Below are 72,089 nucleotides of genomic sequence, written 5' to 3' on the forward strand. Positions count from 1 at the left end.
AATGGCTAAGGATCGTAGTACATATGAACTCGACCCGGATTCCATCCATAACATGATTAGTAGATAAAAAAAATAGAAACAAAATAAAGTAATTATTTTCCAGCATGAACCAATATATCTTCCAGTTTTTTTTATGTAACATACAATACCATAATATATATATATATATATATATATATATATATATATATATATATATATATATTGCAGACTAATTCAAAATTGAAAGAAACTTTACATATGAAAAGAGGTAAATAAAACATACTAAAGATTATATATTAATATGAACTTTAATGTGATTTTCTACAATTATGATACGTTGAGAAAAATTGTTCAACGATATTTGTGGGGGTTATTATTCTTTTAAGAAAAACACTTATTGAGACTTGAGAGGCCAAATAAAAAGCCATTCTTTGACCAAACAATATTTGGATTTGGCCCAAGTAAAGTTTTTTCACCTCGACGAGCTCTTTCCTAAATTCTAACCAACTGCGGACAAAGTCGCAGTCAACACACCAATCTCGATGACAATACTGGATCGAAGACGACTTCAACCAGTATTCATTCATATAACCAGACGACGTGTCAGTCAGGGAGCGAAGTCGTCAAATACGTGTCTCCGACGATTCCGCAGCTCGACGCATTATAAATTCCCTTCTTACAAGAGAATTGGGACGTTACTTTTTCAGGCATTCAGATTATTAATTCTCATTTTCCTGTTGATAATCTTTGTGACCTCGAATTCGTCGACCTCGTTCTGTAACCGAAGATTCGAAGTCAAATAAAGCATTTCATTCCTGTTTATATTTACGTTCATTTTTTACGTTTCATAATCCGTTCCTATTACGAAGTCTTTTAAGATCCATTTAATAAAATACAAATCAAATAAATATTTTTTTATCGTAATTTTCTTTGTGATTGTTGAGAGCTCGGATTCCGACATTAACAATATTCAACATCGTCAAAGAGAAATTTGTGTGAGTGAATTGAAAGCCCTCCCAGAAACAAATGCGTCATATTCATTCCTTGCCTTTCAAACATATCAAAGGGCACCGTTTTTTTGCCTTTTATTTCGTTTGATTATAACTTCTTATTTTCCAAGGGACAAAGAGATTGGGTATCGTTGCTTTTGATAATGACAAAAAAAGAGTTCTGATATCTCACTTAAATCTCCTACACGAGATCAAAACAGAAGGATAAGTTTTGGCCCTTGTGCTTTGGCAGTTCTTTTCTTATAAATCTTGTATTAATCTTTCCTTTTCTCTCTCTTTCTAATCCTAATATATACAAGATAATTGCGGCATAGTTACTTAGTATATTCAAATTTTTATACTTATATACTCATTCTTATTTTTTTAAATATAAATATATAATATTATTTTGGAATATACCAAAATCATGACTATTTATAAACTTTTTTTTAACCAAAATTCATTGACTGCTCTTTATTCCAAGAAGGTATAATCATGGGGATAGAAATTTTCATTTACCAAAATACTACTTATCATTAATCTTATGATACCTATTTCCCCTCACCTATTCATATATGCATCTCTCTCTCTCTCTCTCTCTCTCTCTCTCTCTCTCTCTCTCTCTCTCTCTCTCTCTCTCTCTCTCTCTCTCACACTCACCTATATACTTTGTTCTTCATGTTTATTTCGTCTTCCCTATTTTTTAATTTAGGATTTAGAACTTTCCATTAAATATATGTTTGATGCAAAATCAAGCTGTACATTTGAGGTGTTTTTCTTATGGTTGTTTCAAATCTGGAAAATATATATATATATATATATATATATTTTTTTTTTTTAATATTGATTGATATATTTATCAATAAATTTTTAGATGTCAATAAATCTTTAAAATTATGGGAATTTAGCTGAAGATTTATTGACATGTTTGTCGATACATTCTAAGATATCAATAAATAAAAAATTCTGTAAATTTCTTTGAAGCTTTCTTGGCATGTTTGTCAATAAGTTTTTGGATATCAATAACTTTTCAAAGAATTGGGATTTTCTTGACACGTTTGACATATTTGTTAATAAGAAGCTCATCAGCCCACAATAGATTAAATTAGTTAATTTAATTTACTGCGGGCTAGTGAGTTATTTTTTAAATAAAATAAAATTTTGACTACTTTCTAAAATGAGGATTGAGTTATTAGGCTACTTGTTATAGTATTAGAATAAAGAGCTATTATTGAATTTTGGTAAATAGTTTTGAAGTGATCATAGTTTTGATATTATTCATGTTATATTTTTTTTATTATTATTTAGAAAATGCATTGAGCTTCCATTAGAAATAGAGTAAAACACCCTTGTATACAGGAGAACAGCATCTTACAAGGCACATTAAAGGCTTAAGTTGTAGAGAATATACAACTAAGTAGAAATAATCACCCATCTTGTGCATGCTTCCGACAACGGAAGACCAAAAAACACATTAAAAATCAAGCACGCATAAAACTCTTTCAAAATCCCGAAAATGGTCGGTGGATATGTCCAATCAACCAAGGTCAGATGAAGCTGGAGAATATTATTCTTCAGCGTGTATAGACACAAATCTAATAGAAAGCCCAAATCGGGACGGAGGATGATGACTAATTCATCTCCCATCAAAATCAAGCCAAGCAAAATCCAACATAGTAAAGAGTTCAACAACACAAAAAGGGATAGAGATACAAACCCACAAATAATAATCAAAATAACCACAAGAAAATCCAACAGAAAATTAAATGCATATCATAACAAACACGGGCCTTCAAAATCCAAAACCCACCTAAAATCGATTGCCGCCCAGCATACGGTCTCCAACACTCCTCGCCGAGGTTAAAAACTCCATCCAACCAAAATTCCCCCTTACGGATGCTCGAGTCATTGGACCACCACCATTGGGACCTCGGCCGGCGGCCTATGCTATATCCGACGAGGTCATACGCCACTGCGAGGAAATGGAGACCAAAAAAGAAAGGGTTATATAGGTATATAGCCACAAGGCTATAGAGATTTTGAATTTAGCCAACATTATGTTAATTTCCTGTTAATAGCCACATCAATCTATTTACGGATTGTTAAAATACTAAAATGTCCCCAAATAATTTCCGCCCCTTTACACACCAAATATTAAAAAATTTAAAAACAAATATACGGTCAATAACTACTCGCGGTATTCGAGGAACATCATTAATGTCATTAATTAAAACCACTGATACACGCAAGCCCAACTATTCACACAAACAAAAATTTCGAACCCAAAAGCCCGAAAAATTTGAAACCCAAAAAAAAAATCTCGGACTCTGGTGATCGAAGTTTCTGGGGTTATTTCGGCGACTGAAGATTTTTTGGATGCTTTTAGAAGATAGAAGATTATAACACTCAAACCCGACGCCGAAGAAAGGTAATATCCAGAGGGTTTTCATTTTTTTTTTTCAAAAATGGTTGTTCTAAACTTTTTTGACGATTTTATTATTGTATTAACAAAAATATGGTTTCGAAACATAAATCATCTTTCTCCTTACTGTGATAATTTCGGGTTGGATGTTAATTAATCTTAGATGATTAGAGTGTTAATTAGGGTTTGCATGTTATTTTTTGTGCCTACTTTACCGAAAAATAAAGTTTGGGTGCTAATGTTTTTTTTTTTGTCAAAACTGTTAATTAAGGGTTTGTAATATGAAAATATTGTTTGAACGAATGACCAAGATTTAAGGCCGATAGTTAAATCTTTCTCCTTACTGTGATGTATATTTGATGTTATGATGTTTAAAAATTTGTTATTAACAGATATAATTACAATGGCGAAGAAATTTCCATCAAAGAAAAAGGTAAACACCGAGCACAGACAAGAAAAAGAGATCAAGTCGTCTCGTCGGAAAATAAAAGAACCAAAGGTATGTTTTAAATGTGGTCATGTTTAAATATGTTAGATGTTTTATTACTACTGGTTTAATACTGTAAATGTATTATAATTCAATTATATGAACTCATACAATCCAGTTTTACATGGTTTGATGTAGTGAATTGAGTTTATGTAAATTAGCTGTAAATAAGTGGAGATAAGTATATATGTAAATAGCTTGTTTATAAGTTAATATAAACATTCTGATAATTGTGTCAATAAGTCACAAATAAATTTGAATATCTGCTGTTAATATGCGACTATAGGTTGTTTATTCTAACAATAATACATTTGCTTTGTAGATTGGTGAACTGATTGTGAAATGAGAAAATTGGGACTTGAAACAATGAATAATAGTACATTCGTCATTCAATGTCATTAACAACCTGATGTCACTCCTCAATACTCAACAACAAATGGAGTTATTCAATCAGGGGCCATTCGCTCATCTGCAACATCCTAAGGGAGAAGTGTACCCAAAGACTAGCACATTTACTTGTCCTTAGTCAAGTGGAGTCGGGGAACAAAGAAGAGCTCCATTTTAACATCGGGGGAAACATATTGGTATTCAATATCTACGACTTTGAAATAAATTCAGGTTCGTTTCAATTCATTTTATAAGTTTGTTTATCAAATTAAAGTTGATATTAATATTCAGTTTATTTACATTTTAAATGTAATTGTATTTACAGGGTTAAACTGTGATAGTGTACCGCGTTTACAAGATCAGCTTCGTTCGGACAATCACTTGAATGATGAATACTTCAAAGTGGCCGGAACTCAGCGAGCGCCATACTTGCTCGGGATTCTGAACAGTAAATTTGGTGGGAACGACAAAGAAAAAGTAGCACTCATCAACTTGGCCATTTTGGAGACCATGATTCTCCCTCGTGAGCGCCAAGAAAAAATTCCCGATGACCATTTAAAAATGGCCATCGACACAGACTTGTTCAAAATTTATCTGTGGGGACAGTTAGCTACAAGCCTTATTCAAATCCTTAAAAATAATCAAAGAACTACGCTGCTGAAAGAACAGGATTCAACATTGATGGGTTCCTACATCCATTGATTGCGTGAGTGTATGAAGTCATCCCAGATTTAGAGTATCACGAATACACATCCCAAACCACCGGATTAAGCATAACCCGACTAATGAAATGAAATTTCAACTTCAGCCCAGAATACGACGAACTCCAACATCATATATTCGATAATGATACGGTAAATAATTGTCCACACTCATCATTGTAAATATGTAAATAAATTGTTGTAAATGATTTTTTTTTTTTTGTATTAGGTTCGTATTCGTCCACTGAACGCTACGGAGGAGGAAATAGCAGAAGGATACATTGAGCTCGTAGACCCTGCCAGTAGGAATGGCAGTGGGTACGGGTTTTAGCGGGTACACCATTACCATACCCATACCCGCCAAAAAAATACCCGTTAGCCCATACCCGTTAACCCGTTTATTTAAACGGGGCGGGTAACGGGTATACCCACCGGGTGACGGGTGCCAAAAATATGCACCCGTTAACCCGCTTTTTTTAATATAAAAAATTCGACTCATATTATAAGAAAAAATTGTCACTACTACATAGGTTATATAGTAGTATAAAAACTGAAATTATATGTGTGAGAGTACGTATAAGTTATATCGAAATTCTATGATTTTTTTTAATGTTTACGGGTCGGGTTAACGGGTTAACGGGTCGGGTATGTTATTTCCGCCACCCGACCCGTACCTGCTAAATATGATAACGAGTATTACCCGTTAACCCGTTAACCCATTCGAGCGGGTATCACCCGGCCCGTTTAGTTCGGATACCCGACGGGCTAACGGGTTTCGGATTAAATGGCTATTCCTACCTGCCAGTCCAGAGCCTATCCTCAATGCGGTTGACAAGGGCAAAGGCGTTGCTAGTAGTTCAAGAGGCTCGGACACTGAAATGCCTAGCCATTCAACCGAGGACATGCACATGAAATTGGATCACGCTCTCCAAACAGTAGAAGTCCTCAAGCAACGTGTGGATGAATCTCATGATAAGTACGACGCGTTAATGGAATTATTTCAAGCATACATCCGTAAGGATTATGACGAAGCAACACCGAGGCAGCAAAGAAGAAACATGGTAAGGGTTGTTTATTGTATTAAAATAGTTATACATCTAACAATCAATTTACAGGAATCAAGAAGATCATCACCAACTGACAAAGGCGAAGAACCGCGTCACTCAAATGAAACCATTCCTATAAGAATTATATTCTTGTAACTACGGCTAACCATCTGTAAATTGGATTATTTAACTCATCACACATGAAATTAGCAGGAAAGAACCCCAATTCAGGAGACAACACCAATTCAGGAGACATGGGTGAGACAACCCATGTTCAAGAGACGACCCCAGTCCAACTCCAAAAAAAAAAAAGAGGTATTCAAATATGACTGAATCTAATAATTGAATTACAACGTCGTTATATCGATATCCATTTACAGATTCAAGGGGAGAAAAAAATAACAAGACAACAGCCCACCAAATGACATTAACAAACATGGTATGATCTTATTATAAGCATATTTAACTGATAAACCGTCACTACGAATATTGTAGTCTTAATTACAGATGCTTAGGAAAAGGACAATGAATGTGGACACAACAGCCTCAGAGTCTATTTCCATGGTACAATACAAAAATTATACAAACAATAGTACTAGTTGACACAATATTCACATAACTTCATCTCAGGATATCTCACCACTGCTAGGGGAAAAGGCTACTCATTATAGTCCAGTAACTAAATGTAGTTAGAAACCTAAACAGTGTTAGTCTTGTAAACTAACCGTAACTTGTCACAGGACGACATGCAGAAGCTACAAGATGATTGAGTTTTTACTGTAAATGATGTGTTGAATAGCTTACTTAACAACTACGAATTTGAACAACGTCCACAGGTTGTTCAAGAGGAGGTGGCCGAGCCTAAAGTTGTACCTGGTCGCGTATATAAACGCTTGAGGAATAACGGCAAACCAGTGTCCAAGCCGACAATGAAGACTGAACTCCCAGCCAAACACTTCCCAGGCAGCTAACTAACTTGTCAGACATTCCCCAAGCCAGTGATGTAGGGTAGGCAACCCCCATGTATTAATATAAACAGTTAAATGTTGATTGGTCATGATGAGATGATTAATATGTCAATTTGTGAATTGAATATCTATATCATTGTTAATAGCAGTACATTGCACACGTGGAAATTGCTCAACCACAACCAAAAAAGGCATCGCCAAAGATCCTAATACCACAACCCGTACATCCAAGAACGAAACGTACATGTAGGAAGTCCGTCTTTACAACATCTCCGTACGTCATTGAAACCAAAAACAGAAGGAACGACAACGAGAATCCTCTTAAAGACAATGAAGGCCACAGTGCAGATAACGTCGGTGACGAACCAATAAGTCAACCATCTTTTGACTTAGGAATTTAGCTTATTTACTGTTTTAATGTCTTAAACTCTAGTATTTACGGCTTTTTGGAAATGTATTTTGGGTCCCTTAGCACTTTTTGGAAGACTTGATGATAAATGCTAGTGGTTAATGGAAAATGACTCTGTTTATTGGTGATGCCATGTTACTATAATGCTCACGTCGATATGTATTTAAGTTTTTGAAGTGTGAGTTTCTTCTCAATACAGTTAGAATGTTATATCTACAACTTATAACTTTTTTTTTGTCTATTTACAAGCATATACATTAATTGACAACCAATTTACATCAGTATGATTGTAATTGTTGACAATTAACATGTAATCAGAAACTTAATAAAACAGTAAATTGGTTGTTAATTAACAATGTTTCCAAATCTAAAAACATTCACTATCACTGAATTGAATATGCATAGAGTTAAATTCAGCCATTAATAAACATAATAATTAGACATGTCTTGAAAACTTAAAACTATAGTCACATAGGAACATAAGCCCAAAAAACAATAAAAGAAAACAAAATCCAACTAAATTTGGCAACCTCTTTTGTTATGACCAATCTGACCACATTTGCCACAGCGATGATTATACGGGTGAAATCTTTCATGCTTCGATCGATACCTCTCTTCTCTTTCGGTCGTCCAGCTTGACGTTTATGAATAGGAGTCTTAATAACTTGAGCATCAACAGGGAGCTCCCAGTCACCTTCATGAGAAATTGGGAACACATATTTCTCGTATGTGGCTGAAAAGTATTCTTGGGTATAATAAGATGGGACGAAATCAATACGCATGAGAGCATGGAAAATCTTCAAGTTGCCAATAACAGCATGTGCAAGTCCTAAGATAAAAATTAACTACTCGGCGAATTGCACCATCAACAACTTCAAACTCATTTTCATTAATTGCATTAACCTGACAACATTTGATGTAAATTGGTAGTTAATAAACCTTTTATTAACAGAGCACATAAATATGATAGAACTTACATGAATAGATCTTGCAGCTTCATGCGATTCAAAAAACATCTTAAAACCAGTTCCAGTCAGACCTGATTGCATCTTTGGAATTAACTCCCTCTTCTTGTTGATTAAATTTTGAATTAGACTTCTATAACTCAAAACAAGACATGCTACCGGCCAACCTCTAACATATCGTAAAACAGCATTCAAACACTAAAATATGTTTGTGGTCATGACATTAAACCTCTTTCCAGGGAATTTACTCCGAGCCCACAGCTCTGGATTAGCTTTGAGAAGATACTTTTCTATTTTTATTTTGTTGTTGGAGAGTATATTGAGCCAATATTCAAACTCTCTTACAGAATAAGCTTTAGCACATCTATAAAAAAGAGGCTGGATATAGGTTTTACCAAAATTTGCCTTCACATTACCCCAAAGATGTTGCATGCATATAGCAAATTTGGCTTCCGGATACACAGTATTGACCGTCTTCTGAATTGACTTGTGCCTATCCGAAACAAACACCAACTCTTTTCTAACACCATACACAACTCGAATATGATTAAAAAACCAAGACCAAGATTTGTCATTTTCAGAATCCACAATACTAAAAGCTAACGAAAACAAATGATTGTCACCATCTTGAGCCGTAGCTAGAAGTAAGGTACCATGAGATTTTCCTTTCAAGAAAGTGCCATCCACGGATATTACAGGACGACAATATTGAAACCCATGAACCGAAGCACCAAATGCAAGGAAGAAAGACCTAAAAATACCATCCGATTCAGTCTCGGTCACCGTATATGAACCTGAAATACCAATTTCAAGCAGTTTAGAAAATACGCATTTAATTAACTGGGTAACAAGATATCACAACTGACACAATTGTTAATGTAATGTAAATTAATAACACATTTACAATTTTATGAACCATGTAAATAAGCAGAGAAATTAATTAACAACAGCTAAAAAAGTAGAAAACCTGGGTTTTTCTCTCTGATCATTTCACCAACTACTGGTAAATGACTGTATGACTCTTCAAACTCACCGCGAAGATCCCTCAAGGACTCTTTACGTCCCTTCCATGCTCTATAATATGTTACCTCCACATTAAATCGTGTCCTCATTATTTCAGCAACACCGGATGGGGTAATTTGATTTTCCAATGAACATAGCCAAGATGCTTACGTGGCATCACATTAATTGAATTTTTTTTTACACATTTGCCCTTATTAATTCGGCCTCTAATTATAAATTAGGCAGTTATGTTTTTAAATTTTGAATCAAACCGATTAGGAAAGGAGATAACGTGTTTTTTTGAATTTTTGGACGTGTGGTTTTGGAAGATTTAGCGGTTGACTTTAGACAATCAGTTTCTATTTTTGTGGCAAAATATAATATACAATCTGTAAATATATTCTTCATTTATTGACTTTATTTTGTTTTCATATTGGCGATATTTCTGATCTCAGTTAGCCGCCAATTCTAATTCAAATTTTACAATACTCTGATGTTTCATAAAACTGATTATTGAACATCCATTTTCACTTTTTCATAACCCAACATTACACCATGGATGATTGTTCTTCATTTTCACTCATAGAGTCTGGTAAGTTTTTTTGTTTTTCAATGAAGGAGTCTTTTTATTTTGCTTATACAATCTTTTATTTTGCTGGATAAATTTATCTGATTTACAGTGAAATTATTTGAGCAACAATGCCATATATCAACGATAGAATTGGTGGCTAATTGTAGTGAAGAACCTACGACCCTAGAAATTGTTTTGTACGATGAACCCGATTTGAGGAATTTTCCTATGAATTTTGAAATTAATGTTAATAATGTATTTAGACGCAAAGTGTTCTTCAAACGGCTATTGGAATGACTGTTGTTCGCAATAATTTTAAATTCAAGGTGTTTAGATCAAGTAAAACTCGTTATTGCATTGGTTGTTCGAATGTTCAGTATTCGTGGAAGATGAATGCGTCAGTTTGCAAGAAATCTGGATTGTGGGTCATAAGGTCATATGTTAAAGATCATACGTGCTATGGACAATCAATTGTACACAAGAATAAACATGCTTCGTCTGTTCTTATTAGCAAATATGTCAAAGATGATTTCAGGATTAACGAAAGGTTGGCTAAAACACAATTGTTAGCACTTCTGTGGCTTACGAGCCAATTTTTTTTTTAAAGAAAAGCGTCGCCCCCCAGATTGGAGGCACACCGTGCATCCGGAGCCATGGGGAGAAGAAAGCAGAGCTCTTAAAAGAAACACCGTGCTCAGAGAGAGCGGCGCTCTCTAGTTAAAAAAAAAAACCTAATTCTTTATTCATGTTATCTTTTAGTTGCACTTTAACTAAAATTCTCTATAAATTTTAGAATGCAGAACTCAGACTTAACAAACTTATTAAAAAATCATTGTTATTCCAAAAATAAAAATATATTAATTATTTTTCCATCTCTCTTGCGTACAAAATTGAACGTTGGGAGTCTGGTTGAACATAATTGAATCCAGTGGGCGCTTTTAGTATATCTCCTGGTATGGGAAGCCTGACTCCCGAAAGTCTGAGCCGAAGTTGATGTAGCTGCGCGAGAGAATGTCAACCTAGAAAACGAATGCCTAGCGGGGGTATCCGGCCTAGCTGCTACCGACCATGAGAGCCGTGAAGGTTACCAAATTGGGCATGGACGATCCCATATTACAGTCTCATGGACTCTCACGGCTCACAAATCTGAAAAAGAAACCCACAATGATCGAGCTACGCACAAATTTCCACAATATCATGTCGCTATTATACAATGAAGTAATGGTTTTTTTTTCTCACGGGTAAAACTAAGGATATAATATATATTTTTAGGGTGCTCTAGCAATGAAGACAAATTGAAACGTTGAAATTTTATTTTGGCCAACGTTTTAGAAACTTTGGTTAATTAGCCGGCACTTATTATTAACTTCTAGCCATCAATAAATTTCACTATAAAATAATCACCATTGCCATTTCCTCTATCCGCTCTGACAAAAACCCAAAGAAAAAAAATCGGGAAAAAACTCACGAAAAAAAATTCTTAACGATTATTAGCTGCACAGTTTTAAACTATGAAACCTTAAACCTAAAAACATATTAGCAATTATTACTGATTATTAAATGTGACATAGTCAACGTTGTTAAAAACCCAACCATGAAAATCCAACCTATTAACAATTGATCTTTTGTCCTATTTGTTAAAAAAATTCAAATGTTGACTATTTTGAAATCTCAAAGGCTTAGTTCATATATATATATATATATATATATATATATATATATATATATATATATATATATGTTTATGAGAGCATCAATGGCATGGTATACATTTACCGCTAATAATTATTTAAAAATAATAACACATCATAATACTCGTAATTTATATATCTCAAGAACTTTAATATTCATGTGATATATAAATTAAAGAACTTTATTTTCAAAGAAGTTTTGGACAAGTTCAAAAGAAGAATATTTTTTTTTTTTTACAGCATTAGTCTCTACAGTAAATTACATAGATTAAAGAAAATTTACGATATTCGTATTTAATGTGGTTAAAACTCAAAACTAATTCAGTGACCACTGATCACATATTACGAAGAACAAATCTATACGTAAATGAACAACAGACAAAAATATTAATATTAATTAATACCACCCCATAGATTCTTACCCTTTGAAAGGTCAAGGAACGACACATAAATCAATAATTGAATCTATCGTTACAAGTTATATAGTACGGAAGGTAGTATGTGGGTATGAGTCATGACCAATTTACATATAAGTGGCCGGTGACGAGAATGCTGATTAAAATAGCATTCCATGCCTTAAATAAATAAAAGGAACTTCTAGATATTCCAAACAAACAAAAAAGTAGTCAAATTCGCGATGATATAAAGCTACTGGTCCTATACTTTAGAATGCCACATATTTCTCCTTTATTGGATTGCTTTATTGCCGTACATCCATAGAATGAAAAGTGAATGGCCAGTCTCAGTGCAGGTAGAGTTTGGATTCATTGACAGGAAAATATTTATAATTATGATTTTTCCTTTCGGGTTAGTGTTGAATAGTAAAACGTCGTGTCGTTTTTTTTCTCTTTTTTTTATTTGTCTGTCGTTTTACCTTAGCTAATATGCACTGTCGTTTATTACTTTGGAATATTTAAACTCTGTACTCACTCTAATATCAATTGTATCAAAAAAATCTTCGTCTTCTCGCTTTATCCCAATCTATCTCTACCTTACCATGGTATCAGAGCTTCTTTCTTTTGACGCCTGATCGGATTTTTTTCATTTTCTCCGATCGCCATCCTATTGAACCTATCATCCTCTCAGTTTCATTATGGATCCGAATGCTACTCAGTCGTTTGTTACCTTTGCTCATCCAATAGCATCAAAACGCGACGGAAACAACTACATTGTTTGGTGCCAGCAAGTGTTAGTCACTCTGCGAGGTCACAATCTGCAGAAATTCCTTCTGTCCGAAGTCATTCCTCCACCAAATTTCACTTCCGAGCGTAATCTGGAGAACAAAATAGTCAATCCAGCCTTTGAAGGTTTCATCATGAGCATAGAAACAAGAGTTGAGCCTTTCACGGTTGTCGACGTCGAGTCTCGTCTACATACTCAAGATAGCAGAATCAAAAGAAAATCTCAAACTCTAAACCAGATCGATACTCCTACAACGAATTTGGCTCAATACAACCTAAATACCAACTGGAATCGAGGTCGTGGTTCGAATTTTAGTCGTGGTTTGAACTATGGTCGATCTCAGAAAGACGACTTCTACTCTCAAAGAGGCGGCCAAAATTTCCACCACGCCGGCTATGGTGCTCAGGCCATGTTCAACTCCGGACGAGGAACTCAGTTCTCAGCTCCAAATTCAAATCAAGGTCGCGGCGGTTCATTTGGTCGAGGACGACTTCAGTGCCAACTCTGCGGCAAGAACGGTCTTCTGGTCACATCTATCTTCTACAGGTTTGATCAAAACTTCTCAGGGCATGGACAACTGCAAGATATTCATGACGCTCAAGGTCATCTGGCTCAGATGGGCGATGAAGTTGTTGGCGATTTTCAATACAACCTTGGTTCAAATGATTTCTATGAGTTTCCACTGAATGACTTCACGCCTTCAGCAATGCTTGCTACTCCATCTTTGGTTCAAGACTTCAGCTGGTATCCCGACTCTGGTGCCACACACTACATAACTTCCGTTGAAGACAATCTGATGATTAAACAAGAGTTCACATGATCGGAGAAAGTTTTTCTTAATAATGGTACGAGCCTCCAAATCTATCACATAGGTCAAACTAAATTCAAAACTATACTAGTCACAACAGAAACCTCTTCTCTTAGATTAACTCTTATATGTTCCAAATATTACCAAAAATCTTCTTAGTGAGTCTAGGTTTGCAACTGATAACAATGTCTTCTTTGAGTTTCACTTCACCTTTTATCTTGTGAAGGATCAGGTCTCTAAGCAAGTACTTGTGCGTGGTCATCTACACAATGGTCTCTATGTGCTCGATAAAAGTCAGCTCTCGCTCAAGTTCTAGTCCAGCTCTCAGTCAGTGTCTCCAAAATCAAGTTCAAGTCTGCTCAACTCAAGTCTAGAGAATTATGTCAATGCTTTTGTATCTAGTTCAACGCCTACCTGTAACAATGCTTTTGATGTATGACATAAGAGACTAGCTCATGCATCTAAGAAAGTTGTAAAATCTGTTCTCCAAAAGTGTAACATTCCTTATATCAATACAAATTCTTTTTCAGTGTGCACAACTTGTTGCTTAGGTAAAATTCACAAAAGTCCATTACTAAATTATGATACTAAGTTTACCAAACCTGTTCAACTTGTTCACACAGATTTATGGGGCCCATCATCGTTTCCCTCTGCAAGGGGATACTCATATTATATCCACTTCATTGACACGTTCTCTCGATACGCCTAGATATATCTGATGCAACAGAAATCAGAAGCGCTTAACACGTTTAAGCGTTTTCAGAAACATGTTGAGCTACAACTTGGGCAAAGGATTATGGTTGTTCAATCAGATTGGGGAGGAGGGTATAGGGCCTTCACTGCATTTATTAATTCCGAAGGAATTACCGATCGAAATCATATCCACATATACACCAATAATATGGTGTAGCCGAACGCAAGCATCATAAAATTGTGGAAACATGGCTCACCTTACTAGCTCAAGCATCGATGCCTGTAAAATTTTTGGATAAGGCTTTCCGAACTTCTGTTTATATCCTACACCGACTTTTACCATGGAAACTCCCCTTAAGACTCTATTTAAGGTAAAAACCCTCATACTCTCAACTCAAAATATTGGTTGTGAATGTTTTCCCATCCTACGTCCACACAATAACCACAAACTAGATTTTTGGTCCAAGCCTTATATATTTCTAGGGTATAGCCTAAATCATAAGGGGTATAGGTGCTTGGATTCTTTAGGTAGAATTTTTATCTCTAGGGATGTCGTATTCAATGAAGCCTGTTTCCTTTACACAACCATATTTCCTTCATCTCTACCATAGCCTCAATTTCAAACCACTTCATCTCCTCCTTTACAACTCGTTCACACTCCTCTTCCAACTCTCACCTTTTCTTCGTCTGCCTCACCATCTCAATCAGATACTTCCACTTCCATTTCACCCTCCCTCGATCCTGTAATATCACATGAAGAACCACTCTCTCCATCCCTTTCTTCCTCCTCCAACACACAAAACATTTCACCAAACCCTGCCCCGTTCTACTCTATGGTTATTCACAGCAAAAATGGAATCTTCAGGCCTCGAGTCCTCTATGCTACGAAGGAGCCTGAATCTGTCTCTGAAGCCCTATCCTCGGAAGCTTGGAAACAAGCTATGAGGGATGAATTTCTTGCCTTATTGCAGAACAAAACGTGGAATTTGGTCCTTCTTCCACCGGATAGGTAAGCCATTGGTAGCAAGTGGGTATTTAAGCTAAAGCAAAACTCAGATGGCACACTAAGCAAGCATAAAGCCAGGTTTGTTGCTAAGGGTTTTAAGCAAGTTGCGGGATTTGATTTTCATGAGACTTTCAGCCATATAGTTAAACAAACCACCATTCTGTTGTTCTTACATTTGCACTTGAAAAGACTTGGTCCATTCGCCAACTGCACGTAAATAATGCATTTCTCAACGGAAACTTGCACGAATAGGTATATTTACAACAACTTGAGGGTTTCACATATTCTTCTTCACCAAATCTTGTGTGTAGGCAGGCTCCCCGGGCCTGGTTTGACAAGCTATGAGATGTCCTTCTCCGAGTAGGGTTTCTTCCGGCTAAAACAAACCAATCTCTGTTTATTAAAACTTCTCCACAACTCACTCAATATGTATTAGTCTACGTCGATGATATTCTTCTTGTCACCAGCTTCCATTCTCATATCTTGAGAGCCTGGTTTGTCATCTCAATATTGGTCAGTTTGCTCTGAAAGATTTGGGGTCCTTGGACTACTTTCTTGGCATTCAAGTTCATTACATGGAGTCTGGTCTGTTGCTTTCACAAAAGAAATATGCCACTAATCTTCTGTGACGACCCGACTTTGCGGACCGTCTTTGTGAGGGCGGTGAGTGGAGCAGCTAAAGTAGAAAATCATTCAACAAATCTTCTATAGTAGCCAGCTAAACCGAGAAAACTCCTGATTTCTGTCACACTTCGAGGCGGTTTCCAATCATTCACAGATTCTATCTTGGAAGGATCAACATAGATCTCATCCTTAGAAACCACATGACCAAGAAAATGCACCTTATCTAGCCAAAATTCACACTTTGAGAACTTGGCATATAGCTGATGTTGCCTCAACGTCTGTAGTGCAACTCGCAGGTGCTCTTCGTGATCTTCGACACTCTTAGAGTAAATCAGAATGTCATCAATGAAGACAATTACAAATTTATCCAAAACGTTGCTAAAGATCTTATTCATCATGTCCATGAATGCCGCATGTGCATTAGTAAGTCCAAACGGCATGACCGTGAACTCGTAATGACAGTAGCGGGTACGGAATGCCGTCTTTGGAATGTCATCTTCCTTGACTCGCAATTGATGATACCCAGATCGCAAGTCTATCTTCGAAAATACTTTTGCTCCCTTGAGTTGGTCAAACAAGTCATCAATCCTAGGAAACGGATACTTGTTCTTGACGGTGACCTTGTTAAGCTCTCTGTAGTCGATGCACATACAGAAAGATCCATCATTCTTCTTCACGAATAAAACCGGTGCTCCCCATGGTGAATGACTTGGCCGAACGAACCCTTTATCCAATAACTCTTGAAGTTGTGATTGCAGCTCCTTGAGTTCAATTGGCGTCATTCGATAGGGTGACTTAGAAATCGGTCCCGTACCAGGTAGTAATTCAATCCCAAAAGAAATCTCACGCTCTGGAGCTAGGCCTCGTAAATCCTCGGGGAAAACATCAATAAAATCTCTCACCACTGGCACGTCGTTTGGAGTTGCTTCTACATCCTTAGTCTTGTCCACTACCGACGCTAGGAATCCTTAACACCCTTTACTCATCAATCTTCCAGCTTGTAATGCTGACACCAACATCTTTGATGTCTTGAGTGGCCTTCCTTCAAAGGTGAACCCTCTTCCCGTTACCGGTTTGAAGATTACTCTTTTACCATGACAATCGATCATTGCATTATTCTCGCCTAAGAAGTCCATACCGAAGATAACATCAAAGTCTTTCATTTCTAAGATAATGAATTCACTCTTTAACTCATGCCCACCAATTATTATCGGTACTTTTTTTAAACAGTACTCTGATAATAGCACATCACCAGACGGTAATGCTGTTGTCAATGGTGCCCACAAGAAGAGTTGTAGTCTTTATTTTGTACATTTGATGTAATAAAGTCTCATGAAGACTCTTGCTTGTAATTGCCTATTCATTGAATAATAAAGTTGAAACCTTCATTCATTCTTTCTTTGTTTGAAGCTTTATGATAAAACCTTAGTCTTTTAGTCCATAAACAAACTTAACAACTTACGAAGAGACAAATGTAGATTTGCATGAACAAACTCTTCGTAGTTTGCTTAAAACGATATATTCACAATCTTAGGGTCAAAGGACTATTGACCTCAGTACAATTGTTAGAAGAATCTATGATGTCTGGTTATGAGGCATTGAGAGTTGAAGACTCTATAGTTCTTCTAGGTATCTTCCGAAGGTACTGAATTGACCAGTGTACTTCTAGAGACAAGATAAGAACAAACTATTTAACCTCTTATGTCTCGAAGTCACTATGTATGAATTGCATCATGCTTACCTTAATCCTGAAATGAGACATGCCATTTCACACCTTAGTATTCTCATTTGAGAAAGTCAGAGTTCGGACTCACTATGTGATTCCGAACAGGGCCTATTGGTGAAGTACTAAGTTGTGAGAATGTCATGAGTAACTTTGTGAAGTTCTCATAGATATGGAATTCATGTACAAGATTGCTGAAATGCAATGTATGTCACATCATGCTTTGTTCCTTGGAGTGTGAATAAATGAACTGGCCAGTGTCCAAATTGAGTCCTGACTCTTTTGGATGAAACAATGTGACTTGTTAGCTCCTCGTCAATACATTGTTTCTAACTTATTCACAAGCGACAAAGGAGTTGAGGAAATAACAGCTAGAAGGGTAAAATGGTAATTTAGTAAATCCCGACTAGCTGATGACATTCATGAAGGGTAAACATAGATAATATTCAGTGGATCCGCTCATCATAATTAGGTTGAATTCTTGAGTAGAAAATAAATTCATTTGAACCGAGAGATTTTCAGTGTCAACTCTTTAGTGGAGTCAGTTGGCATTAAGCTAAACTTGGAAAAGGTTTGTGAACTTTTGAGTCCAAGTGTTTAGCTCAAGCTTTGTTCATTTGGGTCCATGAGGTCACTGTCACGAATCACATCGATTAGGAATAGTTAAACTGGAAGCTAAGTCAAAACAAGAACGAAAATTGTCAAAATGGTATTTTTGTCTTTTGAGACATAGGATGAAATGAATGTCAATAAATTTTTTGACATGGTCATTTGATGACAAGTAACACTCGGCCATAATAAGATTAATTGGGCCTTGTGGATTAATTTCATTTCATAAGAATTTTATTGAAAATTCTTAATGGGCCTTTTTCATGTTGTTATGAACAAATGGAAAAGCTTCTAGAAGCCTTTTTCTAGATGGTATAGGCGCCCAACATACCCAAATAAAGAGAGAATATTTTGTGCATGAATGTATGAAGATACTTGCCAAAAGAAAAAGAGGAAACAAATTTCCCCTAAAGGGAAACCAAGGTGGGTGCCCAAATGAGTCAAGAGAGAAGCAAATAAAAGAGGAAACAAATCCAAGGACTTGCTTGGCAAGCCTTGGCCGTGTGACTCTTTGAAGGAAAAGGGAAATTGGCTCATGAATATGTGATATTCTATAGAAGAGGAAACTACCTTATTGAAGGAGAGATCTCTCCTATAAATAGGAGCCTCATTCCACACTTTTCATTCATCCAAGTTTAAGAGATTTGAGAGACTCTCTCTCTAGAACTTGGCCGCCCCTCTCCTCTCTCTCTCTAGTCAATTTCGTTTTATTGTTTTGGCACCTAGGTCCTCATTTGACCTAGAGTTTAGCTCTGCGACTTCAAGACTCGTTCTTAAGTCGTAGTGTTTAAAAGTGCCCACTCACTGATTCCTTTTATTTCAAGTGATTTAGTGATAGAAACCATCGTGGTTGCTCAAGTTGCCGAGGAAAGAAAGAGAGACGTGCTGCGAGGAGACGAGCATTGCAAACTTTCCAAAAGCTTCTCAAAGTTCAAGATTCAAGAAAGGTTAGTAAACTTCTTAGCTCATAATAGTTTTTATTTATATGTACTTGCTCTTTGTCTAGGTTAGTAAAAAACTGTTTTTACTTGAAAAGAAATTTTTTAAAATTCCACCGCTTTGCGAAGCGTTAAACTTTTTCTTAAACCCTAGATCAATTCCAAAAAATGCCGTCCTGAAAACCTTCCTAGTTTTTACTACACTATCACCTAATTTTCTAGCCAGTTCCAATGAAATAAAGCAATACGTAGCACCAGAGTCAAACAAAACTAGAGCATCAAAGTGAGCTATAAGAAGCTGACCTGCTACAACATTCGAAGAGCTGGCTAGAGCATCGAAGTTGGTGTAGGCGTAAATGCGACCTTGGGACGGCGGTGGCGTCTGAGTTGTGGGTGGTGCCTCAAGTCGACCCTGGAAAATTTATGGTCATTCAATGGCAGCTTGCATGGAGTTGAGTCGTCCATTTTGATTGTGTTGTTGATACTGTGCATTCGGAGCAAAATTCAGTTTCGGAAAATCTTTAATATAGTCACCAGGCTGACCACACTTGAAGCAGGTCATGTTTCCCCTCCGGCACTCTCCAGGATGCCTCTTTCCACAAGTGTTGCATATAGGAAATGTCGCTACCTCTGTCTTGACCTTGGTGTTAGCGTTACCACCATTTCCAGGATGGCTTCTCTGTAATCTCCATTCCCATTCCATTGGGGTCGTGCCTTGGAGCTTTGACTACTGTAATTAGGCTGGAGATTTCCTGATTGGTTTAGTTGTATGTTGTCAGATCCTTGGTTCTGGCCTTTCTCCTCTTTTCGAGCCTTGTAAAACTGGGCTCGTTCCTCCTTTACTTGGATCAAGTGATACTCGGCTCGCATAGCACGTTCGAGGCAGCCGGCGACTGTGGTAGGTGGCTGACTTCCACTATCAATGGCTAAGGCCAATTTCAGTTGGAACATTCCCATCATCCTCCTAACTCTTTATGCCTCTGTTGGAACCAAGTGAGGACACAATCTGGCCAATTGATTGAACTTACTAACAACTTCAGTCACAGTCATCGTCCATTGCTTCAGCTCCGCAAACTCCTTCTGCTGAGTGTTCATCGCTCGCATGTTGAAATACTTATTGTTGAACTCCACGATGAAGTCCTCCCAAGACATAGCGCGTGTGTCTCTTCTAGCTGCTACTGTCTCCCACCAGTATCGTGCATCTTTCTTCAGAACAAAAGACGCGCATATGACCTTCTCAAATTCCGAGATATTCATGAAGTTGAAGATCTTCTTCATCTCTGACATCCACTCATCAGCCACTAAAGGATCAGTCGATCCTTCAAAATCGGGAGCTCTCATCCTCCTGAACCTTTTGAAAAGATCATCAGTCACAACAACTTGGCCCATCTGAGGTACATTCTGGGGAGGTGCTGGTGGTGCTTGTTGATCTTCTTCCACATTTCCATTCACTTGGGGAAGATGATTCCTCAACCCCTGTATCTCGACTTCTTGGGCTTCGATACGTTGGAGCAATGCAGTAACGAGTACGCAAGATCTGGCTGAGCCGCTGGCTGAGGTGCGGGGGTTGGACCGTTGGGATTCTCTGTTGCTCCCTGTTGTTCGGGAAACGGAGCGTCATGATGAGCATCTTGCATTGAGACATCTGCTACAACTCTGCCTCTTCCTCTTCCTCGGCCTCGTGGCTTTCCGCTGCCTCGTCCACGAGTAGCTTGAACGTTTTCCATCTAAGAAAAACAATACGACTAAGATATAAACAAAAAAATAAAAGTACTAACTTACTTGAGTAGGGGGAATCCGTACGCTCGATAGCGAAGGGGGTCGTAGGTTCGTTGCTCTGATACCAACTGTGACGACCCGACTTTTCGGACCGTCTTACTTATCTTACTTTTTAAAAACTTAAGAAAATTTGAGGTAAATTTTTTTTTTTAAACATAACTTAAAATATAAAGTTTGAAAACTCATGACCTAAAAATAAATTTTCATTTTAAAACTCGTAACCTAAAAATAAATTTTCATTTAAACTCGATGAACGAAAACAACCAAAAAGTCGAAGTTGCATAATCGAAATATAATACCAAAAATACCATAGATAAAGTCGTAACCTTTAACGGAAATGAAAAACATAACTTAAACCATGAAAAATAAAACCTTGGGTTTGGATTATTGAAAAACTGAAAGCAAAGCGGAAGTCTTTTATTTTCGAAAGCGGCAACCATAACCCAGCCCTCTCGCCATCGTCGCCGCTGATCCACCCTCTCACTTGCTCATAGGTTGTTTACCTACAACACGAACGGATATACATAGGTGAGCTAACGCTCAGCGAGAACAACTATACTCACAAAACAAGAGCAATAAATATGCATAACCAGTTATTAGTATTTCACTTGCTAAATGGTGACACATGATATCGAAAAGTAAAGTCTGACATATTTTAATTCGGGGTCCCCTAGAGTAGTCGTACCAATTTCAGTGTACATTTTGGTAACGAACTATAGGGATGCAACCTCCCATAGAACGTCCCATCTGTCTGATAAATTTATATATATGTAATCAACGTGTATATATATACTTATATATATATATATATATTAAAGTTAGTTATATATAGTTATTGTATATATACTTATATATATATATATATATACAACATATTAAAGTTAGTTATGTATAGTTATTTATATATCACCGTGTGTTTTTTTAATAATAATAATAATAATAATTAATATATTAATATTAGAAGTAGGATTATGGTTTGGGCTTTTAGGGTTTAATTAAGTCATATATAAACATCCCATCTTTTTTTTCACGTTTCTTCTCTGCTCTCCCTCCCCCACTCCTCTTTTTGTCTGCAAAACATACCAAAGATTAGAATGATGGAAAAGTTAGGAATCACGACCATGGATCACAGCCGATATGATCAGCAAACCGCATATCCCAAGGTATTGAAATGAACTTTGTAACTTTTCGTTCATTTTATGTTGGAGAGTTTTAGTTTTAATTCAATTTTTTTTTTGCATAATACAGGATATCAGATTTTATACCGAGCTTTCTACGATATGCAAAAAGCCGTCAGAAACACGGAGGCCCGGTATTATTGGTGGCTCACAATGCTCGTTTTTTTACTTCCGTTTCTGATTCATGAATTCAGGCGTTGCTCTGTGGACTTGCCTTCGGATTGGATGTTCCTTGACACGTGCCCTTTGGCTCGGGAAATGAAGAAATTGAACGGTACTTTTGGTTTTTTTTTCATGCTCGAATCTGTCGAGGTTGAAAAGACTATCAGGGCCTAAAGTGTTTTATTTATTTATTCTTTGATAACGGACTATTACAGGAATAGGAGGCAAGATTTCTCTTCAATCGCTCAGCCAGGAGTTCGAGATCCCGGTGGTTGGTTCGGCACATAGAGCGATGGCTGATGTGGATTGTCTATCACAGGTATTTCAAAGGCTTACTATTTTCCTTAAGCTTTCACGCTCTGATCTCGTTGGGAAATCATAGTTGTTTTATCTTTTCTCTTGTTATGTTACATGGTATGGTAGCAAATTGTGAATTACTTCCATGATGAATGCTATTAACAAAATGGAATGCTAATAAACGTCAAAATGGAAAGCTGTCATTTATGAGTATGAATTTTTTATAAATCTCATTTATGTGCGTTTTTTTTAAAGCTGTCATTGATTAAGCTATCATTAAATAGTACCTATTAGGTTTTTGTTGCGAAATTCTCGTACACGCAAGTGCACGTGGTCGCAAAAGTAGTAATTCGAAAGAGCGAGTAGATCCCACGAGGACTAGGCTAAATTAAAGATTCAAATTTCACTAGCACGAAGAGAACTTAGGAAACTGTTGTTGAATGGAACACAAAATTTATAAACGAATAAGTAAATAAATAAACAGAGGGCAACGGGTTGTATGAATAGCGAGAAGTAAAGACTATGGTTTCACGAGCTCATTCTACGGTTTGGATTCATGGAAGTTACACACTATCATTATCATTCACACTTTTCTAATCACACTCACGTTGATCGTGTCACTAAACCTCTCTCGAGCATCTAGAAATCTAAGCCTATGCCAAAGTTTTATCTTTCGATCTCAACTAATAAAATCAAGGCAAGCAATGAACACAGAAGCATACCACGATTCTATAACAACCTATCTATATCTAGCATAGGAATGTATTATAGTAATTCAAAACAAGAACAAAATCAACCTAATCTCTTTCAAGCATTAAATTGAAATACGAATCATGCACAAGGTAGCTACTCTTATACAAGCATTAAATTCAGACTTGAATTAAACAAAGCTGCAAGAACGATAACAATTCTACACTATCATAATATGGAATCCATAACCGTTTCATAGTCTCGCCACGCCATAGCCCTTAGATGGTTTAGTTCATGATGATGAGAAGAATAAAGATAGAAGAAGAAGATGAACAACTCAAAAACAAATAAACCAACGACATGATTATCATTAATAAAAACTAGAGTTCAAGAGATTAAAGGAAGGAGATTGGAACTGTGAAAATAACGCTGAACGAAATGATGAAGACTGCGCTTTAATCTATGTCTCTCCAAAAAGCTCTGAGTAGCCAAACAACCTAAGCAAAATAATAACAAAACAAAAGATGTCTGTCTAGGTTACAAAGGTAGGATTTATATGTTTCTAGCCTAATTTCGGAGTCATCTGGGCCACTTAATGAGATCCAAAGGCCCAGGTTTAATAAAAAACGCGTAATCAGTTTCCCAAATGGCAACCATCGCGCCGCCACGGTAAAGTGTCGCGGTATATCGCGCCACTCTAAGTAGCCGACGCGCCGCGATTCTGAACAGGAATGACCGCCATCTGTGACGGGTTTTTCTGGCGCCGCGCTGGTATCTCATGGCGCCGCTCTGATAATTACCGCGCCGCGAGTAGTCAATATCCAGCCTTGACTTTCTTTATAAACCTCAATTTTGCTCCGTTTCGACTCCCGTTTGCTCCGAAAATGACTTAAGCTTCTCTGCTCCTTTGTACCTGTAAATCATCAAAAACACACTAGAAACTATCAAAGATACTTGAGAACTCGCTCGTTTTAAGCCGAGGGATAGGAGTTTTACGCATGATTAACGCACCTATCAAATCCCCCAAACTTAAACCGTTACTTGTCCTCAAGTGACAAAAAGAAACAAAACACAACCTACACCTAGGTGAAACTTTATGCTTACAAACTTCGACTACTAACGCTTGCCTCAATTTCAAGTCTCTCGATTAACAATGACACGGAAACCCACGATTTCAAACTTCAAGCTAACTACCAAATGCGAAAGACCTCATACAAGTGAATGTTACCCTAAACCGTTTCAATGTTTCCCAATCTCAACATCATTCGGACAATCAGGTTTCGTAGCCCTCTCAACCACCATCAAAAGAACACAAAAATCGAACAATGAATGAGAATTTATTTTGATTCGACACACCCATATGCCCCCTCATCTCCCTTGATCTCCACTAATGTGCGCATATCCTCTCTAGCTCATCAATTAGGTCTTAAAAGACTTGTAATGTTTCAGGCTTGGGTCAAAGGTATGGAGTGGAATTTTTGAATGGCTTAAACACTAACCTTAGCGACTCAATTTCTCACCAAAATTCATAACCCTCTTACAAAGCTCACTCACTCACTTCATAATTTAGTCTTACTCTTCCCGTGTTTTCCCCCCAAACTTCAATCACGCTCACACAAGTCTCTAACTTAACTCACAAAACACCATGCCAACACAAAATTAAACAAAACACATGCATTTTTTTTATTATATATATTTTTTTCGTTTTCTTTCTTTCTTTCTTTTTTTACGATAATAATCACCGGCATGGTGTCTCTGGATCTAATGAACATGTCACACAATCGTAGAAGATTTCACTCATATCACTCATATTGACACTCAAGAGTCGCTAACGTTAGTGGGGTTCTTTGTGGGATTTAAAAATTATTGGCTCGGCTTTTTCTGACTAAATATCGAGAAGGGTATGACGTTCGGCTTTTTGTGAGTGGGTTATAATTGATAAATATTTCCGGGTTGGCTTTTTGGCTCAACAGGTTATTCCTAATGCCTATATCATTCTTACTAGATCAATGTGCACTCAATTTCGCTTCAATTAGGGATCAAAGAAGGTTCTAATGTGTTCGGTGTTCTCATTTCAAATAATTGGTCGGGCTACTCATCTAGATTCCCTAAGCTTCGAGACATACATCATTCGGGTCTAACACAGCAACACAACTCAACAAAGTTCTTTCACACCAGGTAGCTCATGCGTTAATTTCCACAGTAAAAAACTTAAGACTTTCTAGATCATCGGCAAGCCAAACATTAAAATTCACCTAAGATTCACCTAAACGCACAAACTAAACAAACTCTTACTAATATACAAAAAATTTCCCCCCGCAAATCATTAAGAAATATATACTCCCCCCCAAACTCAGAACTCACATTGTCCACAATGTAATCGAGAAAAGAAAAACAGGACAATGGACTTACCTTTGCGGGGGTTGGGGACCGCCCCTAATCGTCTCTATCTCGCCGAGATGACTCGGCATGGAATGGGTCGTTGAAGCCCGGCGGTGGTGTTTGGCCATAGTGATAGCTCGGCGGTGTTTGGAAATATGACGGCTGACCAGGCTGATATGACGGAGTGTGATAATGGGTCGGTGGAGGTTGGTGATAGTGAGGTGGATATATTTATTGCCGTATGAGGATATGAATGGTCCCATGAAGTCGATTCCCCACACATCGAACAGCTCTATTTCCATAATATTTTTCAATGGCATCTCGTTCCTGTTGGCGATATTTCCTGTTCTTTGGCATCGATCACATGTCTCCACGAAACGCTGACAGTCTCTGAAAAGGGTTGGCCAGAAGAAACCACTCTGAAGCACCTTTGCTACCGTACGGTTGTGCCCGAAGTGCCCTCCGCACTCTAAAGAATGACAGTGTCTGAGAATAGAAGGAATCTCATCGTCGGGGATGCACCTTCGGATTATTGAGTCTGCGCATTGTCGATAAAGAATCGGCCTCTTCCCAATAATATCGGTGCGCGTCGGAGAGAAATCTTTTTTTTTTTGTGGTGATTATAGTCTGGTGGCATCTCGTTGCTCACCAAGAAGTTGATGATGTCGGGATACCACGGCGTTGCGCTTGCTTCAACTGCCATTACTTTCTCGTCCCGAAAATTTTCGTCGATGGACGTGCTTCGATCGGGTACGTGCGTGAAGTCTTCAAGACGCGATAGATGGTCGGCGACGTTGTTCTCTGTTCCCTTTTTGTCTTTTATCTCCACATCAAACTCTTGAAGAAGGAGAACTCACCGAATGAGCCTTGGTTTTGCGTCTTTCTTCTCCAGTCTTTCTTCTCCATTAAGTACTGGATTGCCGCGTGGTCAGTGTAGACGATGATCTTATTGCCGATGACATAAGGCCGGAATTTGTCAAAGGCAAAGACCACGGCGAGGAGCTCTTTTTCTGTGGTAGTGTAGTTGACCTGACCCTCGTTGAGGGTTCGACTGGCGTAATATATCGTGTGAAACACCTTTCCTCGTCGTTGCCCAAGGACTGCTCCAACGGCGAAGTCGCTGGCGTCGGTCATGATCTCAAATGGCTCACCCCACTCGGGTGCGACTATTACTGGGGCCGTGCTCAACTTCTCCTTGAGTGTGTTAAACGCCTTTATGCACTCGTTGGTGAAGATGAATTTTGCGTCTTTCTCGAGGAGGCCACAGAGAGACTTTGTGATCTTCGAGAAGTCTTTAATGAATCTTCGATAAAACCCCGCATGCCCCAGAAAACTCCGCACGCCTTTGACTAAGATGGGTGGGGTAACTTCTCAATCGTTGCAATCTTCGCTCGATCCACTTCCAGCCCTTGTGATGATACGCGGTGGCCTAGAACGATCCCATCCTTCACCATAAAATGACACTTCTCTCAATTGAGGACGAGATTTGTCTCCACGCATCGATCTAAAACCCTGGACAAGTTCTCGAGACACACATCGTAAGTGGAACCAAAGACAGAGAAGTCGTCCATAAATACCTCAATCGTGCGCTCGATCATGTCCGAGAAAATGGCCATCATGCATCTCTGAAATGTCGCCGGTGCATTACACAAGCCGAAGGGCATTCGTCGAAAAGCGAATGTGCCGTACGGACATGTGAATGTCGTCTTCTCGTGGTCCTCGGGCGCTATAGCGATCTGGTTGTATCCGGAGTAGCCATCAAGGAAGCAGTAATACTCGTGCCTGCGAGCCGATCGAGCATTTGATCGATAAAGGGGAGAGGGAAGTGATCTTTCCGAGTGGCGGCATTGAGCTTTCGGTAATCCATGCAAATTCTGAAACCGGTGACAGTTCTCGTCGGGATGAGCTCGTTGTTGTTCCGTATCACCGTCATTCCACCTTTCTTCGGGACACATTGGACCGGGCTGACCCAAGAACTGTCAGAGATGGGGTAGATCACTCCGGCGTCAAGCCACTTCAGAATTTCTTTGCGCACCACTTCTTTCATTGCCGGATTGAGCCTTCGTTGATGCTCTACGGAGGGCCGGACATTGTCTTCCATAAGGATACGATGCATGCAATAGGATGGATTTATTCCTTTGATGTCGGAAAGAGTCCATCCGATTGCATGCATATGGGCCCGCAACACTCGCAACAATTTGTCCTCTTGCTCGGCGTTGAGGTGATCGGAGATGATGACAGGTAGCGTTTTCTTCTCTCCGAGAAACGCGTAGCGAAGGTGACTAGGCAGCTCCTTTAGCTCGAGCTCCGGGGGTTCCTCTATGGATGGCTTGACTGGTTTTGAACTTTCCCCCAATTCCTCGAAATATCTCCTCTTGTTGGCTTCGAACCAGTCCATGTACATTGTGTACTCTAAGGCTGCACATGTAACAATATTATCAGCAAATTCACTTGAGTTCAGAATGCATACCTCAAGGGGTTCTTCAGGGTGGCATGAATGATCGTTAATGGTCGCATCACAGATGTCTACTCGGAAAATATCATTGTTCGCCTTTGGGTACTTCATGGTGTCGAAAACGTTGAAGACGACTTCTTCGTCTTGCACTCATAGCTTGAGCTCTCCCTTCTGAACATCGATCAGTGCACCTCCTGTGGCTAGGAATGGTCTTCCCAGGATGATGGGAATGTTCCTATCTTCCTCCATGTCGAGTACCACAAAATCCGCAGGGAAGATGAACTTGTCCACCTTGACAAGGACATCTTCGATTATCCCTCGGGGGTGCTTGATGGATCTGTCCGCCATTTGAAGCGTGACCCGTGTAGGCTGTACCCCGCCAATGCCAAGTTTTTGGAATATGGAGAACGACATGAGGTTGATGCTGGCTCCCAGGTCGCATAGGGCTTTCTCGAAATATAGATCTCCGATGGCACATGGCACCGTGAAACTTCTCGGATCTTTCAACTTCGGAGGGAGCTTTCTCTGGATTATCGCACTACACTCTTCAGAGAGAGTGATAGTGCTACAATCGTCGATCCTACGCCTTTTGGAAAGGATGCCCTTCGAGAACATATTTTAGCATTACTATACATATTGTGATGTGTAAAAAATATATTTTCCACACACTAGTAATTACAACTCTTAAGGGAATCACTCGAATGTAGATATCAAAAGTTCCCAACATGACATATTTTTATTTTATATAATTGTGTAACTTATAAATTTCTACATTTCTTTAAAAAAGAATGGTGCAGTAAATCAGCTATTCACTTTTTATGATGTTACTCTTCAGAACAATTAAAATAGTGACGTGCCATGTGTGTTGAGTTTGCATTTTATTTGAGTGGCTGCAGGTTATTGATTCATTTCATAGTTGGGTGGGCCTTAATACCTCTTTTTTCTTTCTTCTTTTTTCAGATTCGACGATGACCAGGAGGCTAGAATATTGATTCTTTTATTTTCTATAAATTACGAAAACAACGTTTTTTAAGTACAATATTTCAAAAATACTGATTATATTTTTTCAAACTATAAATAATTATTTTTCTTATAAATAATAAATAAAGGCCAAAATAATAAATAATTTTGTTTAAATAAAGGGCAGTGTAGATTTATACCCAATCTGAAACTATAGATTTTGTTTTTAGCCTATGTTTCACATTTTTTTAGGGAAATAGTCAATAAGCTTAGGTGGCAATATTTATTAGACTAATTTGCCCTTTCATTTATACAAACAGAAATAATGAAAATATAAGAAAATTATAAAAAAAAAATTGCATATTTAAAAAAAAACATGGTAATTAGAATTTGTCAATTTTGGAAACTTCCTCCCTAAATCACGTATATTAATTTCCAAAAAAATGATATTGAAAATATACGAGTTTAAAAAAAAATCCAAAGAATATGATGAAGCTTGTCGAAGAAGATGAAGACGTCTTCATATTAACAATAATTAACAACTATTAACGAAAATTAACGTTAATTGTCAAAAAAATATGAAGAAGAAATCCTGGCATGTTGAAGGTTAAAAAAAAAAATACAGATCTGGTTTTGTGGAGAGAGAAAGAGAAAGGCAGCGGCTGGAGTCGCGGGTGGAGTCGCGCATCCGGCAGGCGGAGGAGAACCGCACGGCGCTACTGCGGGCCCACCGGCAGCGGCGCGCCTCCCTCGGGGAGCGGTCGTCCCAGACGCTCCTGCGCAAGGCCGCCCGCGAGACCAAGTACAAGGAGCGCGTGCGCGCCGCCATCCACCAGAAGCGCGCCGCCGTAGACAAGAAGCGCCTCGCCCTCCTCAACACCGACCGCCGCCGCGCCCGCGTCTCCCGGGTCCTCCGCGTCGCCAAGTCCGTCTCCTCCCAGAGGGACCTCGACGCCCGCCGCTTGCGTGACCGCCTCGAGGACCGCCTTCAGCGAGCCCGCAGGACCAGGGCCGACTATTTGCGCCGCAGAGGACCAGGGCCGACTTTTTTTTTTTAAAAAATTCCTATTTTGTAGAGAGAGAGAGAGATAACGTGGATACAAAAATCTGGTAACTACCTTCTACAAAATAGGAATTTAACATGCATAAAAAAAGGAAAAAATATTAGGCCACCTAATACGTTTGGTTATTTCCCTAAAAATCTTCAAACGTAGGCTATATCCCAAACCAAACATTTTAGGTGGCCTAGTTAGTTATAAATCTCTTAAATAAATTATAAACATAAAAAATAATTTTTTACAATTTAAAAAATACTATTTTTGCAGTACAAATTTTAAACACATTATTGTTGCGACAACAGTAACAATTTTTTAAAGCAGATGGCATCTTGAGAATTAAAAAAACAAACATTCATAATTTGGTGTCCGAATAGATATCAACATTAATAAATGAAATTATTTCCGTTTACTCAATCGAGAGAGAGAGAGAGAGAGAGAGAGAGAGAGAGAGAGAGAGCACTTTCAAAATATGAAGTCATTAATTCGGCAATAAAGCTGGTGACTCCCCTTGATGGATTTGGTTATGTTTTGTAAAAATATCTGGATGTTGGCTTATGATATTTCCGTTTTGCTAGCTACTTATGATATCAACTACCTTCTGCCTCCTGGTATTATTTTTTTCTATGTAATGCGATGTCTTTTGCCGTGTAGTAATACCTAATGGCTTTATTTAAGTTTTCTGTCGTGCTTGTATAATAATCAACCCCGTCCACACACAGGGAGCTAGAAAGCAAATATTGTTACTCAAGCGGTAGATAGCTTTAAAAAAAAAGGTCTATAGCTTATATATATATATATATATATATATATATATATATATATATATATATATATAAAGGTCTATAGCTTATATATATATATTATATTATTTACGCCAGTCATAAGCATTTTTCAATTTAAATATTTTTTTATTTAAAAAATATTATAATTATTGATAAATTTTATTTCTCTTTAGTGCTTGTTTAACGCCAAAAATCACTAACAATATATAGGTATATTTGAATGATACATATTATTTTTTTAATTATATTGTTTTATATAAGAGAAATCATTAACTGGTATCCTAATAAATGCTGATTGGTAAAATTGGAATCAATATTTCAAATAATTATGAAATAACATCCCAATAAATGTTGATTGGTAAAATTGGTGTCCGTATTCCAAATAATTATGAAATACCAGTCAATAGCATATATCTTAGTAAAATCCATGTATCCATACTAGATTAAAAAAATGAACAAAAAATCGGATAAAGCCGATAATCGAACCGATCCAAAAAAAAAAAAATCAGTGCTATGCCATTTTTCCCAAATTCGGATATAGATAACTGATCCAATTAATAAATTGGACCGGATATCGGTATTAATTTTGGCAAAATTAGTTATTGAATATTTAACCGATTATTTTTTTATGTAAAAAACAATAATAATCACGCTAGGATTGTAGTGGTCATTTTTACTAAGATTTTGATCATTGTAATAGTTTTAGAATCAGGTATGAATTTAACACTAGTTGATTATGGATTTTAAGAACTGAAGAATCGATTTCTTCAAACTGGTTTTAAAACTGTATCAAGATTTTAAAGAACGAAATAACCAAAATTTTGAAAAGTGAGTATTAAAACTGGATATTGGATTTAAGAATTTGGATGACCGAATTTTGGTTTTGGACTAAACTAGACCGGTTATCCGACCAAATTTTTAAAACCGAAAATTCAGATATAAAATAATGGCCAAAATCAAACCGAATCAAACAAATTTCAACCTTGATTAATAGATTGCAGTACTTTAATCCTTGAATGAGAGCACGTGAGAGGCGGTTGTAAATGGGAACTTTGGGAAAGTGTGTATTGAAGGTGAGACAATTGGGGTTATAAAGGGTATTAATTAAGTTTTAACTGGAAAAATTTGTTCACTTTGACAAAAATACCCTTAACACACTACAAACCCTTAAAGATGTTATCTTTTTCCATTCTTATTAACTTAACTCTATAACTCGTTTTCTCTCTGAAAATTCGAAGCCTTCAAATCAAAACTATATTCAAACGTAAGTTTTCGACAATTTGTAGTCCTCGTAGTTCGTCTCTCATATTGGCCTTTGTCTTTGCCGCTTCTAGGTCATGTGAAGATTTAAATTAAAATGGTTAAGTGTGTTGAACTTCTTTTAAATTACTTTAATCAATATTTCAAACAGTTCTGTGATGTAATAGAGAAGTTCTAATTAATATTGTAGTGATTTCTGAAAATTTGATGAACTTATGAAAACTGAGTTTTAAAGGTTCAGACCCAGTATCTGCGGCCACATGCGGCTTCCCACTAAGACTTGTGGCCCTGCGGTGCTCTGTAGCTCCTGCGTTGGCTTGCGGCTTATTGTGGTGTCCTAGATGCGCTGCTTAGTTATTTGTAGTCAAAATTTCAATTAATATGTTTGGTTTTTGTTTGTAGTTTTATGTGGTGTTATTGTTATTTTAGACGAGGCTTGGGGTCTAAAAGATGGAGATATAGCTACTTTTAGAGGAAGTATATATCCATAGATCCATGTTGCGTTAATTTACGGTTAGTTTGTAATGACTTTAAATTGGAGAATCTTGATTTTTTTGGACCTGTAAGTTGTTTTTAATGACGGTGTGTTTTGGTAATGATGTTACGCCGTGTTAATTTTGTTATGTAATTCACAATTTTGGATGTCAAAAAACTAGCAGGAACTTTGGAGACAAACTAAAAAATAATAGGTTCCATGCGGTCTTCTATTGTAGCCCGCAGTCCCGTCACAGCCATGCAGTGACTTGTGGTCTTCTGCTGTGGCATGTGGTCCCGTCACAGCCCTGCGGTCTTCTGCGGTGACCTGCAGTATTCTGATGTACTCTGCTAGATTTTGAACACGAACAGACCCAAATGAGCCAATACAAACACGAAATTCACCCAAACACGATTACCCATTCGCAGATTTCAATCAAAACAAGATACAAACTTATATTTTAACCTAAACCATTAAGTACACTTATATAGAGTACGACTAATATGTAAACTATTCATATGATTTCAAACAAAACAAACAAAAATCATTCAAAACCCCCCATAAAGTTTAACCTAAACAAATAAAATTCAAGATTAATGGCAAAAAAACACTTATTTGAGTGACGATGATGATAAATAGATGATATGCGAGTGATACATGAGCAAGATTCTGTGGATGGTGAAGAGATAATTAGCGAGTGACTGTGTGGGAGAGAATGAGAGAAAATAGAAGAGATTAGAGTGAGATAAATAGTAAAAATTTTAAATTAAAAACTACGTGTGAATGACAATTTTGTGAAATTGCACACACTTTCCAAATAAAATCTATCTACCTTTTAGAAATCTAATTTTTCCACCTTCAACACATATTTTTCCAAATTTCCCTTGTAAATATAGGTATTCCCATGCTTTTATTATACCTGCTTTGTTAGACCTATACGCAAAAAGTCAACACAATATACATTAATTTTTTTTTTATCAATATATATTAATTAAGGCCTAAATTTTTAAGATTAATAAAGCATAAAAGTTAATTTATCATGAATAAATAACTGATGATATAATTGCTATATGCATATAATTGTTCAAGGTACCAATGCGACATTTGACTAAAATTAAAGGGCAGTGATATTCAGCAACGACGTATCACGTTATTGTGCCACCTACAAAGCATGGATGAAGAGCTGTCAATTGGGCCGGGCTGCCCGCGGGCCACCCGGCCCGGCCCTTATTTTAATTGGTTTTGGATCGGCCCGTCCCGGATTAAAGAAGGGTCGGGCCGGTCCGGTTTTTAAATTGGTCCTGGTTTGGGCCTTCGTGTTAAGCCCAAAATCCGAGCCCGACCTGAAGCCCTTGAAAAGCACAGAACCAGCACGGCCCAGGCACAGAACCGGCACGGCCCAAGCACGGACCAGACACAAGCCCGTTTGAGGCCCGATTTTTTTTAATCTCTAAATATATGTATTATACATATAATATTATCTATAATACTTGTACTTGCTTAAAATTAAGTACTTTTTTTTAATATTCTAGCTCCTAGTGTTTAATTCTCTAAATCGTTCATTTTCTATGTAATATTCTCTATATAAACTCAAGAGATTTATTTGATACTGTTGTACATCTTAATTTCTCAAGAACTACGAGTGGGATCCGGCTTATTACCTCCATGGATTTTATGAAGTATTTTGCAAATGCACATAAGTATTATCAGGTGTATACTATCCAACTGCTCATCTTGCATTACATGAATTATTTCATATTTCAAACGCTTTTGCTACTTATAGACAATACGATCTATTAAGCTAATTATTTTACCTATGAACAAAAATTTACAAATTATTGGGAATGAGTACCGTTTTTCTATGCCATTGCAATTTCATTAGTTCCTAGATGTCAATTATTAGTTGGTACTGATGGTTAAATAAAAGATATTGTCAAAAATTTGATTCATAATTTGAGACATCATTCGTCGTCGTCATCTTCTCAAACATCATTTTCTAAGCTTGTGAAATATTTGGAAACTGAATTTTACACAGAGAATCCAGACGAATTTGATATTCTAGAATGGTGGAATAACAAACAATGGCGTTATCCAACACTGTCTTTAATTGCCCAAGACATTCTTGTCACTCCAGTATCAAGTGTTGCGTCAGAGCAAGCATTTAGTGCAAGTAACCGTGTTCTCGACGACAGAAGATCAACAATGAGTCCGGATATTCTAGAAGACCTAATGTGTTTTGAAGGATTGAGAGGATGCAAGAAGGCGATAACAAAACAGAGATGAAGATTCGATTGCGACATATTTTACAATATTAGAGGATGAAGTTTCTGCTTCTTTAAGCAGTCATAAAGCTGTCAATTGGGCCGGGCCGCCCGCGGGCCACCAGGCCCAGCCCTTATTTTAATTGGTTTTGGGTCGGCCCAACCCAGATTAAAGAAGGGTCGGACCGGTCCGGTTTTTAAATTGGTCCTGGTTTGGGCCTTCATTTTAAGCCCAAAATCCGAGCCCGGCCCGAAGCCCTTGAAAAGCACAGAACCGGCACGGCCCAGGCACAGAACCGGCATGGCCCAAGCACGGACCAGGCACAAGCCCGTTTGAGGCCCAATTTTTTTTTAATCTCTAAATATATGTATTATACATATAATATTATCTATAACACTTGTACTTGCTTTAACATTAAGTACTTTTTTTAATATTCTAGCTCCTAGTGTTTAATTCTCTAAATCGTTCATTTTCTATGTAATATTCTCTATATAAACTCAAGAGATTTATTTGATACTGTTGTACATCTTAATTTCTCAAGAACTACGAGTGAGATTCGGCTTATTACTTCCATAGATTTTTTGAAGTATTTTGCAAATGCACATAAGTATTATCAGGTGTATACTATCCAACTGCTCATCTTGCATTACATGAATTATTTAATATTTCAAACGCTTTTGCTATTTATAGACAATACGATCTATTAAGCTAATTATTTTACCTATGAACAAAAATTTACAAATTATTGGGAAGGAGTACCGTTTTTATATGTCATTGCAACTTCATTAGTTCATAGATGTCAATTATTAGTTGGTACTGATGGTTAAATAAAAGATATTGCCAAAAATTTGATTCATAATTCGAGACATCATTCATCGTCGTCATCTTCTCAAACATCATTTTCTAAGCTTGTGAAATATTTGGAAACTGAATTTTACACAGAGAATCCAGACGAATTTGATATTCTAGAATGGTGGAATAACAAACAAGGGCGTTATCCAACACTATCTTTAATTGTCCAAGACATTCTTTTCACTCCGGTATCAAGTGTTGTGTCAGAGCAAGCATTAGTGCAAGTAACCGTGTTCTCGATGACAGAAAATCAACAATGAGTCCAGATATTCTAGAAGACCTAATGTGTTTTAAAGGATTGGGAGGATGCAAGAAGGCGATAACAAAACAGAGATGAAGACTCGATTGCGACGTACTTTACAATATTAGAGGATGAAGTTTCTGCTTCTTTAAGCAGTCACATGTAATCAATCACAATCTTAAAATAGGACTTTAAGCAGTCAAAACAATTAAAAAAACAAAGAGACCATAACAGGACCGTAAAAAAGCCCAAAACAGCTCAAACATGCCAAAAATAAACCCCAAATAAGGCCCAAGATCAAGCTCGAACCAAGCCCAAGACCAGACCCAGACCCGGCCCGTGACCCAGAGGACCTTGTGCCTGGGCCCGGGCTGGTCCTGATGGTTCTCTACTTTGGGTTGGGCCGACCCAGGCCCCTTTATTATTGGGCCGGGTTGGGCCATGGCCCGGGCCTACTAAGGGCCTCATTTTTTTGGGCTGGGCCGGCCCGGCCTAATTGACAGCTTTAAGCAGTCACATGTAATCAATCACAATCTCAAAATAGGCCTTTAAGCAGTCAAAACGATTAAAAAAACAAAGAGCCCAAAACAGGACCGTTAAAAAAGCCCAAAATAGCTCAAACATGCCAAAAATAAACCTCAAACAAGGCCCAAGACCAAGCTCGAACCAAGCCCAGGACCAAGCCCAGAACCGGCCCAGGACCAGGCCCAAACCCGGCCCAGGACCAGGCCCGGCCCGTGACCCAGAGGGCCTTGTGCCTGGGCCCGGGCTGGTCCTGATGGTTCTCTACTTTGGGTTGGGCCGACCCGGGCCCTTTTATTATTGGGCCGGGTTGGGCCAAGGCCCGGGCCTACTAAGGGCCTCATTTTTTTGGGCTGGGCCGGGCCATTGACAGCTTTAGATGAAGTCAAGGTGAGACTCTAATATCAGTTATTTTTCTTCTTCGAGTCTTTTAATAATATTTAATAACTGTTTTTTTTTCATTTTATATGGAAAAGTTACATATTAGCCCCCCTAAAAAAATATATATATTTCACCAAGCTCCGTCCCTGCGACAAAGTAGCGGTGGGTCTCACCCCATTATACTCAAAACCCAATAAAAAATCAACCACAAACCACTTCTGTTCAACACTAAAGGAGTTATAATTTGTGATTCTGTTTGTGATACCGGCCTCTGAGTGAGTTATTGCCATCGTTTGTCCGATGTTGATGTAGGCTTGGAGTTACACCGGAGCGTCGGTGAATGGCATATTAAAACATATATCGATCAACGATACAAATCATATAATCAATCAAACAAAGCTCTCTCTCTCTCTCTCTCTCTCTCTCTCTCTCTCTCCAGTACTGTGAATGTTAAAGGGCATATCGCCCGCTAGCTTAACCCCTGAAGGCCAGCAACTAAAAGGAGCGTGATAAAAAGCAAATAACTTATTTAGTTATCTAATTTCTAAATATATAACTCCTAGTCCTTGCTCTTAATATAGATTTTAGATGATGGTTGACAGTCAATCTCAGTGTGTTTTGTGCTATCAGAGCTTAATTTGTCGGCAATGGAAACTCAAACTGGAGATCCATTATTCACCTTCTCAATCTAGCATTAATTATAAAAAAAATTATATAAAAAAAGGGGACGAGAGGAAGAGGAAGACTATAGGCCGATACTTCTGTTGCGACGTTCAACTCTTTGGGGGCATTAATCTACGAGCCATAGAGAATGGACAGACTCGTAATCTCATCGTAAATATTCTATTCCAATCATGCAAAAGCAAGTAAGTTTTTTTTCTTTTTTTAATATATGTTTTAGTGACAGCCTTTCTCTATCAACGAAAAGGAAAAAGGAAATAGATTTCTGGGGTCGGGTATTCTTACACCAGAGTCCAGACTTACTTGAAAAAAGCAAAGTGCAAAGGAGTGATATATTCCCACGAGGACAGCTTGTATCGACAAAATAAGAAAGCACCCACCAAATACAGTCAGAAGAAGACAATTTTAATAGTCTACTCTGGAGTTATGTGTATAGAGAGCATACATGATCAATTGGACTGATTTTAATTCTCAGTCCCAATAATTCTGCTGCAAGTTATTTTATCAAAATTGATCTCAATATGTTAAAATGGAAATTGAAGAGGTTTTTTGTAAGGTTTTTTTAATTTATAGGCATTTTTGTTAAGTGTTGGAAAAAACTATAGTAATTACATGAAAAATCGGGAAAAATTAAACAAAATATAAACCATAATTTCTATCAAAGTATGAATAAAATGTTTTAAACTAACTAAAATATAAAGTGGGAACAAATGAACAATGTTATTCATGATCACCGATGTTGATATATGAAAAAAATAATCCACGAGCTCCTAAATTTCAAATTGCTCATGTAGTCATTAATTTCCACCATTTGGTAGCTGAGTTAGTTAGGCCGTCTTCAAGAATTTTGGTCACTAATGTGGCTTTTAGAGAAATTTCGCGAGAAAGCGATGTGATAGAATGTCACGGGCCATCTTTGCAAAATAAAAAATAAATAAAAAATAGAAATCCGTCATTTTCTTTCCATCCAATAAAAAAAATAGAAATCCGTCATGTTCTTTCCATCCCCTCAATACGTCTAAATCATGGATGTCAACATTTGACGTGGATAAACTTTGTGCATTCGAAGATATAATTGATTGATAATTCATCGAAGAAATTAAAAATTCGTAGGATCTTAGTAGTAGATTGTGTTTGGCTGGGAGCGTGGTTGGATTGACAAAGGGTCGGGTACTTCACTTGGTAAGCCCTCTATAAGTTCATTAAATCATTCAATGACTTAATTATATGGTGTTACTTAATATTCGCCATCTAGATAGTTTTTAAAATTTTCACAAGTTTAACGGGCCAAAAGACGTGTCTAAAACAGTACCAATTTCATACCACAAATGAATTTTTTCGGCACCTTAGTACTTTAAGAATTTCTTTCATTTTAGTAACTCTCTAGAAACATTTTGTATTGATTATTTTACTTAGATGAGATGCTATTTCTAATATAAAATGAATATTTATATTCGAAATTTCTTTCATGTTGATTATATGTGTTGCACAACATTGGTGCGAAAGGTTTCTTTTTAGCCTTCTAGACTAATTGTTCTTGAATTTTAAAATATCACACCCTAGATTTCGTATAACCTCCGGGTGTAACACGTTTTTTTTTTTTTTTTTTTTAAGTTTGAGTTGATTTGGTATTTATTTTTTAGTTTATTTATCGTCCAAAAGTCTTGAGTAGGTTGTTAGTATCTTGAATGTAATATATAGGAGATCAAATAATTGATTTGATAGAAAAATCATATTTTTTTCATATCGTTTTTAAAATTCATTTAAAATTAATTTCCAGCTAATCTGTATACAAGAGATGTTGTTGAATTATTCTTTAGTCTCGTGAATTATGCCTCGACTACCAATACAGCAATAAGAAAATCACATGTTGTTATCTCAGTGTATGATTGTGCGTTACTCGTATCCCATTGTTGAGAGCTCTTTATGTTTGATAATGCTGGAACCTGCTATTTCAGATTATTGTTATTTGCATCCGTATTTAACTTGGATGCATGTTTGTTGACAAATGGTCTCATTTGACCTTATACATTAAATGGGTGGTTTGTTCTATGATTTTGTATATCCGTCTGGCAAAATTTGGACCATTAATACGCAACTAATTTATATGTGATGCATAAGACAAAATTTAATGAGATCGATTGACAAGATGAATTGGATTAAGCTCTATTTAGTGAGCGTTGTCTAACATAACAGGCACTCTATCGTAGAAACGTCAAGGGCTTTGTCGATCGACCAAATTTAGAGAAAGCCGATTGCCAATAAAAGGGTAAAAATTATATACAAATTTTAAAAGATGGCCGAAATTAATTATAGAAGAGGTTCTTAGAATTTCGTTAATATCATTTATAACTAAAAATTAAACAAGAGTAATATTGTTTTTTTAAGTAAAATAATGAAGTAAACCAATAAATTAATTATTAAAGTATAATAATTATTAATTTCATTTGTTAAAAAACTAAATTGAAAGGACTAAAACACAAAAACTAAAAAAAGCTAAGGGGTGCCATTGGTGCTCGTGTTGCAATTTGTATTGAAAACAGAAAGAATCTAGAGAGCCTGGGATGATGTTTGCGCTTGATTTCCCTAGTGTATTTCTTGACAAGTTAAAACCGTTGTGCATATGTGGAATTCGCAGCGACGAACTCTCCATACATAGTTGGTCTAATGTTGTCTGATATTGTCGATGAAATATTACGAGCTTGCCGTGGTGAACTTTCTATGATTAGTTTTTTTTCCTAAAAGTCTGACATAAATTTGCTCGATGGATTTTCAAAAACAACCGTGCAAGTGGAGTTCGTCGCGGCAAAATCCACATGATTTTTTTTTTGGTAATTTAGCAAAATAGCCAACTTAAACGTTGAGAATTGCTAAATAACCCAGGTTTGATAAATATTAGGTATATAGCCAATTTTATATATTTACAAACGTAAATATTAAGTAAATAGCCACTGCCATATTAAGGCACGTCATCATTTATGGTTATTTATTTAATATTTACCAAACATTGACTATTTAGCAATATCAAACGTTTAAATTGGCTATTTTTTGTTTTTTTTTTACTTCTAACAATGATTTTTCAAAATTATTGTGCAAACTTTAAACATGGGCGAGTTAATTTGCACGACAACTAATTTTCAAAACCTTTATATGTAAAGCCTTACAAAATCGTCATGAAAGCCTTCTTCATGGGGTTAGCATGGTTTCTAAAAGGTGTTGTGCAGAGAACCACATGGATTGCTGGGTTTTTTTTTTCGAAACTTTAGCATGATGGTTTTTTTAAGGAAAAATATCATATGTATCCCATGTCTTTAACTGGCGATTATATTCTCATAGTTTCCAGAAATATCAGATGTATTCATTAACATCATTATCAATAGCATGTTTATACTTAAAAAGTTTTATGAACTCAAATATGAGTCTTTTCATGACTTTTAGTTGAATTTCAAAAAAAAAAATTATTCAAGAAAAAATCAGAGCATAAAAATTTAGGAGAATATACTATTTGTAATGTGCGCTAAGTTTATATAGCGTTTGTGATTTTCATTGTATTGTTTAGGGGCGGCCGGCTAGCTAGAGTGTCTAATTCGATAATAGGAGATAGTATATTGTGGAAAATATCAAGAGAAATAAACAGAAATATAGTAGTTGAATTAAGGGTACTATAGCTAATAAGTAGCCAAAAGAAAATTATAAGTTGGCATAATAGCCAAAGTTTAGTTAATTAGCCACCGATTTTATTAACCAACAAAATCTTCCCGCCCATTTAGCACGATCTTTTTCATTTAATTAATACACTAAACACACAACAAAAAAGTTCTATCTCTCATTAATTTCATTAAAAAAAAAAAATCACTCGAACAAAAAGAACCGCTCCAAATCACGACCGAAAAAATAAGGGTTTGAATGAAGATTAGCAAGCCGACTTCTACCGCCTCTACCCTTTTACCACCAACTTCCGCCCCCGAGACCACGATGTCGCCGCCTCTTGATTCCAATCCTCTCCGAGACCACATCGTCACCACCTCTTTAATTTAATCATGATGGAACGACCACCTATGCTGCTTTTTCACTGACCTTTGTCTCCCAGAATACACCATCGTACGTCGCCTTTGAAACCACAACTTCACTGCCGCTTAGACCGTCTCCCAGGTTTAGTTTTGCAATTGGGTAAAAATCAAACCCAAATGTTTTTTTGTTGTTGTTTGCGTTATTTACAAAAGAAAAAAAAAGGCTGATGATCATCTACTCTCGCGAAACATTTGAATATGTTTGTATGTTTGTTCCTAAGTATTTGTTCAAAAATTGGGTTTGATTGTGTTTGCACGTTCACAAGTAATTTATGTTGTTGTATATTAACGTTAATAATTAATAATATCTATCAATTAAAGTTAAATATAGCGGGGTTGTTGATAATATGAGGAATTATTGATATATATATTTCTAAGAAACCTTTTCAGATCTTGATTATATCAAACAAAACAACACGATAAACAAATTAATAACAGTAAATAGCAGTTCATACATTGACATTCAAATAGCATAAGTGCATAATTATACATGATAAACAAGTTAATAGTAGTTAATACATATATATATATATATATATATATATATATTAACTGAATAAAGTATCATGACAAGACAAGTTAATAGTATTTAAAAGGGTGTGCGAACGTTAAAAAATCATGAACTTAAAAACAATAATAGAAAATTTAAATTTATTTGAGAAAAAACTTGAAAAACGTCAAATAACCCTACAAATCAACTAAAAATTTAATAATATCTTATTATTATAGATAAAAACAAATCAGACGCATTTATTTACAACTAACTCTACGAAATAGGGAAATAAATCAGTTAAATGATGTTCAAAAAGTCAAACCAATTCGGGTAAATAGTTCAAAAACATGAAAGATAAGGAAAGGTTACAAGCAGAATTTTGCTGCGACGTCAATAATGCCACGTAGGACATATGGCTGTTTTGCTTAAACTTTGAAACCTTGGCTATTTCTCAAACTGTGTAGTTTGAGGTGCCTTAATAATTAGATGGAATTTTGTTGAATTAATACAATTGTATAATATATTGAGAATTACAATCATATGATATTCTCCCATATAAATTGTGAATAAAAAGCCATAGTTATCACATACAAAGCAATGGATTATTATAAGCGCCCAAATACAATTTCCCAAAACAATTGACCATTGAGAATTCAGTGAGCAGTAAGATTCCTTTTCTTGTCCCTTTATTGTTACAGCCAGTAACACCGTTCATTGTATTCGTTTTCCTTTCCCTACTGATTGACTATAAAGATCACGAAAGACTTTTCTTCATCATCATCATCATCATCTGCGAGCTTTGGCCAAGTTTCTTGATATCTTCGTTGTTGGCAAATCTTGGCATCATAATGCCATATTATAGCTCCTGTGGCTGTGCCTGAAGAAAAGAATCTTAGATTATGATATCATGAACCCGATGTAGCGCTGAAATCTATATCTTCTGACTTATTATGTACTCAAAGTTCGCATTTTCTTGACCCATTTTGCAAACGTGTGAATTTTATTTTATGTATTGTAATCTGTAAAGAAGAGCGTGTGGAATTAATTCTCAGGCATGTGTTACTTTTCACAGAGTATATTGTAGGCTTGAACTCAATAAATTAGCTATGTAAACTTAAATAATTAAGAAAATAGTTTGAATGAATACGCCAATACAAGCAAATAGATATGTATACATTAGGGTATATTTTAATTTTTTGATTGAGGATAGTCATCTAATTATTTCAAAAAAATATTATTATGAATAAAATTGGGTTAGCAACAGCAAGAAGGTCTCTCAGAGAAAATTTAGCTTATATATATATATATATATATATATATATACATATATTTTCTCCTACGCGAGACTCTTTTCCCACATGCACTTCTCAAATACAGTCTAACTTTTTTTCTACAGACTTCTTAAACAAAATCCACAAAATAGTGTCGTTTTTGTTTCTCTTCAGCAATGACATCAGCAAATAGTTGTTGATGATCAATCTTTCTCGTTGAGGAGAAACAGCGACATCCTCTCTGCTCTCCCCAACAATGAAAGTTTGAAGTCATTAAACTATATATAAATTTTAAAGACGAAGAAACCTGTTACACCTGTAAACGAACCGGGTCGATTTTTTTTTTCTTTCTCTTTTCATTTTAACAATCGTGATTAATTGAACTAAAACATATTCAAAACATAAAATATGTATAGCTTGATTAATATGCTAGCCGTTACCGTGAGAAGCTGGCAGAAGGCTGATATTGATTTTGGCTTCTTTTTTTTTTTTTTTTTTTTCATGGTGTATTAATTGTTCTACTGTTTGATAAAAACAACTTTTTTATGAAGTTGAAAACTGTTTTTCTACATATATACTTGGATGTTTTTAGAGGAAGTGGTATTTTATTCGGTTTATACATATTATCTTTCCACGCTCTTTTATTTTCTTATTGATTTTTTAATTCTAATTATCTGCATATTGTTTTACCAATTAATTTTTTGATATCACCAAAAATCATAATTTATTTTTTACATATATATAGAGAGAGAAAATTTAATATATTTTACATATATCTAAGAATATCTTTTTAATTATTATTAATTAAATTATATATATTTCACTATTTACTACAAATACCACATGTTTGTGTTTGTCATTTCATCAATTTTACTAAACACTAGATTGATATCTACGGTTAGAAATCTCAAATTAAAAGTGAATGAAAACTAACAAGAGTATATAAATGTCATGAATTACTCCTCTCATTTTCAATTTGTTTTGAGATCGAACCCCATAATATTTTCACATAATATTATAGTCTAGTAAGCCCAACTGAGTATCTAGTCCAAATTATTGGGATTCGACCTAGATGAACGAACACAAAGAGCTGTCATCCTGAGAAGATATTTAGAAATCCCACATTAAAAGTGAATGAGAACTAACGAGAGTTTACAAAGGTCATAAATTATTCTTCTCATTGCCAATTGATTTTGAGATGAAATCTCATGATACTTTCTCATGGTTGGGATATAACGAATTATATCTAGTCAAAATCATTGAGGGAAAGTGAATGGGAAATCGCAAAGAGACACCATCTTGAGGGGGTATGTTAAGAATCTCCACACGGAAAGTGAATGATAACTAATAAAAGTTTATAAAAGTCATAAGTTACTCATCTTATTGTCAATTAGTTTTGAGATGGAACCCCATAATATCAGAGCTCATTAAACTCAAACGGGTATCTTGTCCAAATCGTTGAGATGCAACCCAACATGAACGAACGCAAAGTTTCCATCTTGAGGGGGAATGTTAAAAATCACACATTGAAAATAAATGAAAACTAACCAGAATTTATAAAAATTATGAATTATTACTCTTATTGCTAATTGATTTTGAGATAGAACATGAGGATACTTTCACACATCAAATACTTTTATGTTGTTTACAACATCAAGTCAAAATCTAAAGCTATTTTGATTCTAACAATTAAAAATAAGAAATTCGTTTTTGGTTATTAAAATTTGTCAAAACCAAACCCATCCATTTTCCTCATATAAATCAGTGGCTGTAGTCCTTTTTTTTTCCCCAACATTACCTACTAGAATCTCGATCGTTAACAATATCAAGATCCCAAGATCTCTTCATCAAATATTGTGTTACAGTAACTTTTATTTTTGAAAGGCATGGTAAACAATAACTATCAACTCATAAAAACTACTGTTTTGAAAAAAACAATAGCGCAGAAAAAGACAAATTAAAAAAATAAATTGTATTACTATACCGACAACACGTTCATGAATCTAGCGCGAGAATTGTGATGGAAAAAATAAGAAAAAGAAAACGCTTACTCATAGAGGGCCGGCTTTAAAGCGTGATGTATATTAAAAGAAAAATAATGATTACCCAAAAAGACAAAAATGATAAGAAAATGGAATCTTTTGCTGCCCTAGCTCCTGTATGGCACTTTCTGGACATGATATATAAACAGTATATACAACAGTAGTGTGTAATAAGCTGTCTCATTGAACTAAGCTGACTATATTTGAGACACGTAAACACTGTATGTCGATTTTCAAGTACGTGAGTATATTTGACGCAAAAAAAAAAAGAAAAGAAAAAAAAAGTACTCTGATTCTGGGAATTCCTAATTTGTATTGGCATTTTAGTTACTGTACTCTGTAGGGTTTCAATTCATATATCATTCCTTAGAAAGAAACTAAAGAGTAATAATATTATAATATGTATCGTACGTAAACTTGGTTGAATTTAAGCAAAAAAGAAAATGGTTATATATATATATATGAGAAAGTCTATTTTAACGGTTGCAAAATTTTAAAGATAAATATATGATTTTGTGCTGGATATAAAGGTATATGTATAGTATATTCAATCCAGAAACAAATCTGCAGATCTTGTGTATATATCGACAGAGTATGTACACATATATAATATTTATTGACAAACAAAAAAACTTAGAGACATATGTTCAGTCAAGTGTAAAATCGAACCTTTTACTCCCAGGTCAGATCGAAATTAATTCAGATTTGAAGTGTCTACAAAATACACAACAGAACTGCTCTCTTTTACGAAATTTGTCGATCGAAATACCAATAATTCATAACTCGTCATCATGTGTGTGAGTGTGTGTGTTTTTTTTTTCTTGCTAGGAGACAAATGGCTTTTGCTAATTCAATCTGCCTATAAGGCCAGATTGTATTAGCTTTGTGATCGTTCAATCGATGCTTCTCGGTTATTATTGTTTCCAACTCTGTTGAAGAAATTTTTTTCTTCTTCTAGTTATGTATATATGAGCAATTCTTATGGCAAGTTTGATATTGCTTGCATTAATCTTGTGAGGTTAATTTATGCATTTCAAGTTATTTGGGAAGAGACATCCGTACATTTCGTTAGAAGATAAACAAAATGTGATAGCAAAAAAATTAGAAACCGCAAACATGACTTGTAACCAATAGTGTGGTTATTAGTCAAATTATGCCATAAAAATGTATTAATTTGAGCATTTTATCAAACTTTTGCATTTGAAGTTGGTCAAATGGTAGTAAAAAACGACTTTCCAACACTTTTCACATGCATATGCATGATCGTTGGGGTAAAACTTTGTCCTCTAACCTTTTGAAGCTCGGCTTCTACAGGCCGGATCTGGTCCGCTCGAGGCATAGGCCCAACAAAGCCATAACCCCATTTCCCTACAGAAGGAAGGACTATAATCGAGGAAATAAGCTATCTTCATGGACGACCGAGTTGGTTCATCTACTGTTATTCAAATTACCACACAAAGATATGATTGAGTTGGACACACATCACAAGCTGACAGAAGAAGGCCGTTTATTGATGACGTGTCCTCTGAAAGAGACGTAGCTCGGAGAGCAGATAACCTTTAGATTCCATAAAAGGAAAAAAAAAATTATGAAGACTCTAAGAATTGTTGGTGCCTCAAAAAATTGGTTATGTCTGAAAGTTTACGGATTACAAAGAGGAAATGAAATCTGAATAATAATATAATAAAGAGAATTTAATAGTCTAAGATTGTTGTTAGTATGGATTGGCTGTTTTTGTTACTGGAAAAACTGTTGTTCTCTATGTTGTTGGGAACACCTTTGCTATGATATCTGGTGTCTTAATCCACGTCTGGATCTGTGACGTGCAATTTATGCACAATGATTTTTGTTTGATATGCTTTTGCTTTTTTTTTCTGATCGACCAATTAGGTTTCAGCGATTACATTGAGAAACCTTAGTAAAGACTCTCAGCTGGGAATGTTTCATTTAAAAGAAAGGTTTATCATCTTGATTAGGGTAACGCACTTAGGGTTTTATCAGAGTTACCACAACCGAAATACCTTGTCCTTTGTGTGATGTTACGCTATTGTTCTTGATTGCCATTGTTAGAGCAATATACAGATTTGGCTTTTGTTGTATTGGTACTGTTAAACACGCATTGTTATAAGCGTTGTTCAAAACATTAAGTGAGTGAGTTTAGTGAAAAGTGAGGGGAGCTCAAACACAAGGGGAGCCTGGATTAGAATTCACTTAGGTAGTTTTGAAGTTGAGGAAACCTGAAAGGTGATCATTCAAGGTTGTCCACCATTGTACTTACTTTACCAGTTAGTGAAGTTCTCTTTTCACCGGGAGTATCATCCCTTCAAACGTAGACACGATTGATCGAATTTGGTTATCAATTCGTTATCTCTTTATTTACAGTTTCACTTGTCATATTAATCTGGTAAATTAGTAGGTGTTGCTTAACTTGGTAAAACATCACTAAGAGACATCACAAAAAATAGTATACCTTCTTTATCCTAATTATATTTTTGGAGTCAAGGCTGAGTCAGCTAAATCAAAGTCCACGTGTACAGCTGACTCGGCTCAACTGAGATGTAAAGACAGTTCTAGTCTGAACGCATCCCAAAATCTAGATCTAGAGTTGTTGGAGTTGGTTGTGGGTTATATATGTAAACACTTAGATATTGATATACACCGATTCATTCAATACAAACAAACATAGAAACAAACTAGAGAAGAAGAGGCTCTCTCTCTCTCTCTCTCTCTCTCTCTCTCTCTCTCTCTCTCTCTATTCACATACATTCCTATTTTCCGTTTCTTATCTTGGTATCAGAGCCCATTAAGCCCAAACGTGAATCCAGTCCAATCAGTGGGATTCGGCCCAAGATGAGCGAACGCAAAGAGCCGCCATCTTGAGAGGGCGTGTTAGGAATCCCACATTGAAAATAAATGGGAACTAACAAGTGCTTATAAAGGTCATGGGTTACTCATCTAATTGTCAATTGGTTTTGAAATGGAACCCCATGATACTTTCACATGGTATCAGTCCAACTCGAAAAAGATAACTACTTTGTTTGGGAGACGCAAGTTCTACCACGGTGATCGGAGACAACCTTCAAGGATTTGTGTATGGAATCAAGCCATGTTCTCCTGAATTTACAGAATCTGCAGTCGCACCCGATGCCCAAAATATCGCACCCGAAAGTTCTTCGGATGCGACTTTAGGTGCGACATTGTCGCAACCAAAAGTCCGTCGCTAAAGGCTTTGGGTGCGTCATATCACACCTAAAAGTGTCACATATTAGGTGTGACACTTTTTGGTGTGACATGTCACACCTAAAATCGCGCCTATTTGGTTTCAGAAAATCTAAAAGAACGAGTATTAGGTGCGACATGCGTTATTTTAATTAAAAATAAATAAATTTTACAAACTTATAGATTAGAAACGGTTGTCCAAGGCAAGGCCAGCGAGGGAAGATGGGGAGGAGGGGCGGTGAGGGCTGAGGCCCGGTGAGGGATGAGGCGTTGTGACGGGGCAGACACGGCCATCGCGATGCTCGGCGGAGGCGCTCGGTGGCCGGGGCTAAGATCGTCGACCGATAGATTGGAAAAAGAGAATGAGTTAGCTAGAGAGAAAGAGAGTGAGAGAACTTACCTAGGCTCGGTGGCGAGGAGGAGAGGGTGCAGCGAGGAGGACGGACGGTGAGGAGGAAGGGCGGCGGCGAGGAGGAAGGGAGCGCAGAGGCAAGGAGGAGGGGCTCAAGGCTCCGGCGCGGAGGAAGGGCAGCAAGCAGAGGGAGGAGAGAGAGAGAGAGAGAGAGAGAGAGAGAGAGAGAGAGAGAGAGAGAGAGGCGTGAAGAAGAAGAAGAATGAGCGGTATTTTCTAATTTTAACCTAATACTTTCAGGTGCGACATGTCGCACCTGCTGCTCATATTGGGTGTGACATGTCGCACTTAAATGAGCATTAGGTGCGATATATCGCACCGGATAATAAAAAAAAGCTTTTCAATTCATGACAATAAAAATAAGAGGAGTGATTTTAAGCCCGCCTAAAATTTTTAAAACGTTTAGGTGCGACATGTCGCACCGGATAGTATTGGGTGTGACATGTCGCACCCGATACCAATTAAAATGAGTTAAATTTTTGGTTTACTTGAAAGGTACCCAATGCCCATTTAGGTGCGACATGTCTCACCGGATACCCTTCCGCACCAGAAAATGAAATTTGTAGTACTCATTGTTATAAGCGTTGTTCAAAACACTAGATGAGTGAGTTGAGTGAAAAGTGAGGTGAGTTCAAACACAAGGGGAGCCTGGATTAGAAATTCACTAAGGTAGTTTTGAATTTGAGGAAACTTGAAAGGTGACCATTCAAGGTTGTCCGCCATTGTACGTACTCTACCGGCTACTGAAGTTCTCTTTTCACCGAGAGTATCATCCATTCAAACGTAGGCACGATTGATCAAATTGGGTTACCAATTCCTTGTCTCTTTATTTACAGTTTCACTTGTCATATTAATCTGGTAAATTAGTAGGTGTTGCTTAACTTGGTAAAACATCACTAAGAGACATCACAAAAAATAGTTTACCTTCTTTATCCTAATTATATTTTTGGAGTCAAGGCTGAGTCATCTAAGTCAGAGTCCACATGTACAACTGACTCATCTCAACTGAGATGTAAAGACAGTTCGAATCTGAACGCGTCCCAAAATCTAGATCTAGAGTTATTGGAGTTGGTTGTGGGTTATATATGTAAACGCTTAGATATTGATATACACTGATTCACTTAATACAAGCAAACATATAAACAAACTAGAGAAGAAGAGGCTTTCTCTCTCTCTCTCTCTCTCTCTCTCTCTCTCTCTCTCTATTCACATACATTCCTATTTTGCGTTTCTTATTTTCGCCTATATTTTCGAGGATTTTGTTATACCAGGAAGGAAAAGTTAGGAATATTCAGTCTGTCTCTAAAAAAATACACTTAGAGTATCAAATATTCGGTGTCATTGCTTTCAATGTGGCAATTAGACTCCGATTGCTAGTCTAGACTAATAGAGGACTTTTTATCTGAGTGAAGACGTTTCTCTTGAGGTATTTTTTTCTTCTCCATGTTTTTTATGGTCCTCTAAGTAAGTCACCAATGGGAGATTCGCCATGATCTCCACCCCGTCTTTGTTGTGTGAAGTGTGAACTAGCGTCGATTGACCATGTATGCTATGATGAGTTTCTCTTCCCTTTTTTACATTATTCTTCTCTTACTTTTTTCATGTTTTAATAATCTTGATTTAGAATCTTGAATTTGTACCATTGGATCTTTGATCGGTGAACTTTTAATTTCATATTTTTATATTTAAGATATTGATTCTTTTATTTGCGCGTTTGCCCAATAAGCTTTTGTTGTACTCTGATTTTGTTTGTGTTTCTAATCTATCTTCCATCTTATTTTTAAATAGTATTGAATTTTTTGGCTAAGCTCATTTTATTGTTGTAAATTTAAGGCTTTATTTGTTTTTATCAATATGTTTTCATGACGAGCCTTATATTATAAAAAAAAAAATATTCTCAAACAAAAAAAATATATCTGCCAAACCTTATGATATATTATTGGGAGGATTTAAACGATATCTGGATTGAATAATTAAACTCGGAGCTCTCGGAGGGCTTCATTTTAAGTAAAATTTACATATCGTGTGAAGTATTAATAGATTAGGAAGTATATAACCATGCATTTAAACCTTGCATTTTTTACATCAGCATATTTGATTTTATTGGCGTCAACATTTTCTTCGCCAAGCGAGTGGGAAATTGGACTAAATTTCACAGACACACACACGCGCGCGCGCGCGCACACACACACACACATATATATATATATATATATATATATATATATATATATATATATATTTTAATATCTCCTTTTTATTTTTCGACTATTTAAACTTTCTCACAACTCGTGAATATACACCGTAAAATAATTTTATATGGTACGTTTAATTTTTTATTATTATTTTGCATCATATCACTGGAATTTCGGCTGAAGAGTATCATTCTGAGTGGGACCTCATGAATTGGTCAGTTGTTATCATTCTGAGGTGTACTTCAGGTTCCCCTCTCCCTTCAAATCATGGCAAGTGAGAATTTTATTTTATTAATATAGTTGATAAAACCAACCACATTAGGTAACCAATGGACAATAATTACATAGTAAATATAATGCATTATCTGATTATCCTAATTTCTACTTTCGGTTGCGATGAGTGCAAGCATTTGGACTAATTCGTAAAGGTTTATCGTTTCTCTATTTGATACTGGTTTAAAAAACAGCAATATTTTTTTTAAAAGTGAAAAAAAAAAATAAGTAAAATAGAGTAAGTTGAAGACTTTTAATTGTATTAAATATAATATACATAAAAAAAAAGTATACAAAATATATTGATAATAAGGTAGGGAGGAAAAAAATTAATATACATAAAAAAATTATACAAAATATATTGATGAAAGATGAAAAAAAAATTGAAGGCTGGAAAAAAAAAATTGAAGGCTAAAAAAAAAAGAAGGAAAAAAAAATTGAAGGCTAAAAAAAAAAAGAAGGAAAAAAAAAAGGCCACGTGTCGCTGTCAGGCGAGGTCACGTGACGGCCCTAGTATGCATGTGGGGGAGGAATTGCTCCTTATTAACTATGTTATAGATATATAATAACATATACTCAAAATAATGTATCTTATTGGTATAATATAATATAGTATTAGTAATTATGATTATAATTTACATAAAAAAATTATACAAAATATATTGATGAAAGAGGGAGAAAAAAGAAAATAATATAAATAAAAAGATATACAAAATATATTGATGAGAGATGGAAAAAAAACTAAAGCTCGGGAAAAAAAAAATAAATGATAATGTTATTGATATTATAATATAGTATTAGTAATTATGATTATAATATACATAAAAAAATTATACAAAATATATTGATGTTTGGAAGGGAAAAAAATCAAAATTGGAAGGCAAAAAAAAATCAAAATCGGAAGGCAAATCAATGGCCTCCACGTGTCGCCGCCTGACGGCACCAGGATTCAAGTTGAAATAAAAATATATACAAAATATATTGATAAGAGAGGGAAAAAAATTAAAGGTCGGAAAAAAAAAATTAAAGGATAATATATGTTATTGATATAGTATTAGTAATTATGATTATAATATACATAAAAAAAATTATACAAAATATATTGATGTTTGGAAGGAAAAAATAAAATCAAAATTGGGTGGGAAAAAAATCAAAATGGAAAGGAAAAAAAATCGGAAGGCAAAAGGCAAAAAAAAAATGGTTCCGCCACGTGTCGCCGCTTGGCGGCGCCACGTGGCGGAACCAGGTTTAAAGTTGAAGAGGCATTGCCTCTTATTAATATGTTATGGATACATCGTATTTCACATGATGTGTCAATGTAAGTGTTAGATAATATTATTTTAAATAATATTTTCAGAAAATAAATAGACAATTTTAAATTAATTAAAAAAATGGACAAAAACAAAAACAAAAACCAGATGAACATCTCAACCGGACTAGAGAAAGATGGAAGGAAAGGCTGAGAACTGTTGGACAGTTTGTTTAAAGTGTTATTGCTCTCCTACGAGTGCATGAAACCACGAGCAATCACCTCTTGGGATACAAAGGCGGACAAGAGGAGCTTTGACACCACAAGACTCAACATCGACGAACTGAAACCAAGAGCCAATAGCAATCATCAGACTACAAAGAAAACAATAAACATTTTCTAGAGAGAGAAGGAAACTTAGAAGTATGAAACTTCGGTGTTCTTGAATGAGAGCATAAGGCCTCTTATAGGCAGAGCCAATGCACAAAACCTTTCAGCAATAACCACGGTCATAATGACACGGTTGCAACGTTCGAAAACGTTCAGACTATTAGTGCATGGTTAATGCACATTTCAATCTGATGCTCATTAGTGCTCGGTTACACATTTAAACCGTAGCACTTAATACACAAAATAATATTCATTTATTTAATAAATTCAGGAAGGAAAAAATTAATTGGTAGGTCCAAGCCCAACCAACTAGCCAACCGACCAGACGGACGGCAGCGCGCGTGTGATTGACATGGGCTACCCTAAGAACTTGCCCCATTATAAAACTAGACAACTCTTGGAAACCCAAACCATTTTGAACCAATTAACTATATAAGCTCACACGTATGTTAATTCTCATTTCATGTGGGACTCTTGTAAGAGCACTCAAAGTCACAACACTTTCTATTTATCATTTAAAAATATTGGTATTTTCAAACACAATTTGAACACCAATTTCTCATTCATCTTAGCTCCGATTTTAGCAAATAAATATTCGATCTTATACCCCTCTCTACAAGATTACGAATATGGTGAAATTATTCAATTCCGATTAGTGAGCCTCACTCAAATCTTAGTAAAAAATCAACTATACAATTGTAAATAAATGCGCTTTGATTGCATTATTTCCAACAATAAGACTTTTAAAAATGAAGAAAATGGCATTTGAGCATAATACACGTTTATCACATAGTAATTGGGATTAACGCATGTGCATATTGATAAATCTATCATTTTCTTACATTAATAAAGCAGCTCACGCTGCGGAGCGCGACCATCTAGCCGGGGCAAGAGTTGTATTGTACGTCGTACATTAATAAAGCATCTCGTATAATTTTTCACCCTTACAACGGATTCATAACTATCTTACAAGATTTTACTAGCACAATAATTGATTTAGACCAAGAGGTTGTTTCTCACACACAAAGCAGTTTAATACGTAAAGATTCTTTATTTTTAGATATTAATTATGTTCATAATGTATTAATGATCACTGACATAAAATGTCGTAATTAAGAGTTTGACGAAAAAAATTAAACTAAGACTAATTGTGCATGACTTCATCAAATATGTACAACCCCTACGTACGAGTTGTTCGATAAGACGATGATAATATAATTGAGAAATCTGATTGTGCATGACTTCTCAATTTTTTAGAAGCCAGGGGCATTGTCTTGGTGCTAGGAAGACAAAGGGCATTTTGTCTCATTTCATTAGTCGGGGGACGACTCCCAATAATATCATGTAGTAATGAGTTGGTGGTGGGAATCACGCAATCGCGGGCTTCAAATATGACATAAGACATGTTTGATAATCGTTTAGATTGAGTCCTAGCACTACCACTCTCACGGGGTTTGGAGTTGATCCAACGTGAGAATAATACACCCCATAGGGCTGCCTACAATGGCTCAATTTCCAAAACCAAATTCAATTTTGACACATCTAGGTCCTTCTATGTATAAGAAAATAATATTTCAAACTTAAATTGTACTTTATTATGTTTATTGCCATGTTTGTCATGCATAATAACAATTTTGATGATTTGTGTGTTTGGTTGAGTGGATGCATATATAGATGACAAACATGCGAGACACGACATACTTTGATGCATCCAAATGTAGACGAAAAAAATGAGAGAAACAAAACATGATTGAAAATTGAAAATATAGAAGATAAAGTGCATGATTAGTTATTTTTTAGTCTAAATTAATATGATTTTTTTATGCTCCTCATTATTTTTTTGACACAAAATGCCATGCTGAAATTGTTTATGGCTCCGGCAGTGTGTGTGGATATGGCGATCATCTATCTGTGAGTGTAAATGCATATCTTTTGTAGCTGGCAAGGGAGAATGTATGAGCTGGCATGTGACAGTATCGTGTGATGTATGTTAGACTATATATGTAGTCAACAGTAGTTAATGAGATAGTAATATACTCATTCACTCAGCTTCTCTCTCCTCTAACAAAGTTTCCCTAAATCATCACACGGTATCAGAGCTCCGATTCAACAATGGCAGAACTTGAGATCTTTAATGTCATAGCTACGCTCTCTTCCTCCCAAGCCACAACTGCATATTCAAATGCATCACAATCTCCAAACACACAATACACAACCATGTCCAATTTTTACCAGAATCTCCAAAATTCATCCCTAAACCAAATACTATCAGTGACAGTCGATCGCATGAACTACCTCCCTGAAAAACACAATTAGAGAATGTCATCATCGGGAATGGATTAGATTACCGCAGTGAAGGCTATTCTTGTCCAATGAAGCACTTCAAAGATGAAGTCACAGTCAATCCTGAATATATCCTCTGGCAATGCCAAATTACCCTTCTAATGGCGTGGATCTACACATCTCTCACAGAGAGCGTCATGTTGCAAATCATCAGCTTCAAAACAGCGTACGAGATCTGGACCTTCTTTGAAAGAAGCTTCTCGTGGTTGTCAAAGGAGAAAATTCTACGACTCTGTCTTCAATTGCATACTACAAAGAAAAAAGGTATTTTGATGTCTGAATACATTATGAAAATCAAATATGTTGCTGAAACCTAATCACCATTGAAGATGAAGTTTCTGCGCAAGATCAAGTCTTATATGTTCTTCGTAGTCTAGGCGTCGAGTACAACTCTCTTGTCACGTCTTTCACAACTTGAGGCGATTTCCCATCCATAGATGAGTTGTACAGTTAACTAATGACCTTTGAAAGCAGATTGGATCAACAAAAATATGTAGATGATACATCGGTTATTCAAGCCAACTATTCCAATTTGAATGGAAATGGTAAATGGAACAGAGGAAGAGGAAGGTCCAACAATGGTCAAGGAAGACGAGGAAGGAAGAGGAATATTCGTTGGACCTACAAACAACAACAACAACAACAACAACAACAACAACAACAACAACAACAACAACAACAACAACAACAACAACAACAATCATGCTACTACAATGGAGGTCAATTTAACAACTTCAACAACAACAAATTCCAGAGGCGATCATGGATACAGTAAAGGAAATTACCAAAATAAACCTCAATGTCAAGTGTGTGGCTAAATTGGTCACATAGCAATCAAATACTTTCGCAGATTTGATCAGAATTATGCAACACCGAATGACAACGCCGCGTTCTACTTCAACTATAACTCACAACCATCTGACAGGGCTTGGTACATGGACTCGTGAGCAAATCGACATCTCACTAATGATGGCTCCAACATTCAAGACTCAAGTCCATTCACAGGCTAAGAACAAGTAATGGTTGGAAATAGCAATCACTTACTTATCACAACTATATATTGGCAATATTATGTTGAAGAACAATCTAGATAATACTTTCATCCTAAACAAAGTGTTACTTGTACCTGAGTTAACACAAAATTTGATCAATGTGCAAAAATTATGTGCTGATAACAATGTCTTACTTGAGTTTCATGAGAAGTTTTTCAATGTGAAGAAGAAGCATCCTGCAACAATAACAACCTCTACAAGTCAGAGTTCAAGAATTCATTGCTTTTCTTCTTCAGTACAAGCAAGGGACTCAAGTCTGTGGTCTTCAAGACTTGGAAATCCATCATTAATAGTAGTGAATAAAGTACTATTCCTGAATTTGAGTACTGTTATTCATGTCAAACAACTAAGAGTCATAGACTAGCGTTCAATATATCGAGTACTAGGGTTGAGAAGCTATTTCATCTTGTGCATTCAGATATTTGTGGTCCTTGTGCAGTTGGTACATTAAACGTATTGAGATACTCTTTGTTATACCTCGATTTACCTAGTTATATGTACTCAAAACAAAAGATGAATGCACATCTTATTTTCTGAAATTCAATGCTCTTATCTCTACACAGTTTGGCTTGTCTATAAAGTCATTGCAAACTGATTGGGATGGTGAGTTCCAATCATTTTCTAAGCTTTTCTCAAGTCATGGAATAGTTCACCACGTATCTTGCCATGCAATACCACAACAAGCACAAGCTAGAGATGTGCTCTATCCATTGTGCTTTCATGGGCTACAACACCAAACACAAGGGGTATATGTGCATTGACATTCCAGTCAACAAGATATATATCTCACGCCATGTCATATTTGATGAGAATTCATTCACGTTCAAGTCTATTGCCACATATACATCCACACCTAGTGTGTTCAAAACCATTGTAAGCTTACCTACTGCATTATCATCTTACACTTCAATACAATATATGCAATTCTCTACTACCTCAACCTCCATGTCAGCTATACCAGATAGCTCACCAAATCGCTTACCTAATCCAACCACAAACAACACTACACATGACCACACAACACAAATGTCCAATCTGATACTCAACAACACAAAAACACACCAGATACTCACATCAGGACAAACACACAAACTGAAAAACCAATTGACCAAAATCTACCAATCCAAGAACGAATACCCACACCAACTACCTCAAACCCAACACAAACACACAACATGTTAACAAGGTCAAAAATCGATCATTCAAAGCCCAAAGCCATGATTTCCAAGATCCCTTCCTATATAGCAGATCCCACAACTCTCTCTGATGCAGCCAAACAATCACACTAGAAAAATGCAATGATAAAAGAATATGAGGCACTCGTGGGGAATGGTACATGGATTTTAGTTCCACCATCCCAATGATTTTACCGTTATAGGCGGTAAGTGGGTTTATAAGACCAAACTCCTTCATGATGGCTCACTAGACCGATAGAAAGCTCGTCTCGTGGCGAAAAGGGCTTCATCAAACCTATGGACTCGATTACTTTGACACATTTAGTGCAGTTGTGAAACTAGTATCGGCTCGTGTAGTTCTGGCAATTGCTATGATACATAATTGGCAACTCCGGAAAATCGATGTAAACAACGCCTTCCTTAACGGGGATCTCACTAAAATAGTGTATATGCACATTTGCGTATTGAAGAAGGCACTTTATGGCCTTAAACAGGCTCCGCGCTCGTGGTTTTAGAAATTGGGCTCGTCCCTGATTCACTGGGATTTACTCAATCTCGCTCAGACACGTCGATGTTTGTGTTCTCATCTCCTACATCAAAACTACTCATCGCCTATGTGGATGATATCATCATCATCGACAACAACAATCATCTAATTGATTTTCTAGTCTATGATCTTCACCACGAGTTTTCTCTCAAGGATCATGGCCACCTGAAATACTTCCTTGGAATTGAAGTCACACGCACAAAGACACAACTCCATCTCACTCAATCGAAACACATTAATGATCTCATGCATCAAGCAGAGCTTGCTGAGTCTAAGTTGTGCTCAACTCCAATGGTAGTGAGTCCACTTTGTTGGTGATTATTGCACCTTGATAACCATATTTAGTACGGAAAAGATTCATTACACTAACAAGAGTTAATTAATATTATGGTTATCTAACAAGATCTGGATTTACTTATTATTAATAATTCATGAAAGCTATGTCAAGCAACCAATAAGAGTAAGGTTCACAGATTCAGTAATATTTACATGATTCGGATCAGCTATTGAATCTTCATGCTTTGACTCCTCCGTCTTCCGTCTTAAAAGACTATCTTCAAGCTTTAGCTCCTCGACGCTCTGAACTCGTCAGTGATGACACCGTAATCTTCCGAGACGTAATCTCCGAGACGAATAAGAAAGATGAGTGGGCACAATCTTTATCTCACTACGATCTACAACGAGGTGTTTAGATCGCACCGTGTTTATGAGATTGGAATCACGGAGTTCCAAGAGGGAGAGAGAGGGGTCGGCCGAGAGAGAGAGGGAGAGACTCTCTTGGTCGAAAATTCTAAAACCAAAAGTATGTTTGTTGCTTTCTCATGAGGCTCTATTTATAGTAGTGGAAAATATATATTCTTGGTAGTTTCCAAAATATATTATTTCCTTTTATTGTGTTCGCACTAGTGAATCAAAGCTTGGCCATTGGATCTCATCTCATGTATCTTAATTTTTCTCTCAGCCATCAGATCAATATCTATGAGATTTTATTTTCTGTTTAAATAAAGAATATTTAATTATGAGAGAATAAAGGAAATATCTTATTTCCTTTAAATATTATTATCTCCTAATATTCATGAGAGATAATAAAAAATAATATTTTATTTCCTTTTAAATATTCATCTTTCTTAATATTCATGAGAGAGAATAAATGACAATATCTTATTTCCTTTTAAATATTTTTCTCTCTCCTTTATTTAAACAACTAAAGAGAAAATATTGGTAAGTATACCAATAATAGCATAGACGAATTTTTTGGCACACATCCAAGGAGGAATTTGCGCAAATCTTGTGGCGGGATCCTCAAAATTTGTGCATCTCAATATGTGTAAGGCCTAATTGCTTAAAACCCAATTAACTATTTATTTAATTGGTCCAACAATAAACAAATAAGTAATTGATTAATTATTTACTTGATTAAACAATAAATAATTAGTACTACCATAAATAATTATTTAATTATGCAAATACCCATATTTCAGAATTGATGTTGTCAATCACAATTACAGCTAATGAGATTATAATAATGAAAACATTATTATTCAAAAGTTCTTATCCGTCTTTATCAGAGCCGAATCGGGGACTATGGATCTAGTATTAGAAGCTTAACAAATCCGATGAAAAGGCGAAAAAGTCATTTCTCTTTTCTACATAGATTTATCTAATCTTGGTCAGACTCCACCTTGCAAGCCAAGACTAAATCATACTTGGTACTAGAATTATATTTACTCATCGTAACGAGTTTCCACTGATATAGTCAGTTCGTGATCAAGATCCTCAAGGTTCAACCCGTGTCGAGAAAAGTCAATTATTCCGTTATACTCTTTTTGACACCTATAAGCCCTAAGCATTGTTGATTCCCCAGCGAAAGATTCTTCCGAACGTACAAACTTCGAAAGTACGCGTAATCTATCGGTTTTGGAATCAACCCTCAGGTGAGAGAACATTAACCTTCTTTCAGGAAGGCTGGATTCCATATCTGTAAATCATTTCCCACTCGAACCATGTTCCGCAATGCTCCCAAGACATAAGCTGTGATTAGCATGATAGTGGCCTTTTAGCGAATGAGTCAAAGAGTGCGGTAACATAATCCAGTGTATATGATCACTTCAGGATTTAGATTAAGTCTCATTGTGACCATCATTTGTGATCTCGGTTAGTATGTCGTAACAGTCCTTAAACGACACATCTAGAAGCAAGATCTGTCCGGGTTGTACACTTACCACAAGTGTAGAATACTCTCACTAAGTGATCAACCTTCACTTGTGTTCCACATATATGATTTCAGATTCAGCTACCCAAGCATGAACCAATCATCGACCAGTTTTAGTTCACCGCACAAACTCAGATGTCGTGCATGTGACTCAGTTTGATACGGAGACTCTGGGTTAACGAATGTTTGATAAATCTTAATGTATAAGAAATAACATTTTCGATTCAAATAACTTATAAATGTCAAAACTTTATTTTATTAATATTTCAGCGAAAATTTACAAAAGCATCTTCTCATGAGAAAGAATTCCTAACACACTTCTCTTTGTGCATGATAAAACACCACTGACCAATCCAACCCGGTATCCGTATTGTTGGCAGCCTTCAATAATGCAAGATGACAAGCCCTGACATTGCTTTTGCAGTTAACAAGCTTTGTCAGTTTATGCACTCTCCTACGGATGTGCATTGGCAAGCAATGAAACGGTTATTACGTTACTTGAAAGGCACGCCAACTCTGGGTCTCACTGTTCAGATCAAATATGGCTCTATTTTATCTGCTCACTTCGACGAGGATTGGACCAGTAATCCCAATGACAGGAAAAGTATCGGTGGTCATTGCATATTTCTAGGATCAAACTTGGTAGCGTGGAACTCTAGCAAATAGCATGTTGTCTCACGCTCGAGCACAAAGTCCGAATATAAGTTTGCGACAGCCACGACCTGTGAAATCATGTGGTTACAGCCTAAGCTACGTGATATTGGTATGAAGTTTAGTCACTTCCACAATCTTCCGCGATAACGTGTCAGTCACATACCTCGCTGCAAATCTAGTTCTACGTACCATAACGAAGCACGTGGAAATTGACTTTCACTTTATGTGAGAGAAAGTTCTTAACAAGTCTCTACGAGTTGCGTTCACACCGTCCTCGTCACAACTCGCTAATGGGCTAATCAAGCCGTTACCGATGCAACCTTTTCTCAGCTTACACACCAAGCTCTTCGTTCTAAACCGTCCTTGAGCTTGAGAAGGGATGTGACTATAAATGTATATATAGTGTAACAGGCAAGTGAGAATGTATGAGCTGACATGTGACTGTATGTATGTTAGACTATATATATTTAGTCAACAGTAGTTAATGAGAGAATAATAAACTCATTCACTCAGTTTCTCTTTCCTTTAACAAACTTTCCCTAAATCATCACATTATCTATTAATGCTTTGATTTTCAAAGAAACGTGAATCTCGTGCAGAATACATACTAAGAAGCTTGCAAACAGGTTTAGTTCAAAAAAATGGAAAGCCGTGATGACATCACCATCATGTACGTGATCCCATTCAAATATTCTAGGGTTTGGACACTCAGAATACGTCTCTGAAAGAGACAACCAAAAGAGTGAGGAAGTTTGCAAACAATATATGGTTAGAGAGAGATCTTTTTAGTAAAAGATCAGGTGCTCTTAAAGATGTAAATTATTGGCAAGTCAAAATGAGAATAGTTTGTACGTATATGCATGTGTACAAGAGCTCTCTCTTTCTCTCTCATGATCATTTATTTATCACTGGATATTCGTCAAGTAGTGCACATATATAGTTTTTGCACCCTACCGAGCTGAAAGATCAAATATAGTTAATAAAGTACTCTATTTTTTTCCGCGTTTTGTTTATAAAAATATGAGTTTTTTTATTTATTTTTAACTTCCGTGAATTGAATGACAGAAAATAATCAAACCTCATTTTATTACTAAATATAATACAAGAGTAGCCTCACATCAAGATCACCGAAAACAGCACACACAATAGACATATTACGTCAATCTCGTACGAAATTTACTGTTTTTATATTAAATATTCCCACTTGCACTAATTAATAATTATCAGCACGACCTCATTGTGACAACCATAATTTTGGGCTCCTATTATATATATATATATATATATATATATATATATATATATATTCTGTATGATAACTTGTTTGAATAAACAACGCTTATGTTGACAAAAAAGACCTCCACAATTATTGTAGAGAGAGAGAAAGAGATTTATGCACAAAATTGCCACTGTTCGAAAAAGTCCCAAAAATAAGAGAGAAAAAAGACTGAAACAAAATATTCCACATTGAAAGAGAAGAAAGGTTACAAAACAGAAACACAAAATTCACAAGATTGGCCCCATATCATGTCTACTCAAAAAGAGAGAGAGAGAGAGTGAGAGAAAGAGAGCCCATACAATACATGATGTGAGAGATCTCCTCCATCTTCCTCTATTCCTTTCACCTCTCTCTCTCATATATGCATTCTCTTCCAACAAGTAATAAATCTCACCATCAACAACAAGAAGAAGAAAAAGAAGAAGACGAAGCGTGATATGCGAGAATGTCGTCGTCGTCGGGGATGAGCTTGGGGGACGGATCGCCATCGGGGGACGGATCGTCGGCCACGCCGAGCCGGTACGAGTCGCAGAAGAGGCGGGACTGGAACACGTTCGGGCAGTACCTGAAGAACCAGAGGCCGGCGGTGGCGCTGTCGCAGTGCAGCTGCGGGCACGTGCTGGAGTTCCTTCGGTACCTCGACCAGTTCGGGAAGACGAAGGTGCACGTGCAAGGCTGCATGTTCTTCGGCCAACCCGAGCCCCCCGCCCCATGCGCCTGCCCCCTGCGCCAGGCGTGGGGGAGCCTCGACGCCCTCATCGGCCGCCTGCGTGCCGCCTACGAGGAGAACGGCGGCTTCCCCGAGTCCAACCCTTTCGCCACTGCCGCCATCCGAGTCTACCTCCGCGAGGTCCGCGAGTGCCAGGCCAAGGCCCGCGGGATCCCTTACAAGAAGAAGAAGAAGCCCAAACCCGCCGCTCCCACCGACCCCGAACCCCACGACCACGGCTCCGGATCCTCTTCATCCTCCGCCACTGCCCACGGCGGTGGCTTGCATTTCTAGTCTCTGGTAATTTTTTTTTTTTTTTTACCTCATCAATTATTGTTCCATATTGGAGCTAACCTAGATGGGATTAGTATAGCTTGTGATTTGGTCACACTCAGTTTGACATTAAGGAGAGAGCTATTGGAATCGCTAACAATATATAGATTTTTGGTCTATTCAGCTATAGTGGGATTTGTAGCTGGATTTTGGACTAGGAAATTGATTAGTAGCTGTCCCAAGAACCCTAATATCAGAAATTGAACTGCTCAATAATTCTCTCTTATACTATTATACAAAAATTAATGTGTTATTTCTTAGCTGGTCTAGAAATCTACCCATTTTTTAGTAGTACTCTCTCTATTCACATACATACATATATATATACTCTAATCACGCAGCATGTTATCTCTCGCCCGATCGTACGTACGTACACATATACATAACACGCATAATGATGAAGAAACCGTGAAGGAATTGGTTCGCTAAATTTTTAAAAAATTATAATTCATATGCTATTACTTTTCCCCATGATTTGTGTCTTCAAAGATTCTGCAGATTTTGTGCCCCCATTGCCAAGTTGGATTTTTTACACTTTCTCTGTTCTAATAAATTAATGGGCAAATGATTGAGATTAATGATAATTAAAGATTAAGGTTTCCCACAGATCTCTTTGAGGAATACTTTATTCTTGTTTATCCTCAACTTTAAGTTTTATTAGCATTATATTTTATACATAATATCTATCAACTTAATTATCATATCTTAAGGAAATCTCTACTAGTTTACCGAACATAATCAAAATTACTGTTTAAATTAGCTTAGATACATGAAATATGCAAGGGCAGTTTAGGACTATCTGATTCATTTATCTAGTTTCGAATTATGTGTACGTTATTATATGCATGTATCCCATTTAAGATTTTGTGGGACATATTGCTTTGTTCTTGCATGATCAGGATGCTTTGGCTTATATTGGTCTTTAACTATTGTTTGGAGCCAACTGAACTTTCTTGGGAAACTAAAACAAGTTTGCTTGGGATTATTTGAATAAAAGATTGGGGAATATAACATTCGTCTCACTAATTTTTTTTTTAATCTTTGAGGAGCTATTTATACTAGTCTAGGAAGTTGATCCATGACCAGGCATTTCCGGTAACATATTACTGTGGAAGGAGAGGATGTGGCAAAGAATCTATGATTTATTATGAGTACCACATCCATTGTCAAATTATACAATATTAGGGCTATATTGTGACATATTACATATATTTCAAGAGAAGTAGTACTAGGAAGTAGTTGTCAGGTATTGATGATTCTGTCTATTTAGAAATTGGACATATAAGTTGAGTCAACTTACGAGCCATGAGTGTGTATTAAACCTTTCTTTTTCTTTTACACAAATTTGTATTTCCTAAGAGTTTCTATCACACTTAATTACTATAAATATAATTTGAAAAGAAGTTAAAATCACATTGTTGATGATATAATTCTACACTTTTCTTTCTAAGTTCGATTATCACTTACAAACGACTATGCATGTTTAGATTATGGAAAAGTAGTTATGTGTTTGTAACAATAACTTTTGTATATTCCATGTTGTAGTTAAAAATAATTGTGATTTAAAAAAACTGTGTACATGTATTGAAATTTTATGATTTTGCTCTCTCTTTGTCTTCTAAACGAAATGAATTGTTTTGCATATCTATCAGGTAGTTTTTCATCATTCAATTATTTTTAAGAAACAAAACAGCTAAAACGTGAATACTAAGAAACAAGGCCAAATTCATTATGTATTTTTTTTTTATCAAAGCCTGATTCATTATCTATATGTAAAAGAAAAATCAGAGAATTTGAATTTGTGAAGTTAGTATTGAAGGAAGTTAGAGTCTAGTTAGAATATATAGGGAAAGGTTGGGGTAAAATAACCTATAGATAAAATCTACATCGGTAGAAATCTTTTCCACCAGATTTATTTCTAACAGATAGGGTGACAAAAACAGTGTTGTTATTTTACACCCTTCAGAAATTCTAGTTTCCAAACATATGATCTTATGGCTTCTTTACTTGGGAATGTGCTAGTAGGTTTGCAATATGCGATTTTGAATAAAATCTTACATTATATATAAGTGATTCATGGATTTTCAGGACTTACAATTTTTTCGACTTAAATGTTCTTGTATTCTAAAATTTTTTTAGTGTACATATTTCATAGTTTAAACTCTTTTTGTTGATTTGTATGTAGCATCCGTTCTAAATGCCTACTCTTTAGGTTTTGTAATGAAAAATAACTGGCACAAGATTTATTGCACATGTATTTGTTACGAAGTTCTTTTTTGAAAAATTAAAGTCCATTGAACTTAAGATCAATATGTATGTTGGTCGTTTTGTCAATTATCTAAATTTTTTTTTTCCTTTGTTTTTTTTGCAGGGATAATCTGGAGATTAAAAGAGATTAAAAAAGGAAATGCATTTATATGGCCAACAACGATGTTGTTTTTTCTAATGGTTTTGATATTTATGTGAAGCTTTCTTCTACTCATCATCAAGGAAAGTAGTGTTATATATTATATGATCTCTTGTGGCATATAATGCTGCATTAGGAGTGTTTGTCATTATTTTTCGAATAATATGTCAGGAGTTAAAGTATATAAATATAAGTACTTCAGTACGAATTTATCTTTTCCGAGATATGTGTGATATCTTATTACATTATTTGACACTTGTTTTATGAGCTCTATTATTCTTAACCCTTTTTAATCAGCACTCTTTTCAAAAAAAAAAAAAAAAGGATATAAAAAAAAATCAGCATCCACTCCTCTTATTATTTGTTTACAGCTGATACGTTTAATCTATCAAATGAAGCTTTTTAAATCTATTGTTTCTGTATGCACTTGCATAGCTGTTTATCATGTTTTCCAGTAAAAAATATGCTTGAGGAATGATTAAACCAGATAGTTTACCTCTTTTTATGTCAATGTCTTCTATATGCCTTCATTACTGAACTTTGATAAGTTAATTAGTTTTTTTTTTTTGCTTCCTAAGTTGATTAGTTATTAATTGAAGTGCTTGTTGTTACAGTCTAAGCTTGATCGAAAGGTAGTGTAATGTCAAATGGGAAGTCCGGAACTATATATGTGTATATATATATATTATATATATCATATATATATATATATATATATATATATATCATATATTAAATATATTGTGGAATTTAGAGAGTGATTGAGAGAATTCTCGATATTATTAAGTGGATCATTAAGATCGTCTTTATATAAGAGTACATGAAGAAGGAAAAATAACAAACATAACAAACTAAGCTATTACGTAGGTAACTTATCTAACAAACCCTAGAGACTAGGAATTTAAGCTAACAAATTAATATAAACCCGGACAGTTCTATACTCCCCCTCAAGCTCGGTGATAGATGTCGATCTAGGTGAGCTTGGAACAATTTTCACTGAAGGGTTGTCTTGGCAGCGGCTTGGTGAGGATATCCGCAGCTTGGTTCTGAGAAGTAACATAATTCATGGAGATAACATTTTCTTCAATCTTCTCGCTCAAGAAATGCATGTCAATCTCTACATGCTTTGTCATGTCATGTTGAACTGGATCTTTTGAAATACTTATGGCTGATTTGTTGTCGCATAGCATCTTCACTGGACCATCAACTTGAATCTTCAAATCTTCGAGTAGTTTCTTCAACCAGATTCCTTCACACACCCCGTGAGCTAGTGATCTTAGCTCTGACTCGGCACTGCTCCTTGAGACCAAAGATTGCTTCTTGCTACGCCATGTGACTAGGTTTCCCCAGACAAACGAACACATTCCCGAGGTTGATCTTGAGTCTGTCTTGGATCCAGCCCAATCTGCGTCAGTGAAGACTTGTACATCACGGCAGCTTTGTTTCTTAAATAATAAACTCATTCCTGGTGAAGACTTGAGATACCTGAGGATTCTCATCACAGCTTCTAAGTGGATCTCATATAGATCATTCATAAATCGACTTGCCATGCTCACTGAAAAACTTATATATGGCCTAATGTGAATCGGATAAATAAGTTTTCCGACTAGCCTCTGGTATTGGCCTTTGTCCACTCCCTTCTCAGTGCTGATCTTGTCCAGCTTCACTATTGGATCCATGGGTATATCTGAAGGAATTTATAGCCTAGCATACCTGTCTCCTTGAGTAGGTCTAGGGTATACTTCCTTTGTGACACAGTGATCCCAATCTTAGACCTTGCCACTTCCATTCCTAAGAAGTATCTGAGCTCCCCAAGATCTTTTACCTCGAACTCGACTGCTAGCACTGTCTTGAGCTTCATTATCTCGTCTTGGTCATCACGTGTGAGAATTATATCATCCACGTAGACATTGAGAATCGTGCATTTCCCATGCTTGAGTGCTTGGTGAACAATGTATGATCTGCGTGGCTTTGTGTGCAGTGGCAGTCTTTGAGTACTCGAGTGAAGCGACCAAACCAGGCTCTTGGACTCTGTTTGAGTCCGTAGAGGGACTTGTGGAGATGACATACTTGATCTTTGGCTCTTTCATCTTCAAATCCCGGGGGCAAGTCCATATACATTTCTTCCTCGAGTGTGCCATTGAGAAAAGCATTCTTCACATCTAATTGGAACAATGGCCAGTCCAAATTAAAAGCGATTGACATTAACACTCGGATTGTATTCAGCTTAGCCACCGGTGCAAATGTCTCTTGGTAATCTATCCCATATGCTTGTGTATACCCTTTGGCGACGAGTCTTGCTTTGTGCCTCTCGATTGATCCATCAGACTTGTACTTCACTGTAAATAGCCATCTACAACCAACTGTCTTCTTCCCTTCAGGTAGTTTAGTAGTGCTCCAAGTCTTGTTCTTTTCAAGTGCCAATATCTCCTCACTCGCTGCTTGTCTCCATTCTGGACTCTTCATTGCTTCTTGAATTGTATCTGGACACCCCCCTCGCGCCGAGGATTGAACAACTAGAGTGTGAACATTTTAGAAACGGGTGGCCCAACATCGAGAGAATGAGTTTGACTCTAGTACCAAATTAAAGTATCATGGAGTTCCATCTTAAACCAATTATTGGCAATAAGAAAAGTAACCCATGACATTTATAAAGAACACAAAAGATACATCTCCAGTCGATGCGGCATGACTTCTTGATATCCGGCTAAGTGGACAAAATATCATATCTCAGTATTTCGGACCTTATAAATTAAATGACATTAACAAGAGAAGTGTTGTCATACATTTTTGCTTGTAGTTAGTCTTGCTGACAAGTTCATTCGCAGAAGATTGAAGAACCATGATCATACTATACCTGATTTCACCTTTTCTAGAAATGACAAACAAATAAGTTATTACATGGTCCCATTATTTTTGTCGAAAATTAAACTATACATAATAAAATCTTTGTAGTCATATCATTCAGAGATGTCTCTGTTAAGCAGTTTGTTAACCACGTTTTTTTATTAGCATTCAAAACCGCTTATTGTTCGAATTAGCGTCAGTCCCTATGATCGCACTAGATTAAGTGTGGTAAAGTTCTTCTCTTCTCGTCGTCCTCGTCTCATCAATGAATCTCCTTAGCGCTTCTAGCCGTCATTCTCATCATTTATCATCGTGTTCTTTGGGTCTTCGCATTTTTTGCCAAGTTCTTGAGTCTTTCTTCCTTGAGTCTTCAACCCTTTGAATTTCTTCTCGAAGCCTTGTTTTCAGCCCATTTTGGACACAAAACAAGTTTTGCCGCCAACTCATTTTGGCCATAAAACAAGCTTTTCCTTCAACCCATTTTGGTCATAAAACAATCCTTGCCTATTTTGACCATTACACAAACTTTACCTTCAACTTATTTTGGCCACCAGATGATGGGCCGCTAACCCGATGACACCGCCAACCTGATGACGCCATCAATCTAAAGTTTTGACACTTATAATCTATTTGAATTGAAAGCGTTATCTACTATTACAAATAGTTACAACAAACGGTCATCAATCCTTAGTCTCCGTATTAAACTGAGTCACGTGTTGGGCACCTGAGTTCGGGCGGTGAACTAAAACAAGGTCGGTGACTAATACAAGTCTGGGTAGCTGTATCCGAAGTCATATATGTGGAACACAAGTGAAGGTTGATCACTTAGTGGGAGCATTCTACACTTTTGGTAAGTGTACGATCCAGACAGACTTTGGTTATGGATGTGTCGTCTAAGGACCGTTACGACGCACCAACTAGAGTCACTATGATGGTCACAGTGAGACTTGATCTAAATCATTAAGTGTTCATGGAATTCTAGATCTTGTTACTTAGTTCTTTGATTCATCACGTTAAAGGCCAATTGAGGTTGCATAAACAGATGTTTTGGGAACTCGAGACTTGATCGGAGAAGGGAACTGTTTCAAGATACGGAATTCAGCCTTCCTGAAATAAGGTAAACGTTCTCTCACATAAGGGTTGATTCCAGAACCGATAGATTGCACGCACTCTCGAAGTAAATAACGTTCGAGATAATCTTTCGCTGGGGAAGCAACAATGCTTAGGGCTCATATGTATGAGAAAGGTATAACGGAATAATTGACCTCTTCTCGATACGGGTTGAACCTGGAGGATCTTGATCACGTATTGACTATATCAGTGAACACTCGTCATGATGAGTAAATATAATTCCATTATTAAATGAGAGTTCAGTCTTAGATTACGCGGTGGAGTATTGACTAAGCTTAGACGAATCGATCGAAAAAGAGAAATGACTATTTCGTCTTTTTGATCGGATTCGTTAAGCTTCAACTACTGGGTCCATACTCCCCGATTCGGCTTCGATAAAGACGAATAGGAACTTTCTAATAATAGTGTTTTTATTATAATCTCACATGTCGTAATATGATTAGCAGCATACATTTGGAAATTTGTTTATTTGTCGAATTAACTATTTATAATGGAATTAATTACTTGTTGTTGGATCAAGTAAATAATTAATTGAATTTTGAATTAGGCCTTATGGACATTGCAAAATTCGAAATTCATTGGCCCATGGAGATGTGTCCATACCCACAGTGGGTATATTGGGAAAACGCTTAAAAATGAAATCTTTTACTCATGGACACATGAAATTCGAAATACCAATAGTGGGTCTATTGGGAAAATGCCCAACTTTTCTCTTTCATGATTTAAATAAATAGAGAATAATATTTAAAAGGAAATAAGATATTTGCATTTATTTATTTAAATTCCTAATATCTAGAATATAATATTAGATTTGATATTATCTCACTATTTAAGGGAATAAGATATTGTCTTTTTAAATAGATTCCTTATTTAAAGGAAGATATTATGGAATAATATATCCTAGATTATGATATAAGGGTTAAGAGAGAAAGTAGGAATTTAAATAAAGATCTAACGGTTGATCTTTAATTGGAGACTAGGGTTTCCTAAAATCTCTCAATTCCACTACTATAAATAGGGGTTCAAGGGAAGAGAAAGGAATGTACTTAATTGCTCTAGAATTTTCGCCCATTCCCTCTCTGTGGTGGACGAAAATTTCTCTCTCTCCCTTGCCCTCGGAACTCCGTGATTCCAATCTCATAAATACGGTGCGACCTGAATTCATTGTTCGAGGTCGTAGTGAGATAAAGATTGTACCCACTCATATTTTCTATTCGTCTCGGAGATTACGTTTCGGAACACTGCGGTGTCATCAACGACAGCTTGAAGCTGATCCCGAAGTTTCAGAAACGACTCGAAGGAGTAGTCTTATAAAGACAGAGGACGGATTTGTCAAAGCTTGAAGATTCAGTTCGTGAGCCTAACGAGTAAGTGTCACTAGAACTTAATCTAATTTTTTATCGGTTGCTTGCTCACTCTCATACTTTTATAGTACACACGAGTAAATCTAGATTCTTGTTTAATAACCACCTTAATTAGCTTTCGAGTAGCGTAATTATTTTTTCCGCACGGTTATTAAAGTGAACTAATCACCAACATCTAATGACGCTATCAATCTGATGACATCGCCAACCTAATAATGCCACCAACCTGCAACGCCGTCAACCTAACCCCCCCCCCCCCCCCCCCCCCCTCCTTTCTTCTGGCGCTAACCTAGCCTTGACGCTAAACCTTGATGCAGCCAATTCCTCTTAAGTGTCGCCAACCTCAAAATCTAGGCCATACTTTGGCCCTCATGTGTTCAAAACACTAGTGAAGCTCCTAATAACTTCCAAGATCATTATAACTCTCTCTCTCTCTCTCTCTCTCTCTCGAGGTAACTTCTCTTGACTTGTCAAAACTCTACGAAACTCACACCACAACTCTCTCTCTCTCTCTCTCTCTCTCTCTCTCTCTCTCTCTCTCTCTCTCTCTCTCTCTCTCTCTCTCTCTCTCTTTATATATATATATATATATCTAGAAAAGATAGAGACGAATACGAATCATTCACCAAGAACACAATATAACACGACGAATGTTGAGCGTCGGAGCGCGCACCGAGAAAAAATATCCGCGTCCCACTAGATTCATGTTTCTCATGTGCTAGGTGAATGAACGAGGATTCGAAGGCTCGACAAGGAACACAAAGAATGCAAGTACATGAAGACTCGAAGAAACCAAAGGGTT

At 36.4% G+C, this 72,089-nt stretch overlaps 2 protein-coding genes and 1 pseudogene across 3 annotated transcripts; 2 read left to right on the forward strand and 1 right to left on the reverse strand.

The window, feature by feature from the left end:
* Positions 1 to 22,119: 22,119 nt before the first annotated feature.
* Positions 22,120 to 22,789, forward strand: LOC149406976 (exonuclease DPD1, chloroplastic/mitochondrial-like; annotated as a pseudogene). The gene is made up of 3 exons (XR_016301753.1): positions 22,120 to 22,145; positions 22,231 to 22,443; positions 22,544 to 22,789. The product of XR_016301753.1 is annotated as an exonuclease DPD1, chloroplastic/mitochondrial-like (transcript).
* A 5,507-nt stretch (positions 22,790 to 28,296) lies between these two features.
* On the reverse strand, positions 28,297 to 28,761 carry LOC149406977 (uncharacterized). Its single transcript, XM_089618144.1, has one exon. The coding sequence runs from the start codon at positions 28,759 to 28,761 to the stop codon at positions 28,297 to 28,299; it is 465 nt and encodes a 154-aa protein (XP_089474270.1).
* Positions 28,762 to 62,669: 33,908 nt separating this feature from the next.
* On the forward strand, positions 62,670 to 66,218 carry LSH10 (LIGHT-DEPENDENT SHORT HYPOCOTYLS-like protein (DUF640)). The gene is made up of 2 exons (XM_089610345.1): positions 62,670 to 63,505; positions 65,910 to 66,218. The coding sequence occupies exon 1, from the start codon at positions 62,942 to 62,944 to the stop codon at positions 63,497 to 63,499; it is 558 nt and encodes a 185-aa protein (XP_089466471.1). The 5' UTR covers positions 62,670 to 62,941; the 3' UTR covers positions 63,500 to 63,505; positions 65,910 to 66,218.
* Positions 66,219 to 72,089: the final 5,871 nt, after the last annotated feature.

This window comes from Urtica dioica, chromosome 1, assembly GCF_054948205.1.
Source record: "Urtica dioica subsp. dioica isolate 48M chromosome 1, U.dioica_male_clone48M_v1_H2, whole genome shotgun sequence".
NCBI classification, from domain to species: Eukaryota; Viridiplantae; Streptophyta; class Magnoliopsida; order Rosales; family Urticaceae; genus Urtica; species Urtica dioica.

What these genes read in the sequence shown, in the direction of transcription:
- LOC149406977 (XM_089618144.1), bottom strand. Translation starts at nt 28,761, where the DNA reads ATGTTCTCGAAGGGCATCCTTTCCAAAAGGCGTAGGATCGACGATTGT.
- LSH10 (XM_089610345.1), top strand. Translation starts at nt 62,942, where the DNA reads ATGTCGTCGTCGTCGGGGATGAGCTTGGGGGACGGATCGCCATCGGGG.